At 43.4% G+C, this 70,654-nt stretch overlaps 4 protein-coding genes, 2 long non-coding RNA genes, 1 other non-coding gene and 1 pseudogene across 9 annotated transcripts; 2 read left to right on the forward strand and 6 right to left on the reverse strand.

Annotated features, from left to right (window-relative positions):
• Positions 1 to 2,871: 2,871 nt before the first annotated feature.
• LOC147312165 (uncharacterized) lies at positions 2,872 to 6,803 on the reverse strand. The gene is made up of 3 exons (XR_015125019.1): positions 6,727 to 6,803; positions 4,318 to 4,465; positions 2,872 to 4,156 (listed from the first exon to the last, which is right to left on the reverse strand). It is a non-coding gene; the product is annotated as an uncharacterized LOC147312165 (long non-coding RNA).
• Positions 6,804 to 16,957: 10,154 nt separating this feature from the next.
• Positions 16,958 to 24,839, reverse strand: LOC147312166 (uncharacterized). 3 transcript variants are annotated; one of them, XM_086264476.1, is made up of 10 exons: positions 24,418 to 24,839; positions 23,514 to 23,575; positions 23,341 to 23,436; positions 22,863 to 22,946; positions 22,661 to 22,753; positions 22,334 to 22,560; positions 21,885 to 22,078; positions 20,658 to 20,740; positions 18,485 to 19,776; positions 16,958 to 17,749 (listed from the first exon to the last, which is right to left on the reverse strand). In XM_086264476.1, the coding sequence occupies exons 1-10, from the start codon at positions 24,482 to 24,484 to the stop codon at positions 17,623 to 17,625; spliced, it is 2,325 nt and encodes a 774-aa protein (XP_086120602.1). In that variant the 5' UTR covers positions 24,485 to 24,839; the 3' UTR covers positions 16,958 to 17,622. The 3 variants fall into 3 exon arrangements, with proteins under 3 accessions (XP_086120602.1, XP_086120601.1, XP_086120604.1); XM_086264475.1 differs by having other exon boundaries at positions 16,958 to 17,752; positions 24,418 to 24,837; XM_086264478.1 differs by lacking the exon at positions 23,341 to 23,436 and having other exon boundaries at positions 16,958 to 17,752; positions 24,418 to 24,838.
• A 4,178-nt stretch (positions 24,840 to 29,017) lies between these two features.
• LOC147312167 (high choriolytic enzyme 1-like) lies at positions 29,018 to 33,534 on the forward strand. The gene has a single exon (XM_086264479.1). It carries the CDS (start codon positions 31,623 to 31,625, stop codon positions 32,412 to 32,414), a length of 792 nt encoding a protein of 263 aa, XP_086120605.1. The 5' UTR covers positions 29,018 to 31,622; the 3' UTR covers positions 32,415 to 33,534.
• Positions 33,263 to 35,005, reverse strand: LOC147312168 (PRKR-interacting protein 1 homolog pseudogene; annotated as a pseudogene).
• LOC147312169 (small Cajal body-specific RNA 13) lies at positions 33,598 to 33,872 on the reverse strand. The gene has a single exon (XR_015125246.1).
• Positions 35,006 to 35,264: 259 nt separating the features above from the next.
• Positions 35,265 to 37,904, forward strand: LOC147312170 (glutaredoxin-related protein 5, mitochondrial-like). Its single transcript, XM_086264480.1, has 2 exons — positions 35,265 to 35,693; positions 36,685 to 37,904. Exons 1-2 carry the CDS (start codon positions 35,396 to 35,398, stop codon positions 36,855 to 36,857), a joined length of 471 nt encoding a protein of 156 aa, XP_086120606.1. The 5' UTR covers positions 35,265 to 35,395; the 3' UTR covers positions 36,858 to 37,904.
• Positions 37,905 to 39,864: 1,960 nt separating this feature from the next.
• On the reverse strand, positions 39,865 to 41,505 carry LOC147312171 (integrator complex subunit 9-like). The gene is made up of 5 exons (XM_086263807.1): positions 41,427 to 41,505; positions 40,830 to 40,997; positions 40,527 to 40,625; positions 40,309 to 40,446; positions 39,865 to 40,224 (listed from the first exon to the last, which is right to left on the reverse strand). The coding sequence occupies exons 1-5, from the start codon at positions 41,499 to 41,501 to the stop codon at positions 40,051 to 40,053; spliced, it is 654 nt and encodes a 217-aa protein (XP_086119933.1). The 5' UTR covers positions 41,502 to 41,505; the 3' UTR covers positions 39,865 to 40,050.
• Positions 41,506 to 56,800: 15,295 nt separating this feature from the next.
• Positions 56,801 to 57,763, reverse strand: LOC147312172 (uncharacterized). The gene is made up of 3 exons (XR_015125036.1): positions 57,633 to 57,763; positions 57,348 to 57,434; positions 56,801 to 56,961 (listed from the first exon to the last, which is right to left on the reverse strand). It is a non-coding gene; the product is annotated as an uncharacterized LOC147312172 (long non-coding RNA).
• Positions 57,764 to 70,654: the final 12,891 nt, after the last annotated feature.

The raw sequence follows: 70,654 nt of genomic DNA on the forward strand, positions 1-70,654 counted from the left end.
ATGTAACACAGTTTGAGGTTGTTGGTTTTGTGGCCGTGCAGCCGGTGCTCATTTTATCAGTTTGAACTCTTGTCTCTTCTATCGATAAATTAAGTTAATAAATAATGAAGGACAGTAAGGAAAAAACCACTGAAGCTTTTTCACAGACAAAGGTGGCGTGAAAAGCATTCAGCTAAAGAAGCGCGTGATGCAATAATCATTTAAACATGAAGACGATGTTCAAATCTTCAGCTGCTTTTAAAAAGTGACAGATTTAACTGGAGGACAATAAGGTCGCCTGGAAAAGTAGCTCGAGCCCTGCTGACCATCTCACAGAGCGCGTCCTTTGGTGGAGACAAACACAGTAGTTATGGAGCTTTGATTTTATCTTTGTTCACTTCCAGTTTAACAAGTTCAAACTTACCTTTTCAGGGTTTTGTGCTACCAGAGTTCTACATGAGTTAACAGCTTCCTGTTTCTTGCTGCGCTTTGCATGTTTGTTTGTTTGTATCAGGGACACTTTTTCTGTTACCACCATTAACTCGTCGGTTTCTACCTCTCCTTCTGTGAAAGGTTTGGGCGCACGTTATCCTTTAACTCTCACATCACTAATGTCACTCGATCAGCTTATTTTCACCTCCGTAACATCCATCGCCTCCGCCCCTTCCTCACTCCACATGCCACTGCTATCCTCGTCCACAGTCTCGTTACCTCTCTGATCTTATTATATTGGGGCGACCGTGGCTCAGGGGGTTGGGAATCACATCTGTAACCGGAAGGTCGCCGGTTCGATCCTTGGGCTCTCTGTCCTGGTCGTTGTGTCCTTGGGCAAGACACTTTACCCTACTTGCCTACTGGTGTTGGCCAGAGAGGCCGATGGCGCGATATGACAGCCTCGCTTCTGTCAGTCTGCCCCAGGGCAGCTGTGGCTACACCTGTAGCTGCCTCCACCAGTGTGTGAGAGTGACTGAATAGTGGAATTGTAAAGCGCTTTGAGGGGTCCCGAAAAGCGCTATATAAATGCAATCCATTATTATTATGATCAACTACTGGAACTCACTCTTATCTGGCCTGCCAACAAAAATCCATCAACAAGCTCCAACGTGTCCAACGTGTCCCGTATTATTACTAGGACTCCCTCTACTCACCACATCACCCATCCTGAAGCAGCTTCACTGGTGTTCAACTCCACATTAATTTTAAAATACTCCTCTACACATTTAAGGCGATTCCTTCTCTCTCCCCACCATATCTCTCTGATTGGTACAGATCTCCATCCCATCCCGGTGCCTCTTCTCTTCTTCTTTTTGTTCCTTCCTCTCGTCTCGTTTCTGTGGGGGGCGGGGCTTTTAGCCGCTCTGCCCCTCGACTGTGGAGTTCCTTACCCCCTGACCTCAGAAGCATCAGTTCTTTCCACCCTCAAAACCCACCTGTTCAAGAACCAGAGCCGACTCTGTATAACTACTGCATGCTCTTAAACCTTTTATTATTATTCTGTTTATTTCCTGTTTTTATGCTTGTCTTATTTGTTCTGTGAAGTGTCCTTGAGTGTTTTGAATTATTATATTATATATTATGATTATGATGATGATGATGATGATTATTAATACTGTAGCTTATCGAGCTATGTGAAGCTTAAAGTCAGAGTTTTCTGAGTAACTCTCTGGCTGAAGCACAAATGAAGACCAGCAGCACAAACAGCGTGTCGCATTGGTGCTATAATTTACACTGCATCATTTAGTGATGCAGAAAATGTGAAAATGTTTTTATACTTGGTCCTAATCAGATGCTAATTTTATTTTACATTGACGGAAATGCCGCTGCCAAAACACATAATAATGTGCTGGGCTCAAAGAAAGCCTGGCTATGTTAACACACACCACAAAAACCTGTTCAGTCACTAAGAGTCTTTTCACTTTGACCTGCTGACGAGCGAGACCGTGTCCTGCTGTGGGACTTAATGCTTGAATGTTCAAAGAAAGGAAAAGTGTCAGAGCTAACTAGAATTAGAATTAATTAGTATGTATTATTATTGCTCTGTGCACTGAATCAAACAATAACTGTTTTTCTGCAACATTCATTCCCACTCTTATTTACATTAGGAATCATTAATGTGCTCTTATGTATGTTTTTAACTGCCTTCAGTCTTGCCCCGCCTTACCTCTCTGAGCTTCTTCATCCCCACACACCCTGTCGGTCTCTCAGGTCAGCTGACCAGCTGCTCCTGGAGGTACCGAGATCCAGGAGGAAGCTCAGAGGGGGCGGGGCCTTCTCTATCGTGGCTCCTAATTATGGAATAATTTGCCCATGCATGTTAGAGAGGCCCCTTCACTGTCCACTTTTAAATCACGTCTTAAAACCCACTTTTATTCCTTGGCTTTTAACCTCAGTGAGACTCAGTTTCTCTTTTAATTGAAGTAGTTATTTAATTAATGATTTCACTCTTCTTTTATTTGTGTTTTATTTATATCTCATGTAATTTTATTTTACAGTTCCAATGTACAGCACTTTGTGTCAGCTGTGGTTGTTTTAAAGTGCTTTATAAATAAAGTTGATGATGATGATGATGATTAACAGCTCAAATTTAATTAACGTGTAAAAGTAGGGTCACCGGGGGCTCGAACCTGTTACAGCCGAGAGGCGGGGAATGACCCCGGACGGGTCACGGGTCTGTCGCAGGGCTAACGCTGAATTGTCGGCACTACATGCCATATTACCTCCACTCCAGCTGCACGTTATTTATGTTTTTTATCATATTTTCTCATCTTTGCTTTGGTCTGACGGTCTGGGTTCACCATCGAAATTTAAGCATCTGAGATCCTCAAACAAACAAATGTTGAAGAGAACTGATAAAAATCCTGCTCAGTGGCAACACTAACAAGGTTCGGAGAGTTTTCCTGTATTTATGGTTTTTTTATTAGTTGTCAAATATATAAACAGTCTGGCCCAGAGTGTCATTCTACATACAGAGATGGTAATAGTAGTAGAGTTGCTATGACGGCACTGCCCACATTAACATTAAAATTAAGCAGCCTTTTATATCACTGTTCATTTGTTATCACTTGAATCACCGTTTCATTGTCATCGTGACTGCCCTGGTGTTTTTGGTTCAGACGGCCCGCCATCGCTCAAAAAACGGCAGATGGTGCCGTTAAATATGTGCACATATTTGTGCAAAGCAACGACAGAGCCGAGTAGCACATGCAAAAAGCAGAAATAGAACAAACATATCAATGCAGCCGCTTTAGGTGAAACTCTTCCTTCCTGGACCAGGACAAAGGTGAGCTGGATTAAAGGATCCATGGAAGGAAAACCCGGATATTTTTATCCAGATTACACCTCTGGAACACTTTGGTCTGGGGTTTCCATCAGTCAGTGCTCCTGATTAATAGGCTGACATCTGTGTTGCGTGTGATAAATCTGTTGTCCTGTTAATCAAACTATTATCCATTCATCATCTTCTCAGTCAGCTTAAGATCATCACAATATCACACAAGACCGAGTGAGGTGAAAAGTACGAGCTGCTGTCACAGAGCTGCTAAACCTTAGCGTGCTAATGTGACACAACATCGTGAGCATTTCTCTTCTGGTGTTGGAGAATGATGCTATACGCTCTTGCAAAACAATTTCCAGTAATTGCCAAAGATGATGAAGAGATGTTACAGGAGGAAATAGCTTTCAGAGTGAAGAAGTGACAAAAAGAGAAAATGCTTTTGTAATGAGAGAAAAGCATTTTTATGTTTTACTTTTGCAAGAATAGCAGAGATTCAGTCACGGGGATAAATTGCTGCCATTTAAATCTCTTTTCATCATTTCATGAAAATGGAGAAATAAACCATAAATCACCCTGTAATGTTTGAAAAACCAAACTCCCTCTGCAACTTCAGTGAAACTGCTGTAAACGCCTGTTTTCCTGCCAGGAAATGATACGACTGTCATCTTCTCTGTGTGAAAACAGTGAACACAAGAAAAAGAGAAGAGTGTGATGTTCACTCATGACATCGGTGGGATCCACGAGTCTTCCAACAAGCAGGATGAGCCCCACGTCACAGATCATGAGCATGAACGAGCTGCCAAAGGTTACTCATGGGGGGACAGAGAAGTCGAGCATGGTGTCAGGTCTCCCCCCTTCCTTTGCTTTAGTTTCGTCCACCTTCAGCGTGACCTCATGGGGTGTCTAAATGTAAGGACATGGAAAAAGGAGCAGTTAGAGGACAGAGTGAAGAGAAGTGGATCTCTAAATGAGGTAAAGGAGACAAGGGAAAAGTAAAAATCCTTTGTTATGTTTCAGTGTGTTTGGCAGCTTCATGGTATTCATTTATTTGGTTCTTTCTTAACCTCGAGGAGTGACGGCATCTTTCCCTCCAATAATCCAGAGAAGTTGGCTCAGTGGGAGAAAGTGGATGATACCCCAGCGCTCCTCAGGAGACTTTGTAAACTGAAGGATTTCCTGAGTTGAAACTTAGGGAAACGGATTTCTGCCCACCTGTGGAAACAACAGTCAGTCTGTTAATGCGTTTGCTCTGAGAAGCCTTGTTACAACCTGACATTTCACTCACTGACAGTAATTATATCCGACTAGTAAACTACTCCACGTCGTTCATCGTGATACCTGACAACAGGAAGCAGTTGGACTGACACAGCTCCACAGACTGTGGATTCAGGAGTGAAAACTCTTATCAGTGAACATATATCACAACGGGGTCACACCTGGACTCACCTCTGCATAAATATGCATGTAACGTGGTTCACAGTGTTTTCACCTCACTGTTTCAGAGGTGCTCTAAGGATTATCCACAACGACACAACGCACAATCCCAGTTTGTGTACCACTTTAAGAAAAGTGATTGTTTTTAATTTGATGGCACCAACAAATCTGATAAAAGTTGGGAGAGATTAACAAAAGGCTGGAAAATAAGACGACTGGTTGTTAAAAGAGCATCTTTGAGGCAGAGGTTCACCAATCTGCAAAAAAAAGAAACACGTGTGTGAACACAGTTTCCCACTGCGTCCACGGTGGCAGGTTAAGGCTCTGTCATGCAAAGAAGCCACGTGTGAACATTATGAAGAAGCAATGATGTCTTATCTGTGCCAAAGCTTGTTTAAAACAGACTGAGACAAAATGGAAAACTGTTCTGTGGTCGGGCGAATCAAAATCTGAAATTCTTTTCCAGCAAACATGGACACCACACTTTAATCCAGACACTCACCACCTGAAAATAACAACAGCTGCTCAGTTGCACAGCAGTGAAAATGTCCCGATCTCAACTTTTATGAGATGAGTTATTGCCATCAGGTTAACAATGAGATATTATTCTTTCTCAAAATTTTACATTTTCTCCATCTTAACATTTTATGTTTTCTAAATTCTATTGTGTATAAAATATAAGTTAATAAGATTCATAAATCTTTCCATTCTGCTTGATTTATATTTTACACAGCATTCAAACTTGGGTTATCAGGTAGGATTCTGTGTACAGGTACTGTTTCCTGTGTTTGGATGAACAAGTCCACATTTTTACATTTTTAGATTTAAAGCCTTTATTTTGCAAACTGTGTTGGAGGAAGTACTCTGATCCTTTAATTGAAAGTATATTAATATCAGAGTATGAAAATACTCTAATAATCTAATTACTTTTATTTTAATTAAAAAAAAAATACCTAAATTATGACACATAAAAGTGCTTACATTATTGCATCAATATTCCTGAATCATTCTTTGGCTCTTTGCTCCGGTATTTTGCTGGTTGGAACTGTTGTAAATAGTTTTTCATTTATGACATTACTGATTATAAATTTTGTAAAAAAAAAATAAAAAAAACTAGTACCGGTACAGAAAAAAAGAATATATATAAAATATTAATATATATATATATATATATATATATATATATATATATATATATATATATATATATATATATATTAGGGGTGCAACGATATTCGTATCGATATTGAACCGTTCGATACAGTGCTTTCAGTTCGGTACGTATATGTATCGAACAATACAAAATTTGTAATTTATTTTATCAACTTTCCTTCTGACGATGCTGTCTGTGTGAGCGCTCAGTGAATCTGCGTTCGACTACTCCGCCTAGGCTGCACTGTCGAGCGCAGATCCACTGAGCGCTCAACACAGACAGCATAGTCAGAAGGAAGAGCGCAGGGCAAGCTAGCGAGACAGAAGTTAAGCTCTCCTTACAACATGAACCTCCCCCACCCTCATTCAGATCTGGCGTTTGGAATTATTTTGGTTTTCATGTGACGTATGACCCTGAAGGTAAGCGAGTCATGGACTAAAGTAAAACAGTATGTTGGATGTGCCATGCAATGCTCAATTACATGGGTGGGAACTAGTGTGTTAGCGCAGTTAGCTCGTTAACGTGTTGGCCGTCTAGCCCCATGCACGGAGCGATCGGCGGTAGCTCGTTAACGGAGATTTGCCGTGTTGTGGCGTTAAGGTCATTTCAACGAGATTAACCTGAAAGCACTAGTGGGAACACAACGAATATGACTGCACATTTACGCCGACATCATCCTAGTGCAAAGACAAAAACAACAAGCATGCTACTAACTTTAGCCGAGTCATTTAGACTAGAGATGGACCGATCCGATATTACGTATCGGTATCGGTCCGATACTGACCTAAATTACTGGATCGGATATCGGAAAAAAATAAAAAATGTAATCCGATCCATTAAATATCACGAAAGCACCTCACAAAACTTGCAACACGCCGTAACTCACCTCAGAACGTTAGCACGTCGGAGCAGTATGCATCACGTGATAGAGCGGCTGTGGCATACGAGACCTGTTGGTGGTCTGGATAGCATGTGGAGCTTCGCTAGCAACCCGGCATTTCATCTCCGACAAAGTTATCCCCGAGAGAAGTAAAGCAAGTGTGTAAGTCCATCTCTGAATGTTTGTAAAGCATTCCAGCGTTAAGCTTAACAAGCGATATATGGAGCGACTGCCTCTTCTCTCTGCTACTTCAATCATGAAACTGATCAATGATCAGCTGATCAGCTTTTCTGTGGCAAGTCCGTGTCTCTAGTTTGTTTTTGGCCCACTTTGCACCAGAAAGAGGAAACCAGCGGCTGAACAACAGCAGCACGTTTAAGCTTGATCAGCTGCTGTTAGAATGTATTTAATATTACTTTCTACTTCAGGATCTTTTTCTACGTAGCTGACGTAACTGTGCAGGGGCGGATCTAGCAAAGTTTAGCCAGGGGGGCCGATAGGGCATGAACAGGGAAAAGGGGGCACAAAGACATACTTTTCTTTCTTATTCTCATTTAAAATGTCGAGCTTTTAATAAATAATTATCTGACACCCAAAGTTTTAATTTGATGTAAAATGAATAGAAGTCAATTACTGTATATAGTGACTATTAAGTCTAATATATATACCCTAGTAAGCTATAGTACTTTTTCCTTTGGGAAGGTACCATCTGTGCAGTCTGCAATTTTGTTGAAGAAAGATGTTGAATCTATTTAATATTTCTTGAGAAATAATTGATTTCTGTGCATTTTTTTCACACTGCATCAAATTAAGGTTGATTACGTCGATTAAGCATCATGAGGTGGAGCGTGAGGGGTGGTTCCCTATTTTTTATTTATTTATTTTTGTTGTTGCTGGGAGTTGGAACCCTATTAGTTAGGTTGCTTAATATTTATGTTAAGTACTCTTTAAAATACCAGAATAGGGAGGATGGTGTAGGTTCAAGTTTATTAGATTGATCAGTATTGCTGAACTATGAAATATTTTTTTTTGCATATAGGTATAACAGAATAGCTTTAGTGTAGTTGTTGTTTTAAACTTGAGTATGAACTTATACAAAATGCAGCAAGATATTTAAAAAACAGTTTTGTTGATTAAAAAACACTATATCGGATTCATATCGGTATCGGCAGATATCCAAATTTATGATATCGGTATCGGACATAAAAAAGTGGTATCGTGCCATCTCTAATTTAGACAGCTGTTAGCACATGATTCTCCTTATATGTTTAATATGCTGCTGAGAATATAGCCCAGAAGAAGCGTATAGTATAGCTTTTATTTTGGAAAGAGACATTTCTCTGTAATAAACTCTTTTCCAAAGATGAGTGATTCCTCAATCAGATACAGGGCTTGCAATATCGCTAGCCCGACCTCCTGGGGCTAGCGATTTTTTTCAGTCGGGCTACCAAAATCTATCTCTGCCCTGCCCGTCGGGCTATTGTGGGAAGGAAAAATATATGTCAATGCTTTTGCATTCTTTCGGAAATGTAGCTGGGTAATTATGTCATTGGCATCGGTGAGCCACTGTCAATATGTGACATATTGAAATCGCGTTTGAATTTGCGCTTGTTTTTTTGCTTTCACTTTGCAATCGCTCGAACTGTGTATAGAGAGCGACAGCACTGATCTGTGAGTGATGATAATTTGTGCACCAATTCCTCTGACATCGTCTTATTAATCGTTAGCTTACTATGCAAACATGACAAGTGAAATCTCCTGCAGCTTAAACATGTGAGAGGTTGATCGCGCAGAGAATCGCTGAGCTTATGTGAGTGCGTGTGTAAAAGCAGCAGGATATATATTTGACTACGATGACCTTCACAGACAGATATATATTTTAGTTCTGCTGAGCCAAATAAGACAGGTCAGGGTGAAGAAGTGACAGCCAAAGAAAAGCTTACCACAAAACGGAGAAGTTATGACAAATCAGACTATAAGGCAAAAAGAAAGTGCAGCTTTATGGTTTCATGGACAAAAGAATTTCTGTGGCTGCAATATGACGAGCTAAATAACCAGGGCTGCACATAAGTGGTCCGCAGGTGTGCATACGCTGTCAAAATAAAAAACACGCACAAGGGTTAGGGTTAAATTTAAAAACTGTACTTTTGAGTTAAAATATATATTTATAATTTTAATAAATAACAAATTAAAAAGGCATGAACATTTTTTTTGTATCGAAAAAATATCGAACCGTGACACCAAAGTATCGAACCGAACCGTGAATTTTGTGTATCGTTGCACCCCTAATATATATATATATAACTAACGGAGTTGCAGAAAGGTGCGGCAAAGAAGGTGCATAAGAAATACAGCAAGCTGTCCATACCTGAGGCCTTGGAAACTGCCAAGCAAAGACTCACAGCCTTGGCCAGCCGCTTGAAGAGGTACACCAGAGAGATAGAAGGCAGGAGAATAAACCAGCTGTTCTCCACAGAACCAGCAAAGGTGTACTCTCAGTGGCAAGGGAACAATAAGAGAACAGCACCACCAAGGCTGGAGACGGAGCAATACCGGAAGAGCATATGGGAGAAGGATGCAACCCATAACGGCAATGCTCAGTGGCTAGAGGATCTGAGGGCAGACCACAGCGACCTCCCTGAACAGGGTCAGTAACCATCACAGTGGCAGATATCCAAGAAAGGGTCTCCAGTATGAAGAGTTGGACAGCACCAGGGCCCGACATGGTTCACGCCTACTGGCTAAAGAAGCTGACTGCACTCCACGAGCGTCTGGCAGCACAAATGAACCAGCTGCTAGTTAATGAGAGACACCCGGAATGGCTAACTGAAGGCCGGACGGTCCTGATCCCCAAGGACCCCAAGAAGGGACCGGTCCCATCCAACTACCGACCAATAACCTGCCTCAGTACTACATGGAAGCTCCTGTCAGGCATCATATCGGCTAAGATGAACAGGCACATGGGTCAATACATGAGTGGGGCACAGAAAGGGATTGGCAAGAATACCAGAGGCGCAAAACACCAGCTACTGGTAGACAGAACAGTCAGCCGAGACTGCAGGACCAGACTGACCAACCTGTGCACTGCCTGGATTGATTACAAGAAGGCCTATGACTCAATGCCCCACAGCTGGATACTGGAATGCCTAGAATTGTATAGATCAATGGGACCCTAAGAGCCTTCATCAGGAACTCAATGGGGATGTGGCGCACAACACTAGAGGCCAACTCCAAGCCCATAGCACAAGTCACCATCAAGTGCGGGATCTACCAAGGAGATGCTTTGTCCCCACTGCTGTTCTGCATAGGCCTGAACCCCCTCAGTGAGATCATTAACAAGACTGGCTACGGATACCGACTACGGAACGGAGCAGTTGTCAGCCACCTCCTGTACATGGATGACATCAAGCTGTATGCCAAGAGTGAACGAGACATCGATTCACTGATCCACACTACCAGGCTATACAGCGATGACATCGGGATGTCGTTCGGACTGGAGAAGTGTAGTCGGATGGTAACAAAGAGAGGGAAGGTAGTCAGAACTGAGGGGATTGAACTACCAGAAGGCAACATTGCAGACATAGAGGACAGTTACAAGTACCTGGGGATCCAGCAGGCGAATGGGAACCATGAAGAGGCCGCTAGAAAAGCTGCAACCACCAAGTACCTGCAGAGGGTCAGGCAAGTCCTGAGGAGTCAGCTGAATGGTAAGAACAAGATCCGGGCCATCAACACGTACGCCCTGCCCGTGATCAGGTACCCTGCTGGGGTAATAGGCTGGCCAAAGGAGGAGATAGAAGCCACTGACATAAAGACAAGAAAGCTCCTTACCATGCATGGAGGGTTTCACCCCAAGTCCAGCACCCTGAGGCTGTACGCTAAGCGGAAGGAAGGGGGCCGGGGACTGGTGAGTGTCAGCACCACAGTCCAGGATGAGACAACGAACATCCAAGAATACATTGGGAAGATGGCCCCAACTGACCGAGTGCTCAGTGAATACCTCAGGCAGCAGAAACCCAAGAAAGAGGAGGGAGACGAGGAACCATCATGGAAGGACAGGCCCCTGCACAGTATGTACCACCGGCAGATAGAGGAGGTGGCTGATATCCAGAAATCCTACCAGTGGCTGGACAAAGCTGGACTGAAAGACAGCACAGAGGCACTAATCATGGCAGCACAAGAGCAAGCTCTGAGCACAAGATCCATAGAGGCTGGGGTCTATCACACCAGGCAAGACCCCAGGTGCAGGCTGTGTAAAGATGCCCCAGAGACAATCCAGCACATAACAGCAGGGTGCAAGATGCTAGCAGGCAAGGCATACATGGAACGCCATAACCAAGTGGCCGGCATAGTGTACAGGAACATCTGTGCCGAGTATAACCTGGAAGTCCCGAGTCTTAAATAAGGGAATATTTAAGCAAATTTACACATCCATTCAGTGTGATTGCAGTATCTGAAAAATGGATTAATAAACAGAAAGGAGAGGACTTTGTAATAGATGGATATGAATTAAATCTTACAAATAGAAAGAATAAGAATGGCGGTGGTGTGGCCTTGTTTGTGGATAAAAATTTAAAATACAAGATGGTAGAAAAAATGACGATGGCGGTAGATAATATATTAGAGTGTGTAACAATAGAAATTAGTATGGGAAAAGAGAAAAATGTCATTGTAAGCTGTATATATAGAACACCAGGTTCTAATATTGAAATTTTTAAGGAGTGGGTAGATAAAACATTCATTAGGACAAATCAAAAAGTCATGTTCATTTGTGGGGATTTTAACATAGATCTACTAAATCCAAACAAGCAGAGAGCGACAGAGGAATTTATTAATACAATGTATAGCTTGGGACTTTTTCCAGTGATCACTAAGCCCAGCAGGATTACAGCACAGTCGGCAACCCTAATAGACAATATATTTACTAATGAAATAGAAAATAGAACCATAAGTGGTCTCCTAATTAATGACATCAGTGATCATCTACCTGTTTTTATAGTGTATAACAGCAATTACAGGAAGGTTAAACAGCAAAACACAATAAAATACAAACGAGTGAGAACAGAAGAGTCAATAAACGCATTCAAAAGTGATTTACTCAAGCAAGAATGGGAGATGCTGTATAAGGAAAAAAATATTGATAAAGCTTATGAGATTTTTTTAGGAAAATTTAAACTGTTATATAATAGTCATTGCCCAGTAAAGAAATATAGTAAAAAACAAAAATATGCAGAGTGCCCATGGATTACAAAAGGATTGCAAAATGCATGTAAGAAGAAAAATACCTTATACAGAGAATTTATAATGAACAGAAGCACAGAAGCTGAAAATAAATACAAGAAATATAAAAATAAATTAACGAGTATTTTAAGGTCATGTAAAAAGGAATACTATGAAAAATTACTGATTATGAATAAAAATAATATTAAAGGGATCTGGAAAACATTAAATACCATCATCAAAAAGGGCTCGGGGCAGGCAGACTATCCTTCGTATTTCGCAAATAATGATAGAAATATTACTAATATGAGAGATGTGGTAAATGAGTTCAATAAATTCTTTGTAAGTGTTGGGCCAGACTTGGCTGAAACAATTCCTGATATGACAGATTCTGTAGAGAAAGAAACCAGACTCATTGATCGCAATCCTCATTCAATGTTCTTAACGGTGGTGGAAGAAAAGGAAATCATTGATATTGTTGGGAAATCACAAACAAAAAACTCTACAGACTCTGACGACATTGATATGGAAATCGTTAAGAGAGTGATAGAGGGCATTTCCAAACCCTTAACACACATTTGCAATTTGTCCTTACAAACTGGTACATTCCCAAAACAAATGAAAACAGCTAAAGTAACACCACTGTTTAAAAATGGTGACAGACACCAATTCACAAATTATAGGCCTGTCTCTCTACTTTCTCAATTTTCAAAAATACTGGAAAAAGTCTTTAGTAATAGACTTGAGAAATTTATAGATAAACACAAAATAATAATGGATAGTCAGTATGGTTTCAGATCAAATAGATCAACATCATTGGCATTAATGGAACTGATCGAAAATATCACCAACAATATAGATAAAAGACAATGTATAGTTAGTGTATTCATTGACCTAAAAAAAGCTTTTGACACAATTAATCATGACATATTACTTGATAAACTGGAGTACTACGGCATTAGAGGAGTGGTGTTAGAATGGGTAAAGAGTTATTTGAGAGACAGGCAGCAATTTGTGAAAATTGGGGAATATCAATCAGAGTGTGTGGACATTGTTTGTGGAGTTCCGCAGGGGTCAGTATTGGGACCAAAGCTGTTTATCCTCTATATCAATGATATATGCTGAACATCAGATATACTACAGTTTATTCTATTTGCAGATGATACAAATATTTTTTGTGCTGGAGAGAACTTACAGCAGCTTTTGGAAATCGTCACAAAAGAAATGATTAAACTGAAAACATGGTTTGATAGAAATAAGCTATCATTAAATTTGGAAAAAACTACATTTATGTTATTCGGAAATTGTAAAAAAGATGCAGGAGCAAAATTATTAGTAAACAATGTTGAAATAGAGCAAGTTTCGGATACAAAATTTCTGGGTGTGATAATAGATAACAAAATCTGCTGGAAACCTCACATAAAGCATATACAAGCCAAACTGTCAAGAAGCATCTCCGTACTAAGTAAAGTTAAATATTTTTTGCCTTCCAAATCACTCCGGGTACTTTATTGTTCACTTATATTGCCATATTTGGAATACTGTGTGGAAATTTGGGGAAACACATATAAAACTGCACTTCAACCAATATGTAAAATTCAAAAAAAAGCAATCAGGATGATTAATAAAGCAGGATTTAGAGACCATACTAACATCATGTTTTTGAAATTAAAAATACTGAAGTTTATGGATCTTATAAAATATAAAACTGCAAAAATTATGTACAAGGCCAGATACAATATGTTACCAGGAAATATACAGAGGATGTTCTATGACAGAGAAGGAGACTATGAATTGAGGGGGAAATTGAATCTAAGGATTCTTAAAGCACGGTCAAAGGTTAAAACCTTTTGTGTCACTATTTATGGGGTAAAACTGTGGAATAGTTTTACTATAGATCTACAGCAATGCTCAGGAATTAGTAAGTTCATGAAAATACTTCGAAAACTGATTTTGGAAGAATATGATACCGATAAAGATGATCACCCATTGTATGTATAAAAATATCAAATTATATCCAAATTATATCAATCACGGTAGCCAAGTTTATATAGGTTCTCCTCGTGTATCGTGTGGAGTATGTGATGATGGGAATTAGGTGAATTATGTGGGATCAATAAGATGTTGAGCAGGGGTAGGAATTAATAAGTATGTTCATACTTCTTCCTACTCCTTTTCAGACCAAACATTGTTACATTATGTCAGACGATTTTGTTTTATTTCATTATATATTTTTTGTTTATCTGAACACATACGTGTGTGTGTGTATATCTACATATATATTCGTATCTGTAAATGAAAATATATGTAGTGTGTATATATTGTTTTTTGTTTTATATGTCTGAAACAAATAAAGATACAATACAATACAAGACCCCAGGTGCAGGCTGTGTAAAGATGCCCCAGAGACAATCCAGCACATAACAGCAGGGTGCAAGATGATAGCAGGCAAGGCATACATGGAACGCCATAACCAAGTGGCCGGCATAGTGTACAGGAACATCTGTGCCGAGTATAACCTGGAAGTCCCGAGGTCAAAATGGGACACGCCCCCAAGGGTGGTGGAGAATGACCGAGCTAAGATCCTGTGGGACTTCCAGATACAGACGGACAAAATGGTGGTGGCTAACCAACCGGACATAGTGGTGGTAGACAAACAGAAGCAGACGGCCGTAGTGATCGATGTAGCGGTTCAAATGACAGCAATATCAGGAAGAAGGAACACGAGAAGCTGGAGAAATACCAAGGGCTCAGAGAAGAGCTCGAGAGGATGTGGAGGGTGAAGGTAACGGTGGTCCCCGTGGTAATCGGAGCACTAGGTGCGGTGACTCCCAAGCTAGGCGAGTGGCTCCAGCAGATCCCGGGAACAACATCGGAGATCTCTGTCCAGAAGAGCGCAGTCCTGGGAACAGCTAAGATACTGCGCAGGACCCTCAAGCTCCCAGGCCTCTGGTAGAGGACCCGAGCTTGAAGGATAAACCGCCCGCAGGGGCGTGCTGGGTGTTTTTATTAATTATTAATAAGAATAAAATAAAATAAAATAAGAAAATCCCCAATATCCAATAGATGGATTTATGTTTATGTTTTATACACAAAACTAAACTGGAAACATAAACTTGCATAAAACAAAATAAACATGTTTTCATATTCAGAAAGATGGAGCCATGAAGTAAAAGTATCTTTGGGTAACAAACAGTCCTCCTACGCTGTGTTAACTTTGAATACTTTGAATCTCTGTATGAAGAAAGGATGCAAAATGACACAGATGCAGTCAAACATCTTGATGTGCTGCAGTAGGATATCATAAATCTGTGCCTAAAATACTACTTGCATATTTTAGATTCTGTATTCACGTCATCACTTAAATACACCATGCTGCATCCCCTTTAAGTAAAATATTTCAGCACTGTTGGGAGATGTTCCAACGGGGATGCAAAATGACTCAATCACAGCCCGATGTATCGCTGGTAGATTGACGTGCTGTGGTTTGAATTTTATTCTTGTTTAACCAGCTGCATTCCCAGCTGGCCCAGGCTTCACGTTCTTGATCCAGAAGCTCTTACAGCTGTCAGAGAGGCGGTCCTCCAAGGGCCGCAGGTCTGCTTTGGGAAACCAGGAGCAGTGAGGTGGTTGCAGCATTCAGCCTGAAGGTCTGTGTGGGGCTTTTCAAATGGTTGAATACCTGATGTGTTTGTTATTGACATGATCAACACATAATAACAAAGCTTCATTCCTATAAAGAAACACTTGGTTTATACTCTAACCACATATTCATGGATAAAAACAAGCAAATATAATCTTTGGAGCGTAAATACTTATAAGCTACCGTTGAAATACACATGATTGTTAAGTATAAGTTTGTCAGAGGGCTGCAGGTCTTTCCTCCAAGTCTCAGAGCTGACGGTGCAGACAGAGGACTCAGATTCATGAGACCTGGAAAATAAATTTTTATGGTGTAGTGTAGCTCGTCCATCAACATGTAGGCTGCTCCGCAATCTTAACTGACCCCCAGTTCTTTTTTTTGCGCCATCATCTGCCTGAGCTCCAATTTGCCACTCCTGCTGTGGCACCACCAATCCCAGCATCTGTCCTGGCTCCAGCCCCAGTCGCCTTCTGAAGCCCACCTCCACTCCCTCCCTCCTGGAGATGAGGCTGTATTGCAAATCTGTGAGAGCAGATATGGTGGCCTGCAGGCTGTGTTCTGTCTAGTCGGCCACCATCCCTGGGGCCTCCGGGGCCAGCTCTGGCTATCAGACCCAGAAGCTGGGCAAGCTGAGCCAGAGCTGACCCAGGCCCGAGGGTGAGAACAAGATGCTGTGCTGATGCTGCTGCTGGACGTCAGGCTCAGTAGCAGTTCTGCTGGCAGGGTCACGATACGGTTCAAAGGTCGAGGCCGTGTTTAGGGCTGATGTACCGAGCTGCTGCAGCTGATCGGCCTCTCTCTCCCTTCGCTCAAGAGTTTCAGGCCTCGGTACAGCTGATCTATACGCCGAGGGACACGTTAGCAACACTAGCACTGTTATTTATATAAAACTACACACAGCAGGCATCGTTGCTGCTTCTCTCGCTATCCTGGCTTGACCATACATAAGACCAACAAACCCCTTGCTTTGGGGGAGTGTTGTTCTCGTGGCTCGGTGTGGGGGTGGTGGTGTTGAAAGTATATCGATCTCCAGGGCTGAGCTTTCGACTCAGGGGTAATGCTCTAAGCAAACAACGGCAGTGTGTTTTTAAATTCTTAGAATTTGACCAGCAGTGAATGTTTGAGTATTTGGGGGCAGAGAGGACAGAGAATACTCACTCGACCCCCAACTTTAAGTGTTTAAGTGTTTAAGTGTTTAAGGTTTAAGTTTACACTTTCTCTTCAACGTGGATTTTGATGACTTACGTAACTAATGCATACTTCTGTGTCGCTCTGTTGTCACTGTGGTATTCCAACAAGCATTACCTAATAGTCCAAACTGCTTAAAATGACAACATCTATTCTATGTTGATGAGTGGATCACATACACACACATCAAGCAGCTGGTTTATTGTTTGTATCAGATGGTCACAAAAATTATCCCGGAGAAAGCCTGTGGTAAAAATAAGCTTGAACTCAGGCAGCATCCGAGATGAAGACAATAAAGCGGTCCACAGTCTAAGCCATAAGTGACACAGTGAGAGTCTGTGAAATGCCAAAGTGCTCATTAAGTATTATCAGCTTAATCTTCACTTGTCAATACAGCTTCTAATTAAACAGCAGGTCACATGGGATCTTCAGCAGGCAACAGAATGCTGTATAGACAAATAAGAAGGTCGCTGCGATGCTGCAGTGCCACCGTGTGGTTGATTTTGTCAAGTGAATTTCAAAAAGGAGTCTTTTTACTAGGAAAATCAATTTTTGGACATGTGTTCAGCAAAAAAAAAAAAAAAAAGCCCCCAAACCATTTCTGATAATAAGTGCGGTGCAAGACCGAGCAGCTGAAAGCCTGTGTAACAACGGGGATTACAGGATTTAGCTTTATCTGAAACTACGGCCCTGAGTCTTATCAGATTATTCTGTGGATCTGCTTAAATGGCGTCTTTAGGAAACTGTGTCACAGATGAAGAGTCGGTCCAGCCTTATGTGTCCCTGTTTGCCTCATTAGTGGCAACTGGGCTCATGAGCATGTCGGAATAAGAAGCTTGTGCTGCAGTGACTCAGAGGTTCATCTGACTGAGGATGAGGCAGCAGTACAGCAGGACCCACCAGACCAAGAGCATTTCCAGCTCTGACAGGGTCACTCCACAAGAGGCTGCTGAAGGCTGAAGAAGGGATCCTTCGTCACTGCTGGAGACAAACGAAGGAGTGTGAGGTGAAGGTTCTGCACACACTGAAGCAAGCACATCGAAATCGGGAGTAGCAAAAACTACATTCAAATGCAGATATCTTTTTATAGTGTTTATCCAAACAGAAGCTTTAACGATATCATATCCATGTTAACTCTTTACCTTGTTTTCTACGGCTAGATTACAATAAATAGCATCCTGGGACTGGCTCATCAGACTTTAAGTTAACTTTAAGCAGCCCTGTGACTTAATAGAAATCCTAAAACACGCTCGAAAGTGAAGCATGTTTCATATTTCATATATAAAAACACTAATAACTCAAACTTCTCAGTGTGACGATACTGTTTAGCCAGGTAAGTGCTTTAGACATGAAGAGGGAGCCCCCCCCCTTCATCAGTAGGTGGCACTATTGAACTGAAAAACAGCCTCTATAGAAATACTCCTCTGGGCCATGATCACACTGTGACTGAGCGCTTTCCAAACCAGGCTGCTGTTTGCACAAAGACCCTTTGACAGTAATGCGACAGTATTTACTCGCTTTATGCTGCAATACAAGAGACACAGCAAGTGAACAGCAGCTGTAAAAGGAAACGATGCTCATCATCTGTGTGGAAGTCGCGTTGTTCCAGACATTTAACGAACTTGTCTCTGTTACCAGTGTTATTACTGAGTCACAGTAAACTGGAAGTCTTGGCAAATGTGGTGAATTATGTTTCTGCTGATAAATGGTTACCTGGGTGACCGAGGGGTTGACCTGCAGGCAGGAGGCCAGACACCTCCGAGTGGGCGTGTTCTGGGACTCTCCTCCCCATCGTGCTCTGTCGTTGTTGTCGTCATCTCCTCTCCAGCTGCTGATTTAACTTCATCAGTGTCTCTCACTTTTTCTTCTTTACACTTCCTGCCACTTTCTTCTTCTGTGTCACTTCTGACTTCACAGGCAGCCTCATCAGTTATTATTTTTCCATTTACTTCACCCTTAAAACTTTCTGAATTTGTGCTTTTCTGGCTCTTCCCATCTTCTTTCATCACAGCAGCATCTTGGCTTTCATTCCCTACATCCTGCCCTCCCACCTGTCCACGTTTTTTGGAAAGCTCTGCATCTCTTCCGTCCTCGGTGTCTTCCTGCCAACGGGCCACTTCAACAGTTGCTTCCGCTGCATTGTCCTCTGTTTTGTCGACCCCATTCTTGAACATTTTTGCATTTTCCATCTTTTTCCCCCTTTCTTCCTCACAATAATCACCATCATCATTGCTCTGTCCTCTATTAGCCCGCTGCTCTTCATGCTCCTCTGTGCTTCTACTTTCACCCTCTGGCTTAAAGTCAAGCGCTGCTCCACCGTGTGTCATTTTGCTGAGATTTCTTTCATTTTTGTCAAAATCAAACTTCCTGTGCACCGCTGACTGGGCTGATTCAAGCTCAAAATCAGCCTTTTGTAAAAAGGAGCCTTCCTGATATTTGGATTCTTCTTTCATTTCCTCTGCTGTTTCCTCTTTGACCTTTGGTACTTGTCTTTTCAGCTGATTATATGGTTGAAACACATCTTTATTCAGCTCTAGGATGTAGCTATATGCATCCTCCTCATCTGAATCCAGCGATGGTAAGCTGTAGATTCCTTCCTCGGAGCTTAAAGAATAGCAGCTTTGTGCTCGTCGCTTGTCGTAGCCTTGATCCAGTCCACTGTCCAACCACAGCTGGACCTCCTGGCTGACTATGCCAGCATCCAGAGGACTGGGTGGCTGTAAAGTGCTTCGTGCACTGCCTTTCCTTTTTTTGTAATGTGAGTCTGAAGCAGTCCCAGCAGGCTGGTCGGAGGTAGCTGTTCCATTTGTGTGAAAGGACGGAGAGCGGGGACTTCCTGAAGATCTCCGAGACCAACGCTTCCACAGAAGCTGCTCGCTGCTCTTCTCCAAGCCTTTCAGCAACACCTGGACTTCTGGAACATCAGCGTCAGTCTCTTCAAAGCTGACTGACTCAAGTGATCCAAAACTGGGAATCTCGGGAACGTCAATATCTGGTGTGGGAGCCTGTAATATAAGCATGTCAGTGATAGCAGAACCAAAGAAATACTGCTAGCATGTAATAATGTCACACTATGAAGGTATTAGTAAGTGCTTATTTTGTCATTTATATCTCGTTAATCCTTCTCAGTACGTCATTTATGAACAGATATGTTTATCCATCTGTTACTGTAACAACAGACGTTACACAGAAGTCTGTAATTGTTCTGAAAATCAATGTTTTTACGTAAAAATCCCCTCAAAAACTATTTTACTCATTTGTACAATGATGTCACTTATTTTTTTAAAAAAACTAATACTAAACTACATTTTCTAAACAAAGACACCTTTAGATTCAGACTTTCAGGAGCACAGTAGGACTTTGCTACGTTAGACTCCATAATAAAGACTTTAACTGATCAAGCACACACATCCATACATATGCAATAATACTAAGTGCAATAATCCTTCTGTCATCGTTGTATTTTTACTCAGTTGTATATAGTATTTGTATTTGTATTCTATTTTTATCTTATTGTATATTTATTTTATTTTATTCTACTGTATATAGTATTTTATTTTATTCTATTCTGTACAGTTGTGTACTGTATTTATTCTTATTGTATTCTAATTTTTGCCTCATAACTTTTGCACTGTCCACTTCCTGCTGTGACAAAACAAATTTCCCACGTGTGGGACTAATAAAGGTTATCTTATCTTATCTTATCTTATCTTATGAAACAGCGACGCTCTGCTTCACCTGTTCTGAGTCTCTGAGCTAAGATGACGGGCGGCCGGTGGCAGTTTCAAGAATAACTGAGTGATATAAATGCATTTATTTATTTCTTTTTTTATATCTACCTCGCTGTAGTGAGACTGTAGTGAAGGTGAACTTGTGCTGCACTAACCTCATCTATGCCTGAGTGACACTTTGGGAACATGGAGACGTAGGTGATGATGGACTGCTCGTCTGGTGAAGTGCACGTCACATCTGCAGGGAACGATTAAAAAAATCATAAAACACTTAAAAACATAAGCGTGTGTGTGTGCGTGCGTGTGTGCGTGCGCGCGTGTGTGCGTGCGTGCGTGTGTGCGTGCGCGCGTGTGTGCGTGCGTGCGTGTGTGCGTGCGTGCGTGTGTGCGTGCGTGCGTGTGTGCGTGCGCGCGTGTGTGTGTAAAACAAAGCTAGGGGCTTGTAAGAACATATAAATGGGCTGATTGGTGCGTTTCTACTCTCCTGTAGCCACATTCACACAATCACACAAGCACTGCCTTCTATGCTTTTAAGTGCTCACTAACATTCACACTGTGATGGATGCATCAGAGAGCAGCCAGCGGTGAGTATGTTGCCCAAGGATGCTTGGCATGCAGACAGTGGCAGCCAGGGACTGAACCACATATACCCTTTACTGCTTGGAAACATGCTGTATATGTACCACGTGGGCCCTCAAAATAATAACTTGCATATCGTGTGGCCCTGTGGAGGTGAAGGTTCCTGGTTTAGGGGATGGTTGGTTGAGTCAGGTCTGGGTTTATTTGAAATTTATGTTAACTAAATATTGCAAGAGGTTTAAAATGTGATATTTGTGGCTTTCTCTAGAGACAATGTGAGTCCACATGACTCTCATTTTATACATTTTTCATGTTCCTGAGTCAGGACGTTTTTCTGAACTCTTCAAATAAATAAATAGGTCCGTGGTTGGTTCTGTAAGTAAACTGGTTCAATAACAGTCCTGACTCAGGGCCATGCTGTTGTATAAGCAGGGCCCTTCATTCATAAGCGTAACACTGTGTACGTCATCTTCTTGCTGCAAGAATGGGGGCGTGACAGTGGGAGCTGTGGGGGCTGTGGGAGCTGTGGGGGCTGTCCTGTGCTGTCTGACAGCTTCCTGTATCCTGTTGATTTTTGCGCACCAGCTTGTGCCTTTTCTCCGTCCACTATACGCTCACCTCAGAGAAACATTCAATCATTTCCATTTGTCTTGTCAGCCCCCTGGGCTTGAATTTCATATATGCATTTATAGAAGACTTGTTCTCATGTTTACAGTTTGCTGTAAACTGAAAGGAAATCTCTCATCACTCTGGGCACATAATCAACGTGGTGATTTTTTCACCTAATATGAGAAATCTTTTACCTTCAGGCTCCAGCAGTGGCGGTACATCCAAGCTGTGATGGGCTATCATGAAAGCCTGCCGGATGTTTTCCACTGGATCTCGATGAAAGCTTTCCCTCAGGTCAACCATGACTGGGTTTATGGACTTAACCAAAGCAAGAAATGCCAAGCCGCTCCTCCAGCTCTTCCCAAAGTCCTTCACGTCCACCCCGTACCTGCAAAAAGTTTAAAATGCCATTTAATTAAATGACAAGTGTGAGCCATCATTCCAGCTCAATCTAAAACTATTCTGATTTCTAACAAGAAAGCTAATTTTGGGCTGATGTAGGGTTAGGATACGTTTACCACCTATTAGAGCTCAGAGGATAAAGTAACCTGCTGACATTTTGTTTCATTGTTTGAGTGGGAATATGTTTGGGCTCAGTGTTAATTACATGACTTTGTAAGTGTTTTGATCTTTTTATGCTCACTTTGATGTGCATCTTTGGACCCATTGCAGGAGCACCTTGATTGCTTTCCCATGATACTTTGCTTCCCTGCCAGCCTTCCTGCCTTTACTTGGCAGAGTGCTGCAAGAGTATGTGCCAGGGTCACTTGGCTGGGGTGAGAGGTCATTAGAGGATGGATAACTGCTCATTGACAAGGCGGAAAGGCTGGAAGACAAATGCTTCTGGAGGCCTCCCATCACCTCCTTTACCTGTGTAGGAGTAACACAGAGGTGTGAGTCGGTGATAAATGGCTGGGCAAGAAGTAAGATAATACATTAAGACATTTGACTCATAGATGATAAATCCAACCTGAAAGTGCAAGATGATGCTCCAAACAAGGTGAAGAACAACAGATGGTTTACCATCAGCAATTCCAGAAGCATCAATGCCAAGCAGCTTTACCTGGCAGATAACAAGGAAACATCGATCACAATCTTGTTATTCCTGATTTGAAATCATGTCATTCATACATGTCAGAGCAATGTCACTGAATCTACAAGGAAACACTCACATGTCTGTCATCCAGAAAGACCAAGGCCTTGGAAATGTTGTTCAGTCTGAAGATGCGATGAGAGGAAGACCTAAACCTATAAAGCTAACAAAGTTAGACGAGAAAAAACATCATCACTGTTCAGGGAAATGAGCTGGTTGATTTTATTGCTGTTAAGAAGACTGGTCCCATTTATATAGCAACCCTGAACAATGACGTTACAACCAACAGCTCAGCATGAAGACAGTAAACTGGGAGACACTGCTGGCTTGGCTTCGACTAAGCGTTAGGCTTGAGACTAATTAAACAAACAAAGGAAATGACATCAGCAGTAATTAAAACATTTCCTGTCTCTGGCCATGACAGCAAACTCTTTTTCACAGGAACTGTGCTCCAGCGTCTCCTGGTGAGTCTCTGCTTCCAGGACTCCTGCTACGCTTGCAGTGGCCAAATTTAAACAGGCTTTGGCTAAATCTTTCTTGAACAGCATGATTCTTACTAGTCTGCACCCAGACAGCTCCTCCAGCAGGCCCATGAGTATTTTGCCATCCTGAATGTCTGTGAACAGGTCGTGCACTTCAATAGGAGGGTCCCGCTGGGGGGGAAAAGCATGACCCTCATTGATAAGCACATTTTTTTCAGAGTGATCTGATGAACTGATTTGTGCCTTACTCTCTGCAGAAACACATTCATCCACCTGGTGAAGGTTCTCTTCTGCACTGCTTTTCGTTCATCTGAGGAAGAGAAAACAGGGCCTTGGTACACCAATATTTAAATAAAACATGAAAATGGCATCAGCAGTGATCAGCATAACGTTAATGGAACGCAGTGTAATGGGAAATCGTTGGTGTTTTATTCGTATGGTTGTTATTGTGACAAATATTAGTAAATCGATTAGCTTTTAGCGCTCACTAGCCACCCTAAACATTGCAGTGGACTAAGTAACCTGTGCACACCCACAGCACTCTGGCAGGAGCGAGACACTGTGCCCCACTGGCCACAGAAGAAAGAATAATAGCCCCAGGCACTGACCTAGCCTCCCAAACATGATCCCAATCAGTATCCACAGGAGGCACCAGAATTATTCTGATCCACGAGGCCCCACCCTGCAAGCACAAGGACGCAAAAGATCCACGTCCAATGCCCTGGTGCTTTTAACTGCAGAACAACAAGTGACCTGTGTCTATGTCACGGCACATCAGAGCGGGATAGAGATTGGTAGGATATGACGCAGCTGGTTTTTAAAGTTGTGTCAGTGTTAATCTAAGAAGAATGCAGAATATTGAGGTATTTAGTAATTAAATGTCCATACTCTATTTTATAGATAGACAGTTTACATGAAACCCAACTGAACAGTGCTGGAGAAGGAACATTTTTATAATAATTAAAAATTTGATACTAAAACACTAAATGATTGGGCAATCGAATGACACGAAGCCAAGAATACCTACCTGGAAAATTCCCTAAGAATGCAGTCAAGGAAGCAGGAGAGCAATGATGGTCCTTTTTGTATTCTTTTCAAAGGTGGCCTGTATACACAGTTATTTAAGTAAAACCCACCAGGATGAGACTGTACCTTGAGATGTGTATTTATCATTGAGCTCGCTCGCTGAGTTTGTCTGTGAATCCCAGCTGTCCTGCATTCTCGTTTAGACTCTTGGCACATGATCCATTATGAAGATAAAAGTGAGAATAAGTCAAAATGTCAGCAATCAGAGGCACTCCACGGTTTCCTTAAACACTCATGTTGAAGTAAAGGCAAAAGAGAGGCGGTGTATCTTGCCCCAACACGCTGAAACCTCCCTCTGACGCGTTCTCCCACCACTCCCACAAGCACAGCGTGAACCCGACTGCAAGTCTGTGGTTTATGAAATCCTGTATGTAGTGGTGGTCACTCCATGTCCAGGGGTCTGTTTGCATGTAAGAACTCGCTGTGGTTTCTGTTTTCACGTATAAGGATGTCGTTCAGAAGATCTCATGGGTGAATGATTCATTAAAGTAAACACACATATTTCTTCATAGCTCACCTGGCTCAGGGTAAAGGTACGAGCAGAGGAAGCCAAGGTTCCTGTGATGTATTAATCAGTCAAAGAAAGAAAAACAGAAAATTACAAATCTTTTTAGAGAGATTTGACAAAGTGTTTGTCACGTTTGATAGCACTGGAATTTACCTCTAATATTTCCTGCAGCAATGTCTTTTATCTTGCAAAATTACTACATTCCAGAAACAGGTCGAGTCTCACAGGAAACATTCATTTCCAAAAATCCAAAACTAAGACAGAAACAATTAAAAATTAAGCTAAAAAATATTTATCACAGAAATACAAAACTATAATAACTTTGTTCAACAAGCGTTTAATTCTTTATAATCAAAAAATTGATCCGTTTTCTGGGACACCCTGGTGTTGTCTTTCACAGTGAAGATGATGTAAATATTGTGAATGTTGTTATTTGCATTTCATCTAAATATTGTAGCTGTTTCCTCGTGGGTACAACATGACGTGTTCTTTGTGCCCTCCACTGATTCCACTTTTTAATCATAGAAATAGTTTAGTTTTGGTTTGTTTAAGCTTTGTGGTTAAACACGTCCCACCCAGTAAAGTAACTGTGTTGATCCGTCCACAGACCTGACATCACACAGCATGTCTGACACAGTTGAGTCGCAGGTCTTTATACTCTCCTCTACAGGTGTGTCTGCAGGAGGGTTATGGGCTGAGGTCAGTAGTAATAAGGGGGCATTAGTCCAAGATGGCGGCCAACCAAACCGGTTTCGTGCGTGTGCGCGTTCATGTGTGGAAACACACAGGGCGTCAGAGGGGTTATATGAGTTTATGTGTTTTTAACTGGGTTTTAATTTAATCAAACCATAGGGTTTTTTAATTAAACTATTTTTATCACTTAGGTGTGTCTCAACATTCAGTTATGCAGACATATGTCTTCTTAAAAGCAATTCTTTGTTTTGCAGGCGGAGTGGAAGCTGTTTTGGTTCACAGTGCACCTTAACAAAGAGGGGCTGCTTTTCATTTACATCTAGTCAAAAGTGTTGGTGTTTTAGTCACACTAATTTTGTGATTCTGACAATATCTCAGCTTGCAGTGATGCCAGCATTTTATTTTAAAAACGCCACAAATGGGAGTTTCTTCTGAATGGGTAATGTCAGCATGTTCACAAGCGTTTCATTTCATCAAACCACTAGTTTTAATTTAACTAGTTTTTATGCATCTACTGGGGTTTCTTTCCAGGGTTGATGCGATCGTTTTATTTAAAAATCTGGATCTCAGCCTGGGCGTCTATTGTCTCATGTAGTCTGGAAGATGAGTGGATGGTGGGGTGGGTGCAGTTTTCTCTGCGGTGGGGTCGGGTGGACTGTCCCGGGCTCTGTGGGGCCGGGCGGCGCTGCTGCACTGGGCCCTGGTCCGGATGGGCCTGGGCCCCCTTTCCCTGGCGGGTCGCGGAGTATGGGGGTGCCTACTGGGGTCAGCGGGGGAGCTGGCCCCAGGGAGGGGTCACTTGCCCCTCCCTTCCTTCCCTCCCCATCTCCAGCTGCCCCCCTCTTCCTGCTCCACCACAACCACCCACACATGCAGGGCCTTGGAGTAGGGGTATGTCACCAGGGTGGCAGAGGAGGCTACCCCCCCCCCCCCCCCCCCCCCCTCTGTCCCCTTCTGGCTGCCTCTGCCTCAATTTTATCCCACAACTTAGACATTCACATTACTCACACTCTCATTACACATACAGTGGGGCAAAAAAGTATTTAGTCAGCCACCGATTGTGCAAGTTCCCCCACCTAAAATGATGACAGAGGTCAGTAATTTGCACCAGAGGTACACTTCAACTGTGAGAGACAGAATGTGAAAAAAAAAAAATCCATGAATCCACATGGTAGGATTTGTAAAGAATTTATTGGTAAATCAGGGTGGAAAATAAGTATTTGGTCAATAACAAAAATACAACTCAATACTTTGTAACATAACCTTTGTTGGCAATAACAGAGGTCAAACGTTTACTATAGGTCTTTACCAGGTTTGCACACACAGTAGCTGGTATTTTGGCCCATTCCTCCATGCAGATCTTCTCGAGAGCAGTGATGTTTTGGGGCTGTCGCCGAGCAACACGGACTTTCAACTCCCGCCACAGATTTTCTATGGGGTTGAGGTCTGGAGACTGGCTAGGCCACTCCAGGACTTTCAAATGCTTCTTACGGAGCCACTCCTTTGTTGCCCGGGCGGTGTGTTTTGGATCATTGTCATGTTGGAAGACCCAGCCTCGTTTCATCTTCAAAGTTCTCACTGATGGAAGGAGGTTTTGGCTCAAAATCTCACGATACATGGCCCCATTCATTCTGTCCTTAACACGGATCAGTCGTCCTGTCCCCTTGGCAGAAAAACAGCCCCATAGCATGATGTTTCCACCCCCATGCTTCACAGTAGGTATGGTGTTCTTGGGATGCAACTCAGTATTCTTCTTCCTCCAAACACGACGAGTTGAGTTTATACCAAAAAGTTCTACTTTGGTTTCATCTGACCACATGACATTCTCCCAATCCTCTGCTGTATCATCCATGTGCTCTCTGGCAAACTTCAGACGGGCCTGGACATGCACTGGCTTCAGCAGCAGAACACGTCTGGCACTGCGGGATTTGATTCCCTGCCGTTGTAGTGTGTTACTGATGGTGACCTTTGTTACTTTGGTCCCAGCTCTCTGCAGGTCATTCACCAGGTCCCCCCGTGTGGTTCTGGGATCTTTGCTCACCGTTCTCATGATCATTTTGACCCCACGGGATGAGATCTTGCGTGGAGCCCCAGATCGAGGGAGATTATCAGTGGTCTTGTATGTCTTCCATTTTCTGATGATTGCTCCCACAGTTGATTTTTTCACACCAAGCTGCTTGCCTATTGTAGATTCACTCTTCCCAGTCTGGTGCAGGTCTACAATACTTTTCCTGGTGTCCTTCGAAAGCTCTTTGGTCTTGGCCATGGCGGAGTTTGGAGTCTGACTGTTTGAGGCTGTGGACAGGTGTCTTTTATACAGATGATGAGTTTAAACAGGTGCCATTCATACAGGTAACGAGTGGGGGACAGAAAAGCTTCTTACAGAAGACGTTACAGGTCTGTGAGAGCCAGAGATTTTCCTTGTTTGAGGTGACCAAATACTTATTTTCCACCCTAATTTAGGAATAAATTATTTACAAATCCTACCATGTGAATTCATGGATTTTTTTTTCACATTCTGTCTCTCACAGTTGAAGTGTACCTCTGGTGCAAATTACTGACCTCTGTCATCATTTTAAGCGGGGGAACTTGCACAATCGGTGGCTGACTAAATACTTTTTTGCCCCACTGTAGCTCCATGCCCTCCTGGGTTTTAATTGCACCTTAGAACACACATACATCAACACTACAATGAGCGGGTGGAGGGAGGTTTGGAGTCTTCTCTCACCCCCGTTCTCTGCGACCTGCTGGAGCGGGGGGGCTAGGAGGAGGAGTTGGCCGTCCGACTGCGGTCTGGAGTGTGGGGCCTCCCTGCTGCTGCGGAGTCGGGGCGGCCTGCCTCCCCCCACCGCAGGGAAAAGGGTAACACCACCTGGGTCTGGGTGCAGTTCCCCCCTCCAGGGGCAAGGGTACCTGGACCCGGTTTGTAGAGTACGCTTGGGGAGTGTGATCGTGTGATCTTTATGTCTGTCTCCACGTTGGTTGAGTGTGGAGTAAGTGCATATGAGAGCATGAGGGTGGGAATGGATGTTTGTATCTGTGTGTGCCTGTATGTCTGTGTCTATATGTCAGGTTGGGTATCAGGCGCCACCTCTCTGGGGACATCTCAGGCCCTCCAAGGTTTGGAGGCCTATCTCCGCCCACCACCACTTCCCCTGCCGGTGGCGGACTCCCTCAGACATCGGTGCGTTGGTGGTTCTTTGTGTCTGGGGGTGGGCGTCCAGGTACACACTGGCTCACTCCTTGGCGGCCGCTTATCGGGGCCTGGAGCCTGGGGCTCGCTCGGGCCACTTCGGAGGTGGGGTGCCCCCGGCCTCTCGGCCTGGGGCTCGGTCACTCAGGCACGGCTGGCTGCCGGCGGAGCTCACGGGCGCGTCACTGCAACTCCCCCTGGCTTCTGCTCCGTGGCTGCTGAGTGAGCCCTCATCTGGGACTCTCCTCAGCTCTTTCTGGGACAGTGGCGCGGCTGCCCCTCTGTTGGTCTTCCTTGGTCTCTTGTGTTCTGGGGGCCTCTGGATGTCTGGAGTTTTGATCTCCTCCATACCTGCTTCATGCCCTGGAGGACGGGGCTGTGGCCCCCCCACACCCTCTAGCAGATCATTACATGAAGGAACCTTTTAAAAACAAGCGCGTCCATGCTCACAGGTGTACACACGGGTGATCACACCCACAAACTACACCCTTTTTGGCTCCTACCTCAAAGCACACTGTGTTCTGTTGATCTTATGTGCTGCACAATAATGTTTAACATTTAGTATTTACTGTCATATTCCCATATATCATTGTGATGTTGTTTATTCTATTACTCTTGTTCTCTTCTGCTTGCTTTCTTTTTTCTTTCTCAGCAGGTGACCCAGGTGATTGATATATGCATTTTTTTTCTCTGCCCGTTCTGTTGGTTTTTGTCTTTTGCCCTTCTCCCCCATCCCTCTTCTCAGCTGTTTCTCTTTCCCTCTTTCTTTCTCCCCTTCTTTCCCCCAGTCAAGTCTGTCCCGTATTCAGCAAATGAAAATAAAATGAACAATAAAAGGTGAATCAAATGGACCATTACGGCAAGGCTGGGATGGTCAATGTGGTAAAGTAAATCCGTTGGGCATCTTCCTTTGCCTTTAGACAACAATTCTGATGCAAAAGAGCCAAACAGAACAGAAAGAAAGAAAGAAAGAAAAAATCGGGATTTCGGAATGTTGAACTAAGAGTGAGACAAAGCCAGCTAGTTTTTAACACAGTAAATGGTCACAAATAACATTCAGCTCTTTAGAAGATAAACGCTGCAGTGATACTTCTAAAACCAGTCGCCCAGACCCGCTCCGTCTTTTCAATTCAATTCAATTCAATTCAATTTTATTTATATAGCGCCAAATCACAACATAAGTCGCCTCAAGGCGCTTCATAGATACAGAGAAAAACCCAACAATCATATGACCCCCTATGAGCAGCACTTTGGCAACAGTGGGAAGGAAAAACTCCCTTTTAACAGGAAGAAACCTCCGGCAGAACCAGGCTCAGGGAGGGGCGGGGCCATCTGCTGTGATTGGTTGGGGTGAGAGAAGGAAGACAGGATAAAGACATGCTGTGGAAGAGAGATAGAGGTTAATAACAGATATGATTCAATGCAGAGAGGTCTGTTAACACTGAGTGAGCGAGAAAGGTGACTGGAAAGGAAAAACTCAGTGCATCATGGGAATCCCCGGCAGCCTACGTCTATTGCAGCATAACTAAGGGAGGACTCAGGGTCACCTGGTCCAGCCCTAACTATATGCTTTAGCAAAAAGGAAAGTTTTGAAGCCTAATCTTGAAAGTAGAGATAGTGTCTGTCTCCTGAATCCAAACTGGAAGCTGGTTCCACAGAAGAGGGGCCTGAAAACTGAAGGCTCTGCCTCCCATTCTACTTTTAAATACTCTAGGAACAACAAGTAGGCCTGCAGAGCGAGAGCGAAGTGCTCTAATAGGGTGATATGGTACTACAAGGTCATTAAGATAAGATGGGGCCTGATTATTTAAGACCTTGTATGTGAGGAGCAGGATTTTGAATTCAATTCTGGATTTAACAGGAAGCCAAAACAGGAGAAATCTGCTCTCTCTTTCTAGTCCCTGTCAGGAAAGGTACGAGTTGTCATCGAGCAGAAACGGGAGCTGGAAGCATGTAAATATAATAATAACCACTGCAGCCAAACAGAGAGCCTGACGAGCCCAGCTGTAAATAAGCTATTTAGACTCGACTGTACACCGTGTTCGTGTTTTCCTCCGAAACAATAAGTTCCGTTGGAGCAGTCTTTCAACGCCTCTCTCTGTCTCTGCTAGCAAAGTTGACCCAGACAACAAAGTAAAGCTATTTTTCGGCTACGAGCCCGACACGAACCCGACGTATTAGTCAGAGGTCCCTTAACTACGGTTCAGAGCCGCGGACCTTCAGTAATAGTAATAAATCACACAGCAATAGTACATTCATGTTGTTGTAAACAGCATGATAATATATTAAGTAATCCAAAGTATTCAGAATACGTTACTGTCATTGAGTAACGTAACGGAATACGTTACAGAATACATTTTGGGGCATGTAATCTGTATTCTGTAATGGAATACATTTTAAAAGTAACCTTCCCAACACTGGAACCAAAACAGCTTCCACTCCGCCTGCAAAACAAAGAATTGCTTTTAAGAAGACATATGTCTGCATAACTGAATGTTGAGACACACCTAAGTGATAAAAATAGATTAAAAAACCCTATGGTTTGATTAAATTAAAACCCAGTTAAAAACACATAAACTCATATAACCCCTCTGACGCCCTGTGTGTTTCCACACATGAACTAGCATGCCCCGAGCACACCTGAACGGGCACACGCATGAAACCATCAAACCGGTTGTCAAACCGGTTTGGTTGGCTGCCATCTTGGACTAATGCCCCCTTATTACTACTGACCTCAGCCCATAACACTCCTGCAGACACACCTGTAGAGGAGAGTATAAAGACCTGCGACTCAACTGTGTCAGACACGAAGCTCCGAGGAGTCTCTCCACAGCAGCTCTGCAAAGAAGCTCCACAGCTACCAGACCCACTCTGAAGATGAGTCCCTCTGTCAGCCTGCTGCTCCTGCTCGGCCTCTCTCAGGCTCATCCTCTCATGGAGGAAAGAGGAGGAGGAGAGGGCCAGGTGGAGGAAGACCACACCGTCGATATCACCACCAGGATTCTGACCGCAAACAATGGCAGCAACGAGATCCTGCTGGAAGGAGACATCCTGCTTCCAAAAAGCAGAAATGCCATTAAATGCCAGAGTTACCAGAGCTGCCTGTGGCAGAAAGACAACAACGGCCTGGTGACGGTTCCCTTCACCATCAGCAGTGAGTACAGCAGCGGGGAAAGGCAGCTGATCAGAAATGCCTTGCAGTCCTTCCACAGCCAGACCTGTGTCCGCTTTGTCGACCGTAAGAACCAGAACGACTACATCAGCATCGAGAGCCAGAACGGATGCTTCTCTCCTCTGGGCAGACAGGGAGGGAAGCAGGTTCTGTCTCTCAACAGGCAGGGCTGCGTCTACTTTGGCGTCGTCCAGCACGAGGTCAACCACGCTCTGGGCTTCCAGCACGAGCAGACCAGGAGCGACCGCGACTACTACGTCAGGATCAACTGGGAGAACATCGACTCACAGATGGCCTACAACTTCGACAAGCAGGACACCAACAACCTCAACACTCCCTACGACTACTCCTCCATAATGCACTATGAAAGAACAGCCTTCTCCATCAATGGCAGGGAAACCATCTCCCCCATCCCCAACCCCAACGTCCAGATTGGCCAGAGGCAGGGCATGTCCTACTGGGACATCAGGAGGATCAACCTGCTGTACGGCTGCTGAAAACACACGTTAGCTTGTCTGATTAGAAGTTTTCATTTGTTCCCAAAGGTTCTTCCACTTATGTGTTCACAAGTGTTTTATAGGGAGATAATGAGCTGTAAGGTCAAACACATAAAGTGCATTAAAATGGTACGCTGGATATTAGTGATTCATTTCCTCGCCAATACTTGTTTCATTCTTTATGATTTGTCTTTTCTTACCTCATCCTTTCTACTTTTTCTTCCACCAATCCGTATCTACAGTCAGGCTTGTGGAAATGTCCTCCTCAATGCATCGCTATTCAAAAAACTATATGATGCAAATACAGTGTGATAATATGCACAGAGAGCTCTCGTGTTAATTATACATGAAAATAATTCATTTTAATACTCCTTTACTTTTGTGAAGGTCAAATCAAAGGTTGCGAGTCTTCTTTAGCTGTGCAACTCAGCAAACATATACACATGCAGGAGGGCTGAAAGCTAATAAATACATTTTCTCAAGTTGAATCTTTTGTTAAATAATAAGCAGCTAGTTTGAAAACTCACCTGAATGAACAACAGCTGTGCAGGGAAAAAAACAAATGTCAAAAATTGTAACTGATCTTCATCGGGTATTAAAATAAATCATAAATAAAAATATCCAGTAATATATTAAAGATACACTCCTAAGACCTAAATGTGTTTCACTACAGCTAACAGAAAGCCACGTGTACATCAAACATCCTTTTTCTGTTCTTGCTGACAGGATGAATTTTTGAAGAGATACTTAAAATCATAAAGCACGTGCACATTAACAGCTCTTTCAATGAAACACTTTTTATATTTTGTGAATCTAGGTAAACATTTTTTAATGACTTTCAGACCATAAAAAGACCAAAAACACATTTTATTTAAGTCCCGTTGGCCCATTTTGTTAAATAAAAGAAAAAGTTTAAACCAAAGAAGGAAGAGAGCAAATGTTGTTTTAAAACATGTTCAGGTATCACATTTAAAGGAAATCATTTGAATTTAATATGATTAGGAGAAATGTGCATTTTTTTTAATCCAACGGGGAACATGTGATACTGCTTCCAGCTATATTCTTATTTGTATTAAAGGAGCAAACTAACAAGTAGGCACAGGCAAACTATTACACTGAAGCAAACAAACGTTCTGAGTGTTTTTAATAGTTGAAACTAAACAGCAAAGCCTCCCAAAGGCTTCAGTGTGACAGCTGAACAGTGTCTGACAGGAAGAGCTTCCCCTGTTTCAGACAATATCTGGCTGCCAGATTTTACTCTACCTGCCTCAAGAAAGGTGACGGCTACCGGGGGAGGTCGTCACCACCGTGGAAGGCAGGGGTTTGTTCAAAGAACATCGCACGTGACACTCCCGAGCCTCCAGGAGCCACGCCTTTTCATTCTTTGAGTTGCTTTCTGCAGCTTGTTGTACCCACAGGCAACAGGCTGGGCCAGGGGCAGCTTCACAAGGCTGCACAGGAGAACATCGAAGCATCAATCACATGTCTAAGTATCATCTTGGCTGTTGGGTTTCATTGTGAGCAACTTGCACAACACCCGGGTGTTTTTATTATTCAGTTTTATTTCAAAACATTTAGCACATTGAAATAGATTATTTCCAAATACTGTTAACATTCCTAACTTAAAACCAAAGCTGGATTTCCCTGCAGATAAGCCTGAATCATACTGAAATATAACAACGACAAAGGCTTCCAGGTGTGATCCTGGAAGCCATAATGAATAACTACACTGAACAATTCCTCTTTCAAACATCGGTCCCTCGGTGGATTCTCCTGCCTGCTAAACGAGGCAGTCCAAGTGTCTCTGCTGATGAGCGACAATGTTTTTAATCCTTGCAGCAGGTCAGGTCCACCTTCCTGTTTGCAGGCTCACCACAGGATCCAAATCATCTCCTCTATTTTCAAAGGCTTGAAGTGTCGCTGGTGTGTCCAACTGCGAGGAGTTTCCACGTTTCACGGGTTCATTTCTTCCCCATGATGAAGCTGGGCGCTTCTGCGTCATCCTCAGCTTCTCTTTCGTCTTCCTCATCTTCATCCTTGCTTTCGTCCTCCTCCTCGCTCTCGGAGCTCTCGTCGTCTCCCTCCTTCTTGCTTTTAGTTTCACGTTTAGCTTTCTTCGCCAGGAGCTTCTTCTGCTTCATCTTCTCTCGCTTCTTCCGCCGCTTCGCTGTCCTCTCTTCGGCGGCCTCTTTGTTCCGCTCCAGTTTTTCCAGGTACTCCTCGTCCTTAGTTTGCTTCTCTGATATCTTGTCCAGAAAGTCCTGTCTCTGGTACTCTCTGCGGCGGAGGTGGCGATAAACGTGGAACTCTCCGCTGCCTGCACCCGCGCTGGAGCCCATCACGTCCCGGACGAACTCCGGCGGGGCTCGCGGGTTCCATTCTTTGGGTCGGTCCGGGATCGGAGCGAGCTTATCTGGGTTTCGCATCAACTTCTCCAGTTTCAGACGCTGTTCCTCCGCCGGTGTTTTGGCGATAATGAGAGGCTGAGCCTCTTTCCCTCCAGGTTTCCCCGGTTTGTTATTCTTCTGCGTGGGCGCCGCCATCTTTCAAACAGTTACCCTCTTCTTCCTGTGAATGTAAAATGCTCCGGAAGTCCTTTTCTGCTTCTGTGACCTGAAAATTTTTTTTTTTTTTTTTTTTATATAATGTTTTATTTTATCAAAGAAAACATGCCATATTCATATACATGACATGTGAATGCCACATTATTCTTATTTTTATTGTAACATTGTTACTATTATATTTTCTAACACAATAACTTTAAACGTCTTACATTCGCCAGCGTTGAATGACGTGTGACGCCACCATTAGCAAATCAGACTCGGCGAAGACTGGGCGAAGCTGTCCAATCACCGTTCACGTAAACGCCCCTCATCGTAACAGTGAGGCGACAGTAGTTTGACTGGCTGTTTTTACTCCGACTCTGGCCCGTCTGTAGGACGTTTCTTCTCCTCTTGTAACGAGATAATTGAACACAAACCATGAACAGTTTATTCCGATCCGCTGCTCGGTGTCTCCGCTCGGGTCCGGCTGTCTACCTGCCCAGACAAACCGACGGCCGCTCGCAGTGGGCCTCAGTCCGGCTCCTGTGCTCGGCGGCGGATCTCCAGAAAGACCTCGGTGAGATGGTGAAGAAGGACAAAGTGGTGGTGTTTATGAAAGGCACGCCGGCGCAGCCCATGTGCGGCTTCAGTAACGCTGTGGTTCAGATCCTCCGGATGCACGGCGTGGACAACTACGCAGCGTACAACGTGTTGGAGGACCAGGACCTCAGACAAGGTCAGTAACCCGGAGTCTGCCTGACAGCAACAGGTTGTCACCTCTCAGGTGAACGTGTACCGTTTTGGTTACTTTGTAACCGGCAGAAAAAGCGTCACATGCTGGGTGCAGCTCATTTAAACATCCTTGAAGTGTCGGGTCCTGATCGTTACCTCATTCAAAGCAGCATTCGGTTAGGATAGCTGTCAACGGCACTCCATGGGCAGTTTTTATCAGTGTTGTGCAGCAGCACCAAAGGGTGGGGTAACGTTAGCATCGGTATCAAAGTCCCGGCCTCTGTCAGGACTCGATCCCCATTGTTCCGATAATGACACGAGACATGTCGGAGAGCAGGGAAGCGTCCTCACAGATGACATCAGCAATATGTGCTCCCGTTGTCCTGTCTAAGTGTCTTTAACCACGTTTAGAGTGAAATACCTGATAATGGCCGATTGGATCAATTTACATATTGTTATATAGTCTGAATGTTGTATTTTACAGCCGCATCTGGACACTAACAAACATAATACTGATGTTAAAGGGCTTAAAGGGGGGGGGGGGGGTTAAGAGAAGAGGCTCTTCCAGTGTGTTTTCTCCTGGCTTCCTCCCCTCACCCCCAACCACTCACAGATGGCCCCTCACTGAACCTGGTTCTGCCTTCCTGCTAAAAGGCAGTTCATCTTTCCCTCTTCCATCTATGGTTTGCTCATAAGGGTCGCCTGATTGTTGGGATTTTTCTCTCCATTATTTACTTTACAGTATAAAGTGCCTGGAGGCCACTGTTGTTGCACTAAATGAATAAATCTGAATTGGGTTGGAGACCCTTTGCTGTGAGTGTGGAGGTTTGTGCTTTTGCTACAGTTTCAGTGGGTAGAAAAAAAAACCCCACCCCTCAGATTTTCCTTAAAAATGCTAATGAGGCATGTAACCAAACTGCTACGCCTAATTTTAAAACCCACGAGGTGTTCAGAGAAACAGGACTGGTAGTATTAACGCTGTCTGCCTTCAACAGGAGTCAAAGACTTCTCCAACTGGCCCACGATCCCTCAGGTGTACTTCAATGGCGAGTTTGTGGGAGGCTGCGACATCTTTCTGCAGATGCACCAGAACGGAGACCTGGTGGAGGAGCTGAAGAAGCTGGGCATCCGCTCTGCAGTGCTGGACGCAGAGAAAGAGTCCAAGTAATGGACGGGTATAAGCGTGACGCGGCTGACTCATCCAAAGGCGCATTTATCAGGTTGAACCCCTCCCCACTGCCGCCGCCACCACCTTTTTTCCAGCACAGCTGAGGGCACCATGGCTCCCATGATGAGAGCGAACCCCAAAGCAAAAGCTGCGGGCCAAATGAAAGCTCCATAGAGCTGAACGATAACATCGTTACAATGAGTCTTTCCATCCTGTTGTAATAAAAAGCTTTAATACTTCTGCACCTCCAAGAAGAACGGTGACATCACCCCCTCACTCCCACCTCAAACTGCCAGCTGACCGCGACAGAGCCGGCTGTGATCACCGTGTTCAAGCTGCCACCTGAGCGCTCGCTGCGCTCTCACCTGGTTACATCAGTCCTCTGCGATCTTCCCCTCGCCGCTGTCCTCCACGCTCAGTGTAAGACCAGATGAGCTTTAGACTTGCCTAACTGTACCACGCCTAAGTTAAGGTCATTATTCATGCTGCCTGGGCCTCATCGGCTAATGATGTCATCACGCTCTTAAATGCACTGCCTGTAGTTTCAGGAAACAGAACAAAGAGGGGACAACGTGGCTTCGTGCTGGTATGAATATCTTCTCTTTAATGAAGCCACTGATAATCTAGCAGTTTTTTAGTGGCCGTAGCTGCAGAATCGATCACTGGACAGTCCCCTGTTTGTTCTTCCTGCCTGGAACCACGTGGAAACCGTCAATGTCAGGATCCGCTGAAACGTAACGTACCTGATACCTTATGTCCTTTTTTCTTTTTTTAAAACCACCCTGAAGATGAGATTACTGCACACGTGTACCAGCCGAAGCAGTTAATGTTGCATCTGTCTGTATTTCACTCTGAAGGTGAAGTGTTGTTTTAGTTGTTTTTTCCAGACACCTCACATTTATCAGTCGTAGGTGATCCTCCTGCTGCAGACAGTTGTATTATCAAAGCAACACGTAGTACGCTGTAAGCTATTGTACAGCTTATTATTAGATGTACTTCTGACGCGTGTAATCAATTCTGCACTGATTAAATATTTTGTGACACAAATGAGTTGTCGGTGTCGTGCCTCATGCATGTCGGTCTTTTGTCAGCGGGGTTACTCACAGTAGTTTTTACTGTGAGCTGGGCCAGACTTGCAGTAATGTGCAGACGTCATGAGCCACATCACTTCCTTGGGTTTTACTAAGAATTTGAGAAATGGGTGTTTTTAGTTTTTTGATTATTTTTTTAAACATTTTTAAATGCACTAGAAAACAGTTTATAAGACAAACTGACTTTGTACAAGTTTGAACCTGCTGGAATATTTGTTGTGACCGTCTTTACTTTTCAGCTTTCTTCTCATTTCTCTAAGTATCCTCCAAAAATAGTTCTGCAGGCTTCTTGAAGAACATTCAAAGATCTTTTTGGATCTTGGCTTTCTCTGTCAGGATCATCCCACATTGCTTCAATGATGTTGAGGTCGGGGCTCTGGGGAGGCCAGTCCGTGACTGCTGGTGTCCCACTGTGTGTTTTTCTGTGCAGGTGTTTCCCGGCTCCTGTGTCAGCTTAATACAGTTTGTTTTTTCTAATTCTTGTGAACATGACTCAGATACCGTTCATCTGCTATAAATGCATTTATAGGTCAGAAACTTCTTTTGTCTAACTTGGACTCATTTTTTAAAGAATTCGTTGCACAACATGCTGACGTAAATCAAATATGACATTTTGGCTCCACATGTGAAGGAAAAGTGAACTAAACAAAAAGGTGCTACACATGAACGTTTTCAGTATCTGAATCTGGCTTCAGGGATTTCTGACAGGACTCTTCATCACTGTGAGATTGGGAAAAGTTACACGCAAATGTTAAAAGGCAAAACTTTCACACGGTGTCTCGGTAAGTGCACATCAAGCTGAAAAACTGTGTCTGAGTCCAGGCCAAATTCAAATGCCAAACACACTCGGTGTAAAACATCTGGAGTCTATGTAGTTGGAAGAATATCACAGAACCTGGTTCTGAGACACGAAGCTGCATTCAAAGTGCCTTAAACTGGTATTCTTCATAGTGGTCAGCAGGGGGCGACTCCTCCCGCTGGAAAATGTGCAACTGTGTTTAAGAACGGGAGGAAATGGTTGTTTGTTTCCTCACCAGAGAAACGGAGCATTTCCAGAAGAGTGTGAGTGTGAGTGTGTGGAAACAGCAAACCACTGTGAACACTGACAGAGGCCCTGGTGTGTTCAGGGAGCCCAGCTTAAATATGCAGCCATCATTCCTGTTGAACATGTTTACTGTGCATTTCCTCTTGTGTCATGTCGGCGTGTGCTGGGAAAACACACCTGCTGTTACTCAGCTTCAGGAAGGAACACTTCTGTGAAATGTGAGTAAAGTGCTTTCCTCATTCTATCCTGTGCAAATGTAACCGGGTCATAAATGACATATTGTTATAATTACACAAAATGTGTTCTAGACCCCAAACCCTTCCTGTTATACCCGACTGTTAGGACCTTCAAGCCTGTAGTTTTGTTCATTCTCAGTTGGAGCCCCTCCTCACTGTTCTTCTTCTTTGGTGCAACCCTATAAACAGTGCTCCCCTTTGGCCTCTCCCCTTTTCTACAATTCCCCTGTGGGGGAGGTCGGTGTCGTCCCCAACACTGCAACACATAATGTATATTTAGCCACCCTGATATTTCTGATTGTGTGTCTTTAGTTCAGTCATTGTGTCTGTCTTTGCTAGATGCTGTAAATGTAAATGTGCAGTACGTGTGTGTCACATGTGTTATAGGCACAGTCAGTGCTAGCATGAACAGGTCATTCTTGCTAGCTTGGGAGTTGTGGTGGGTGGAGCTGACCCTCTTCCCTACTGTTTGCATTTGGTTGTAGGAGCTGGAGCGAGGTCTTGGTTTCTTTTACCCTTCATTGTCAGACACAACGCAGGAACACACCGGCTACACAAAGCCCGGGCTCGTGAGCAACGTCTCAGCTTCCACTATTAAAGCTTTCCTAAGACTAAGTGATGAACGACAGTCACTGTACGATTCTGGAAAACTTTTAAATACAAAATAATACATGTGCGAGTTTTATAAAATAAAACCAAACAATGCTGTACAGTGAAACGACTGTAAATATGGCCGTTGAGCATCCACACCTTCCCCTCCGCTTCTCTCCATAATCCAGTGACGCAGAAACACTGTTAGAAACTAACAGCCAGGATTCAGCTCAGAGTTTCTGCAGGAAGCGCAGCACCAGGTCCCTGAGCGTGGTCCTCAGTGGCTCACTGTCACAGACGATATGCGTCCCGTCCTCCTCCAGCTGAATGAGCGTGTCCTCCGCCTGCAGGTGCAGGATGTGCCCGTCTGCAGTTTCCTCCACTTTAACTTCTGTGATCCCGTGCTGCAAATGAGCACATAACAAGTTAGCATTAAGTTAGTGCTACTATCACAGCACACTGATAGCCCTCTCGCTCACATTTCCCACCTTCTGCAAAGTGGCCAGAAAAGCCTCCAGGGCCACAGCTCCACTCAGCATGGGTTTAGGGGCCAACGCTACGGGGGGCTCCTCAATCACACGCTTCCTCTTCTTGCTGGGGGGCATGGGAGGGGGTTTGGGCACCGACTGGGAACAAATGAAAGACAAATGCAGCTGAGCTCTGATCAGCTGATTCTCTAATGGAAGTGCAAGCATTCTGGGCTCACCTGTAACGTGTGCTTGTTGTCCTTTGAGTGCAGCAACGCAGACACGGTCGCCACAGAGACGCCGGGTTTGATCTCAGAGGGCACCAGGGAGTTGGCCAGCTAGGAAGAGAAGAATACGACTCTCAGCAATTAAAACCGTCCGCCTGCTTTCTGACAGCGAGAGGATTTCTCAATAAAAACAGCTGATCAAACGCCATGTTGTCATAGTGATCAGAGAATTCACCAGATACAACAGATACTCTGTGGCCAGAAACTCAGATCCATCTCTGAGGAGTTTTGACTTCCTTCTCTTCGGGGCCTCACCTCAGGCAGGATGTAGATGCGTTCGTAGCGGCGTCTGAAGGGCAGGTTGAGAACAGAGCAGCGTCTGTAGGGCATAGGAGGAGGCTGCAGCTCCAACATCAGGTCGGAGCGGTGGGACTGGGTCAGAGGAGGCTGGGTGTACTGCTCGGGACACACCACGTGGAGAGGCTGCAGGAAGAAGACACGGCTTTTACACACAGAGTACAAATGTGAGCGGCTGAAGCTGGCTTTGTTAACATTTAAATTAAGGCTACAGCTAAACGAGAACTAGTGCTGCGAATGGGCCATCCTGGAACTACAGGGATGCTTCGATCAAATCCCTCAAATCTTAAGCAAGACCCGCTGCTTCCCTGAGCTCTGCCCTGAACGCTCACATTGTTCTGCCATTTTATTTGTATATTGTCTGTTAACTTGGAAATCTGCTTTCCATTCTCCCGTTTCACCCACAGCGCTCTCACAGACTCAGTCACTATGGCACAGCACAGTTCTAGCATCATGATGCAGCCTTTCCCTCCTCATCGTAGAATCATCGTTCCTTAGTCTCGGCTCTATTTCTGTGTATTTCTCTCATAATCAGATCAGGTGCTAACAGCATACCTGGACTTCCTTGAGCAGCTTTGATACTTGGTGGAAGTTGAGCCGTGTGTCAATGGGACAGTAAACGCACTTCATGGCTAACGGCATCCAGGTAGGAGAAGTCCGGCTCTGAGTGAGAAAGATCAGGCACTCAGGACATTACCAGCTCAGGCTTTCCTTGTTTTAGTCACGTGTGAGAGATGTAGCGATAGCTGTAATTACCAGTAAAGATGATGGTGTTAAGGCTGGATTTGCCCCAGAGCTCCATGAAGTGAACGACGTCCCCGAAGCGCAGAGAGGGGTGACCGGTGAAAACCACGCAGGGCTGACGGAACTCGCTGCTGAAGTCTCCGTGAATGCTGGGGTAGTGCTTCAGCTTGTTGGTTTGGATGAGCTGAAACATCAGCAGCACATTCAAGCACCAGTTTATCAACGTGACCTCGTCACCAGCTCCACAGGTGTACTTGTGTTTTCATCCTGGTATCTTTGTATCAGTCGACTCTGCTTTTTAAAACGTGTGTTAGAGGTATGATGCGCTCCAGGCAAAAGCACATCTCACTCACATTTGATGCAACTCATGGCTACATGTCATCTGTTATTAATGACTTGTGACAGCACTGGCCTGGTCGAACATACTATTTGCCTAATGCTTTCCAATTCAAAGTTTTCTCCAACCAAACATGACTTTGCATAAAACATAAACACTTCCTCAGAGATGAAATGCTGGTTTGGTAGCGAGGCTCCAAACGCTCAACCAGACCGCCAACAGGTCTCGCACGCCACAGCCGCTCTATCGCGTGACGCACACGGCTCCGACGTGCTGAGGTTATGAGCCGAGTTACGCCGTGTCGCAAGTTTTGTGAGGTGCTTTTGTGATATTTAACGGATCGGATTACATTTTTTATTTCTCTCCGATATCCGATCCAGTAATTTAGGTCAGTATGGGACCGATACAGATACTAGGGGTGCAACGATATTCGTATCGATATTGAACCGTTCGATACAGTGCTTTCGGTTCGGTACGCATATGTATCGAACAATACAACATTTGTAATTTATTTTATCAACTTTCCTTCTGACGATGCTGTCTGTGTTGAGCGCTCAGTGAATCTGCGTTCGACTACTCCGCCTAGGCTGCACTGTCGAGCGCAGATCCACTGAGCGCTCCACACAGACAGCATAGTCAGAAGGAAGAGCGCAGGGCAAGCTAGCGAGACAGAAGTTAAGCTCTCCTTACAACATGAACCTCCCCCACTCTCATTCAGATCTGGCGTTTGGAACTATTTTGGTTTTCATGTGACGTATGACCCTGAAGGTAAGCGAGTCATGGACTAAAGTAAAACAGTATGTTGGATGTGCCACGCAATGCTCAATTACATTGGTGTGAACTAGTGTGTTAGCGCAGTTAGCTCGTTAACGTGTTGGCCGTCTAGCCCCATGCACGGAGCGATCGGCGGTAGCTCGTTAACGGAGATTTGCCGTGTTGTGGCGTTAAGGTCATTTCAACGAGATTAACCTGAAAGCACTAGTGGGAACACAACGAATATGACTGCACATTTACGCCGACATCATCCTAGTGCAAAGACAAAAACAACAAGCATGCTACTAACTTTAGCCGAGTCATTTAGACAGCTGTTAGCACATGATTCTCCTTATATGTTTAATATGCTGCTGAGAATATAGCCCAGAAGAAGCGGATAGTATAGCTTTTATTTTGGAAAGAGCCATTTCTCTGTAATAAACTCTCTTTTCCAAAGATGAGTGATTCCTCAATCAGATACAGGGCTCGCAATATCGCTAGCCCGACGTCCTGGAGCTAGCGATTTTTTCAGTCGGGCTACCAAAATCTATCTCTGCCCTGCCCGTCGGGCTATTGTAGGAAAAATATATGTCAATGCTTTTGCATTCTTTCAGAAATGTAGCTGGGTAATTATGTCATTGGCATCGGTGAGCCACTGTCAATATGTGACATATTGAAATCGCGTTTGAATTTGCGCTTGTTTTTTTGCTTTCACTTTGCAATCGTGCGAACTGTGTATAGAGAGCGACAGCACTGATCTGTGAGTGATGATAATTTGTGCACCAATTCCTCTGACATCGTCTTATTAATCGTTAGCTTACTGAGCAAACATGACAAGTGAAATCTCCCGCAGCTTAAACATGTGAGAGGTTGATCGCGCAGAGAATCGCTGAGCTTATGTGAGTGAGTGTGTAAAAGCAGCAGGATTTATATTTGACTACGATGACCTGGATGACTGAGAACCTTCACAGACAGATATATATTTTAGTTCTGCTGAGCCAAATAAGACAGGTCAGGGTGAAGAAGTGACAGCCAAAGAAAAGCTTACCACAAAACGGAGAAGTTATGACAAATCAGACTATAAGGCAAAAAGAAAGTGCAGCTTTATGGTTTCATGGACAAAAGAATTTCTGTGGCTGCAATATGACGAGCTAAATAACCAGGGCTGCACATAAGTGGTCCGCAGGTGCGCATTCGCTGTCAAAATAAAAAACACGCACAAGGGTTAGGGTTAAATTTAAAAACTGTACTTTTGAGTTAAAATATATATTTATAATTTTAATAAATGACAAATTAAAAAGGCATGAACATTTTTTTTGTATTGAAAAAATATCGAACCGTGACACCAAAGTATCGAACCGAACCGTGAATTTTGTGTATCGTTGCACCCCTAGTAGTAACGTACACGGTTCGTGGCATTCGTAATCATCGTAGTCGTGATCTGCTGGCGACCGCGTCCATCCCTTTGTGACCACAGTGTGCCCATCTTCTGATGGATGCTTCCAACAGGAGAATGATCCATGTCATAAAGCTCAAATAACTTTGAACAGGACAGTGAGGCCTGCACAGACACCAGGTCACAATCTGTGCTGGAACAGCAACAGTCTAATCATGGATGTGCAGCTGACAAATTAGCAGCAACTGTGTGATGCTTCATGTGCTTCCATATGTCAGGACTGAACAAAACCCCACAAGATAAGCAGAATACTATGGGCTCAAATTGTGGTCATAAATATTTTGTACTTGTAAATCAGGATTTGTATGTGTAATTTGTGTGTGTGTGTAACAAAGATTTGTGTGTGGACTCAGTCAAAAAATCTGTGAGAAACTCTGCACTCAAGTTTCAAGTTACAAGTATGAATGTTGACCCTATTTTTCTTCCTTTGATCTGATTGGCCAATTTCATGTCAATCACAAATTTAACTATCCAATCAGAGAACAGATGGGTTTGGCTGTCGGAGGGGCGCTTTTTTGAAGTCCGCACACAAATTCTTTTTATACATACAAATCCTGATTTACAAGTACAAAATATTTATGACCACAATTTGAGCCCATAGAATACCAGCGAATATAACGCCTGACATGAGTGTTATTGTTACTGTATGTGATGTGGACTCTTCTTTTAACAAGCCTGAAATAATCATTATTAAAGTTTAGCTCCAGTCGCACATATTCTTTGAGGAACATATAATGAGTGCAGCCTTGTATACAATAAGAGGAATATGAAGTGAGACTCAGTTGTAAAAGGATATAAATGGCAAACTGTTTCTAAAATCAAAAACAATCCATTTTAAGTTAGAAATAGTTGGAAATGGGAAAAATGTGCAGCTGTAGCCGGACGTGAGCTCACGCAGCCGTTAGCAGTGCGACTCAGAGGCTTGTCAGAATTTCTATTTCAAAAGGAAAGAACCCTGGTATTGGATTAGCATTCAGCACCTGGGGGTGGATATTGGGATCAATAAAGAAAGGAAAATATTTATTATTTATAATCTCTATTATAATATTTTGCATCATTTTGCATTTTGATGTGGACTCCTGCTCGGCTCACGCAGTTCTGCGACCTTCGTGGTGCACAGTGCTTTGTAATCTCCGTAAAGTGAGGCAGTGCGGTCAGCAGGGACCAGCTTATGATCGCTGCTAGGCTCAAAGAACCTAGCAAACATCGGGGGAAATCGCCGGACGCTGTGTTACACTTATCAGAGAGCAAACAAAACAGGCTCTTTTAAAAGATAAGATGTGTCTCACAATGCGTTTTTGATATTCCAAGCACATATTGAATGTGCGTGTATTATGTAGAAGTTAGAGAAAGGCAGAGCGGTTAATGCGCTGTATGGACGAGGCTGCAAGAGGACACGAGATAAGGGCCACTCGAACAGGCGTGTGCGCACCAACACACACAGAGCCATCATTACCAGCCTGATTAGCTCTGCAAGCAGCGATAACCTGAGCAGGAGACGGAATATTTTCTTCCACCATCAGAGGCAAAAAGCAAATCTGGAGATTAAGAGCAATCTTTGATAAGGATCCTGTTTCATATACAGACTATTTTAAGACTATAGTGGACATTAAATATACAAAAAGGACTATTGGTCTATAATGTAAATGATGTAACGTGATGTCTAAATGCTGTGTTTATCACTCAGACAAGATGAGATAAGACACTCGTGTGCAGAAAGTACAGAAACACCCTAACTTGTGCTGCGACGGTCTCTGTGCAGGAATGCCAGTTTGGGACAAATCCACTGTGGAATGTCAGAAAATGCGTATGTATTAGTGATGAAGTCAGTGCATCAATACATTCAATTCTGGCCCTCAAACACCGACATACAAGACACAAGCAACGGGACACCCGCTGGTTTTCAAGTATCTGCAGGAATATAAATCAATGAACATTGTGCAGCTGATACACTCTACGTCTGCAGAAATATGCTGAGATCATTTAAATTAGATGGAGCAAAAGGGCAGAGGTGGACAGGAGATGATCAACTTCTTTATATATGCACTGTATCAACCTAAGATGTACAGTATTTCCATATTTGGCTTCAGCCTTCACTGGCTAATGAACCCAATAAAAGAAGCAAGAATTAATCTTGCTGGCTCAGGTTGACAGTTTCAGGTATTTTTTGTGCCACGAATGTGAAATAGAAGCACCCTCTTGGCAAAATAGTTCCTCGGTAATTTCAAGGCCATATCCATAATGTCTTTCGAAACCGCGCGACCACAGATTTGCATAAGAACTCTGCACGCCACGATAAATTTAAGAAGATAAACCTGCAACTTTTACCATCTATAGTTGTCACTGTAAACTCTTTGAGTCATCTTTTTTTCATGCATATCATTCTCTGAATTCAACTGAACTTTGCATAAAAAGTTTTTGTGATCCATGAATCACCAAAATGACGTTTTTGGGACCCTTATGTTCCAAATTCACATATTTCTTCTTCGCAAACTTTAAAAGAACATATATAATTGCACCTTAGGATTTATTTGTCAGGAAGAAAAGCTATATTTTTACTACCTCTAGGACTTTAACCACTAGTGTATAGTGCACATGCAGGAGACTGTGCTAGCCCTCGCTGGGCTGTGTTCATTAGCACCTGCACGTTGTAGCCCAGCAGGAGAACCACACGTCCTGTGAGATCTGGTCCACTGGTAGGAAGTATTTTAAGAGCTGTGTGCTCCACATACTGTCGGCCTGTTCAAACTGAGGTGATGAATTATATTTTATGAACTCGAGCTTTGTTTTTAATGTAAAAAATTGAGGTGGTCCAAACACGTCTACACTCTGAACCAGAGGACCAAGCAGACGACCTCCAGGGCTCAAAACTGCACTGACGGCCTTATAGGTGGAGCCTCGTGTTAAAGTGTCCTTCAAGTAAACACGCTCACACGCTTACATGGTAGAAAACTGCTTTTGTATCTAATAAAAATTACTGTTAGCTGTAGGCTATGTGTTATTAGGGCTGAAGCCCCTTTGACTGACATACGGGTCTGTACACACTGTTTGTCTCTCAGTCATGGTTGTGGTCTGATGACACACTTATGTGCTGAATAACTGGCCTGGCTGTATGGTTAGTGGTACTAACAGCCTGTTCACAGAGTCTGCTCAGCTGTTTGGGCAATTGAAATTCTAATATCATTCAAGAACAAGAGTGATGTGCAGAGCTGCAGCGACTACAGAGGGACAAAGTTGATGAGCCACAGCATGAAGCTGTGGGAAAGAGTTGCTGAAGCCAGGTTAACGAGAGAGGTGATGATCAGCGAGCAGCTGTATGGCTTCGAGCGCTACAAATGGGTTGTTTGCTTTGAGAGCGCCGATGGTGAAGTGCAGAGAAGAAGCGGTCGCACGGCGTCTTTGTGGATCCAGAGAAAGCTCGAGATCGGGTGCCAAGAGAGAAACTGGCGGAGAAGCATGTGAGGGCGGTGCAGGACATGTGGCGAGGTGTGCCGTAGAAATGGCAGACGGGTGCAAGGTGAGGGGCGAGAGGTCCTTCCTGTTTACAAGTTGGTATAGTTTATTGTTTTTTTTAATTCATGTTAGTTTCCAGGGTTTGCTCATTTCAGTTTAGCTTTTGTTGTTTGGTAATTTTGCAGGAGGCAATATTCAGGAAAATCAGTGTAGGTGTTACAATACGAACGCAGACCTTGTAGAAAGCAGCTGACTCACAGGCTCGTAGAGTCTCATCAAGCATGACGATCAAAATTGCTTCACTTGGTTTTTGTTTGGGTCTTTTTTCTAATCTAGTTTGAGTTCGCTGCACTAACCCTGGTTTCCCCGCTGAGACGCAGGTGAGGGTCTGGAGGCTGTGACGTTTGCAGATGACACTGTGACCTGTAGTGAGAGCAGGTGGAGGAGGTGGAGGCATGCAGCGGAGAAAAGAGGACCGAGAGTCAGTCGTAGCTGTGCTAGCAGACGACGTGTATTTCCAATATTTTATGACTCAACAACATTCATACTGACATGAAAAAGCTATGTGGGACATTTTCTCCTTCAGCCTGTCCCAGCTGTACAGCAGCTACAATATCATATATAATTACACTTAATGACATTATATTGAAATAGTATTTGGATTTATTTATATAATTTTATAGTAACGTATTATAATAATCTCTGACATTTGGATTCATGTCGCTTCAGAATGAAAGACATCAGACGTGAATAAGTTAAAGAGTTTAATGCTGCTGTATTAAGAGTGTGCAGTGTGATAATGAAAAGAGCCCTAAAAGAGTGCTAATGGAGCTTGTTTCTAGATTTGATCAAAATATAAGCAGAAGTCGGTAATGAAAGCACAGTGGATGCTTTGAAAGGGGCAGAACAATCAGCAGCGAGGAGAATCTCCAGGGATGGACAGTATAAAGCCAAATTCAGCCTCATTTTCCCTTCTCTTTGTATTCTTTCAGATCCGTGTGGCCTCGATCTCTCTGTCTCACTCCCTGCTATGTCTCCCACTTTTCTGATAATTAATAGGTTATTAATATTTCAGCAACGCACAGACGAACACACACTTGCCGAAAGAAGAGAAGTCACATTGCGTTTGATTTCAGCGGTACAGTTTTCCAAACTGCTCTTGGATGTCTTAACTGAAGTTTAAAGAAACTGAGTGTTGACTGGATGTGACTGTGCAGAGGTAGAACTGATGATTAAAGCTATAATGGGAAGACAGAAATGTTTTTGCTCTCTGATAAGATTCAGTTCTATTAAGAGCTGCGAAGCATGCAAGACAGCGTCAGTCAAGTCCAATCTATCGATCTGGATGGAAAAGCAGAGCCTGATCCAGCGCATGTTTTCTGTTTTCACTTTAATGTGGATCTAAGGATCCAACGTGGACCAACTCAGTCCAAGTGGGAGTTGAGCCCCTCTCAGGAGACATAATTAGAGAGAAAATTTGTGATGATGAGAAACGCTTTAAGGCGGATTTTCAGTGCAGTGTATATGGGATTAACTGTACATTACACAGGCCTCTAATCCATAGGCACACTAAGCTAGGAATTAGCATGCATGATTAGCATTTTAAGCCAGCTATTAGATGGGAATAATACTGTAAATCAGCTAAAATGCTCGCAGTGCTTTGGCTGCTCTGTAGTCTCTGCATGAACTTCTCCAATAACCTGAAACAGCGGACATAAACAGATTCTTGGAGCAAAAATTAACAGTGTTTTTTAAATGTTTATTTATTCAGGGAGGATTTTCCAGCACGACTTACCTTTTTCCATCTGCCTCTCAGTTGCACAGTTATACATGTGAAAGTTTTGGAGCTGCCAGTGTAACCACACGTCTGCTTTTTGGCTTCTGAACAGCTCTTTAGGAGCAAATGGGGCTTATTAATATCAGCTGTACGGAGAGGAGGGAGCGCCTCTTATTCAGTTTCTCTTCGCAGGCTCCCAGATGTCCGCCTGCATCTGAACTAAACCTTCTTTCTAGCCACAAGTCTTTTCCTAATATTCTTCACCCCGCAGTGATGCCTCTGTGTAACATTTCAATACATTCGAGATATAATGCAAAAAGTTTCAAAAGGAGGGGACTAAAGGTAAACCAGCCGCAGTGCTCAGATGGTCACAGGGCTCTCTAGAGGCTATGTGCCCTTCCTTCCCTCAAGTCTTCAGCCGCCCCTCATTTATTTACATTTTACACCAAAAATGGGAAATAGGCCTGAATATTGGGATTTATGCTCCAGTACTGCAGCGTGTTCAAGGATGGCCTGTGTGCTGCTGTCAGATGGAGGCGCTGTTCACAGCATGTGGTACATCTGGTCTGTGGGCCACTCTCCCATGTGCTGCTGTTGGTCCGTCAGCCATGAGCAGCTTTCATGCTGCATGGATGTTTTAATGTCTCCACTCAGGCCCACTTGTTGAGTGATTACTCAACTTTCTGCACGTGCTGACATCATTTCCAAGCTTTTCTTCTTTGTCAGCTGCTTTTTTCTGCTTCTCTTCTATCAAGAGGATTCAACATTGCTTCACTAACGTTGAGGTCCTGGCAGTGGGGAGGCCAGTCCATGATGACAGTGTTACACTGGGGGGGTGAGGGGTTGCCTTTACTGCACTGGTGTTGTTTTTGTAATCAGGTGCTTTCCAAATGGTGTTGCATGGTGGCTCAAATTATGATGACGCTTCAGCAAACAGCAGATGGATGAAGGTCCAGATGTGTTTCTCAGGTCCTGTGTCGGCTCCTTGTTGAGCCTTTTCCTGTTTCTTAAGAACTTTAAACTGTTTTTGATAACCAAACAAAATCTTACCGTCGACATGTGATTCTCAGTCCTTATTATTCCATCACGGGAAACAGATGCAGATTGTCCGAACAAAACAGTGAAGTTGATTAGGCTTATACTCATGCATGTACATCCTGTTACTGTCACTTATCAGTCATGTCATCAAAAATGGGTTTAATGGGGAAGTCATTTTAATCAGGTTAGAAATGTAAAAGAAACAATTTTAATTGCAGCCAAAAGGTGAAACACAAAGGGTTTGTTGTTGTTCACAGAATGAAAAGTGGGATTGTTCAAAAAGAAGAATTTAGTTTCCGGGTAAACAGAAGTCAACCAAAGCTTAGGCGAGACTGTCTGATTCAGGCCTTCATCTGTGACGACTGTGCTGCGCTGCTCCCATTGGCAGCTTCTGTCTGTCACTGGTTCCAGTTCCATTTACATCGACAGACACTGAAACAGACTGTTTGGAAAAGAGCTCAGAACCAGGGTTATTCAGGCATGGCAGGGAAGAAAGCATCTCGGTGGTATTTTGAGCTGAAACTTTAAATACGCTTATATTTACGTCAAAGTCGAAATTTCTTAATCAGTCTGTTGTCTGTCCGAAAAAGAGAACAGGAATAAGTACAGAGGAGAGCTTTCCTGGGATCTAGATGGAAATTAATGACTTTTATGTGAGCACTGAGAGAATGAGACAATTTGATGTAATCAGCTGACAGTCTGTTGAGATTCATGTGAACTAAAATATAAAAAAGAGCAAAGAGGCCTGTAGAGACATTCGCTATGCTGTGTGAATTGCTGTTTGCACGTGTACATGCTTCTTCAGGTAAAGTTCAGTTTTATTTATGTAACGCCACAAAACAACAATCGGCTCAAATCATTTCATATTATAAGACAGAAAGGAAGCCCAACAATCACACAACCCCCTGAGCAAGCACTTGGCGACAGTGGGAAGGAAAAGCTCCTTTTTTTAATGGAAGGAAACTTCCTGTACGAGGCTCTGGGAGGGGCAGCAATCTATCGCAACTCATTAGGGAAGAGCGGGACTCTACATGCTTTTCTCTAACATGTTAGTGATCATGTTTCTCTTGTCAAAGTTACCAGAGAGCAAGAAACAGCTAGCCAACAGGTTTAAGCTACAGAAGGAGGATATTATCTGTATCTGTGAAATGTTGCATTTGTTGCATTGCAGCTTTTATATTGTCATCATGTACATTACAGTGTCACAGACTCTTTTCACTGACCTTGCAAACTGTTGCCTCCAAACTTTTCACTAAGTTCCAGCTGGTTTTTCTTTTTGAAAGTTCAACTTTTGCAAAAAAAAACCCAGCAGCTGAAAGATCACTCTTAATTATCTCCCCTTTAACCTCGTTGGGAGCAGCCTCCTACAAACTCACGCCGACCTCCTGCGTTCCTTGCAGTTCGTGTGATTCCTCCAGCTACATTCCTCCAAGTCCTGCAAAATGCATCTTTAAGAATTCATCCCTTGGCCTCGATGTTCCTCGAGCCTCTGTGAGCTTGTCGATGCCCTGGCCTCTTCCTGCATCAGTATTCCACTGATGGCGCTCCCTCGCCCTCTCTCACTGTATGATTGTGTTGCAGAGCAGGGAATAAAATCTGACGTGGCTGTCTACAGGTAGGCCAGCAGCTCCCCGGGGTCCAGCCAGCTTAGCTTAGCCCCTGTTTCATTGCTCTGACAACTGAACTGACAGGTGGACAAAGACAAATGCAGGTAAATGTAATGCAAAAATGTCTTAGATTCAGTGATCCATGCACACACACACAGAGACATGCACTCTAAGATATATTGCCGTAAAATCATCACATTACACACAATGTTGCCAGGACCTAATTCTTCTAATGCGCTGAGACACAGTAAATTTGTGTACACTTCACTAGCGGCAGTTTGGCAGTAAAGGGAAGGTACTTGGAACTTCAAGGGTGTCTTGCTTGTTCAAGGATGCTTCAGCAGAAATGGCTGTGCATGCAGAATAGGGTTATGCATAATGTAAGAGTATACTGATTTTTTTTCAGCACTCGTTGATACTGGTATGTTACTGATACGTACTGATACGCTACGCTGGATAAATGCAGTTACTAATGGCAGGTATAGCTGATGATTAAGAGAAGAAAACAATGATGGTTGTGTAGGTCTGTGCCACACAGTCATGCTTACACCCGTACCTGCTCCAGCATGGTGCTGCCATTAAATTCCACAGAGGTGCAGTCTGTGGTCACTGCTGGCAGTGGAAAGCAGTGGAATGATGTTCCAGCCCCCTAAACTTAACCCTACCCCTAACCAGCAGTTAAATGTCGTAAAATAGTGTTCTCCAAAGCGATTTTAAGAAAATGAACGAACATGTGTAGATTGAGTCCAAACGGTTGTCACGTGTTCTCGTTTTTCCAATGTCGTCATTTAGGAACGTGTTGGGTACCCGAAAGCGTAAAATGTTCACGATTTGTCACCCAGCGTAAAATATTACGCTTATGGAGTGAGAAGGTGTTGGCCTGAGACAATCACTCTGAAGCCTGAAGCTAAGCTCACATTACTGGATGGAGACAAGAACAAAGATGGAACTCGTTACCTGAAGTTTAATGTCTGTCTGTGTAATGCTGTAAATGACAGAAAGTGTATATTAAGTTGCCTTCAGGGCTGGACGCCCTACAGACAAAGCAGAAACAGAAACTGTATCCAGCAATTTGGACATATTTTAGTGTAATCCAGAAACTAGAGTGGTCAAAGGAATTTCTGTTGGTAGTACATCCTGCCGGTCTCAGGCATTCCTGCACCAAAACATCACAGGCTTCAGCTGAAATATATGCAGTGTGGTTTACCGAGCAAAACAAAAAAACAAAATGGGAAAGAAAAAGAAGGAAAAGAGCCCAGGATTTGGTTGAGATCTTGGACGGAGACGAGTGCAGGGCTGTAAACATCCCAAACCGACTGACGCAAACATTTTTCTCTATGTATGTGTGGACTATTTAAAATGTTGAAGGCCACGCCTTAATAAAAGATTTCCCCAGACATTTGTCATCAGTGCTTCACAGGCAATGATGCACAGGCATAAAAAACGTCTTATTGGCTTATTTTCTGCGTGCTGATGATTCCGTCACACTTAAGCGAGAAGTTAATCATACATTACCCCGCCCACGCCTAAAAAACCAAGACACTAAGGCAGAGGCCACAGTTAGAGCTGCAGGAGAGTTGATAACATGCCAAAAAGCTGTGAAATTAACTTGCTCGCTGCCTTTAATTTCGAGTGAATCGAGGCACTGCTGTTGAAGAAATGGATGAGAGTGCAATCGTGCAGAAGTGTGCTCTGCATGTTAGTCTGATGAGTGTGTGTGTGTGTGTGTGTGTGTGTGTGTGTGTGTGGCAAAAGGAAGTGAAGAAAGAGATGAATGTCTGCTATAGCAGACCATGTTTAATTACATCCTCCAGAATAGAGTATGAAGGCATCAATTATGCCCACTCACCTACCAAATGTTCAGCATTAGGTAAACAGGAGGACTGTTTACTCTTGACGAATGTGACCAGAGAGCATGAATAATCGTGAAGGGCACAACCTCTGCCTTACACAGATTAATATTTATGAAGCCAATTTTGTTTTTTAATTTCCGCTGAGAGCTCGGGTATAGCCGGGGTTTACGGGTGTTTATTTGAGAGAATCAAAGCTCTATGGAGGGATATGACGACGTAATCCAAATGTTTTGGTTTTCCTTCTTTATTTTCCCACTTAAAGCAGACGTGTCCCCGGCCTTTGCTTGGCTGAGCCTGCGGATCGATCCCAGCGTTTTATTATCTGAGAACAGGACCGCTCTCTCTCTCTCGCTCATGCACGCACTCATTGCTTCTTATAGTTTTACCTCATCTCAATAATAGTGCAGCGCTGTCTTTGCCTGAACTGCCTGTATAGAAGTGAACAACTTCCACCCATAGTTCTTAGGGAACTCATGCAGTATGTATGGCATCGATCGGAGCACAGAGCTCCCCTGCATCCTTTGCTCCTCTCGCTTACCCCGGAGACATTGTTTATCTTGTTTATATGTTGGCCCGGTTGCCTGGTCTTAGTGAGTCTGTTTGTTGTTTGTTGCTTTCTTGGCAAAAAGAAGAAAAAAAGTGTACAGTGAGGCATCAAGTGTGGGGACAGTCAGATCTCATCTCTTCTAATGGTCGTATTCTGCCCCATCATGCTGCCAATCAGCAGTCACCCTGACTCATGACGCTCAAGAACGAAACAAAAAAGAAGCCAGAAGACAGAAGCAGGTGAGGAAAAGAAAGTAAATTCAGTGAAGTCAAGTTTGAAAGAACTACTTTCTGCCACACGGCTCAGCAGAAAAGTCTCGCTTCAGATTTCATAGCCGGAGAACTCTCAGTGAGACCACGCCGTTGCGTCGTGCGCACTGTCGTCCCCATAAACAAATGGGTTTTAACACAATCACTTCCCCCAGAAGTGGCTTTGTGCGTCTGGAGCTGTTGTGGTGACCGGGATAGAAATACGCAGACTAACATAAATGTGACGGATCGCCCACACCGGCCACTTTTATGGAACTTCTATTTCACACATCATCTCAAAATCTCCCATAAATGCTCAGCTGAGTGCATATCCAGTTATTGGGGTTACCTGCACATGAATGTACATTATATTTACAGCATATTCCTGTTATTGAATCAAACCGCCCCACTTTTTCCCCCAGAGTTGCCGAAAGGCGACGCAATCCTTCCTCTCGCTTGTCTTCATTACCTCTTCCTGCGTGTTGAGTGGTGTGGATTTAATCCAGCAAATCAGAGGGATAATAGCTTTTTTCCTGGATTCACCTCATCAGTGTATTTCAGGCGAGGAGCGTACTTAACACACAGCGAGTGTTCTGTATGTATGCGGCACGCCGGTAATGCCGCCGCTGTTTGCTGGCCACTTATTCCTCATCAATGGAGAGCTGTCTTTCTTGAACGATGAGTCTGAGACGAGAGGCTGTTTTGTAAGGAAGTGAAGGTGATCATCTGGAAAAAGTTGCACTGGCAGTGATTAGAATTCACTTTGCCTTCTTCGGGATAATTACGCTGATTACACGTCAATAAAACTTCCCTTCATTAATTCCAAAACTTAAACGCTGCAGGCTGCCTGTGATTGTGAAGAGCGTTTCTCTCCGCAATACAATTGATGGCACAGTTGAGAAGCCTCTAATGCAGCATTTAGATAACAGTGTGCTGAAACGTCTAAAGACATCCAGAAACACTGAAATGGTGTCAGTTTGTATGCAAGAAACTTCATTTATCTTCTGTTTAACCACAACACAAAACTCTTTTGTATCCTGATAAATATCATCTTAAATCAGAAATCCATTTGTATACATGCAGACGTGTCTTTATTTAAACTGCTGAAGCACAATGAGCTCAACACGTGGACGTGGCCTTAGACAGCAGTGGACAAAACCTCACGGATGCATCCACCTGCTAACTTGTCATTGAACTCGTGGCCATAATGCATGCTTCATTATTCATTATTACATCATTACATTTAAGAGAAGAAGAAAGGAAACTAACCAGCAGACCTTGAGTAAAGAATTCATTTAATTTCTATTCATTTATTTTGTGAAATATAGCAAATGCATAAAGAAGAAGCTTGTTCTCTTTGCTGGGAATTAAGTACTGACGTTTTGTCAAAGCTGCTGCTATTTCAAAAGATCCACACAATACGTCATTAGCCTGGAGGTCATACCAGCTGATTATAGCAAGCATAGATATACATCATTATCTAACGTGCACGGTGTAGGATAGATACATACTTTAGTTATCCCCAAGGTGAAACTTACAAAGCTATATTTTAATCTACATTATCTTATTTGGATTAAACTGATGATCCATCCTCTTCCTACTGTCCTTGTCAGAGTCACAGGAGGGCCTGTCCCAGCTGTCCCGGGAGGCAGGGTACACCCCGGACAGGTCACCAGTCAACCAGGCAACCATTCGCACCTATGGGCAATTTGGAGTTACCAATTAACCTAACCCCACTAACTGCATGTCTTTGGGAGGAAGCCGGAGTACCCGAAGAGAAAACATGCAAACTCCACACAGAAAGAAGCCGGCCTGATGGTGGAATTAAACTCAGGACCGTCTTGCTGTGAGGCAACAGTGCTAACCACTGTGCCACCAGTTCAAACTGATTAAATGCATAATCCTAACCAGCAGAAAAAAGTAGTGAAACTAGAAGACTTAGACGTTAGCTTACTGACTATAAATATAATCATTCACACACATGCGCTGGTTGTTTTTAGACTTATTTGTGCCAAATAAAAGCTAACAAAATACTATAATGTTACTAATTAAACATGAAACACTGATTTATTTAGCAGGCAGATTTTTCAGATTAACTCAACACCAGCGTGGACAAACGTTCCACTTCAGTGACTCCAGTCGGCTACAATGAATCCACAGTGTGAAGCAGGCGTTGTGACATAGAAGCTGGTGTGGATTTACTCAGTTTTGGAGTCGGCCTCAAGTGGTCATTAGAGGAACTGCAGATTTTCAACCCCGGAGATTCCTTTTGCACCCCTTGAGGGAATATATACAGGTAGAAATACGTTAGTCTCTTGTGGTTACAACTGTTTGCTATACTGTTTTATATTTTTTACCAGAAGTGCGTTAACAATCATATTCAATCCCTCTGCCGTCATGTCAGTATTTAAAAAATTATAGCATTCGTTCTAATTTGAAACTTAAAATCAGAAAAATTGATTTTTTCCTTCTATTGTTCCTTTTTAAAAACTAGCCAGCAGAACGATAACCCGGCATCGTTTTTGATTACCTGGAGCAAATTAATTCGTAAGAGTAAAGGACTCTTGAGGAGAAAAGTTCCACTTAAATAGAAACGTTAGCACAATGTCAGCTTAGATCAGTTGTAAGGACACAGATGATAAACGCATTAGTGAAATGCTTACTCATAGAGAGCTCCTCTCGCCTTCCTGTCTTAAACTTCTTAAATCACAGCAGCTGGAAGTCGCTTCTATTCAAATGCCGCAGTTCCCCTGAGCACACGTGGCAGATTGTTAATTACGACAAGTCTGGGGGAAAATTACTTTATTGATTTGCATCAGCTTTGCTATTCTGAGAGAGAATACAGAGAAGCTGAGGCTGAAAATGACTGAGTGTGATCTTTATAGAAAACAACCTATTTCATCCCAGGTGCCAGAGCGAGTGTTTTATGTCACTTGTGACAAATTTACCTTAGCTCCATAACATCTTTATTTGTTATGCGTCGCTGGCGCTCTGCAGCTGAAGTGACCCAGCTTTTGGTCCACTGCGTTCTCCATATGTCTGACAGGGCCCGACGTGGCACTGCTGCGGCGCTGCCGGGCCACAGCTGGGAGTGCTGCAAGAGTTCAAAAAGAAAAGGTAGGGTTGTGCAAGAGAGGCTGACTGTCAAAATAGAGCTAAGAAAGTGGAAAAGATTGAATAGAAGAGGAGAGGGAGACCGAGAGTGAAATAAAGAGAGGTCAGAGACTCGAAAGCAGAGGGACAGAGGGAGACGGGGGAAATGTAATGCACCGAGGCCTGAGCCAGATAGACAGAGCCACTCTGGGCAATGAAGACATCAGGACTGACAGGACTGGCTCCAGTCCAGGTAAGAAAAAAATAGACACGCTGTACTGGGAATTAACTGAACGGCCAGGGGCATGGCTTCAACAGCCACGTCTGGAGAACTGACAACTGTAGATGAGCCAGGAGACACTGAGGAAATATGTCAGGCAATCAGCTAAAGCTGACAAGCGTAGCCACAGTTGCTAAAAATCTATTGACTGGATAAGAGCTGACTGCTCGATACGTTGCTCCGGCGCTGCTCAGCCAGGTGGGGGTGGTTCGGTCGGTCCGGTATAATTTTTTCTCGTGTTGAGCGATGAATCTAAATTCAAGTTGTCAACGTGCAAAGCAGCAGAAAAGCTAAACTTACCAACCTGCAGTCACAGCTATTCTCTAACTGCTCTGGTTTCCAATCCAAATACATAAATCCACCACTGCCAAGTGCAATCTGCACCTTTTTGTGTATAAATCAGTCACATCACAACACGACAGGACGCACATTTGAGAAATAAGCAAACAAATCAAAGTCATCTGTAATTGATCTGATGCAGGCGTGTGTGTTTAGCCTTTGGATAATGACTACCACATTATGCTCCTGACATCAGTCGAGTCCAGTTGCCAAGACTAAAAAAGAGCTTTCTTATTTCCGCTTGATGAACAAACACCGGCGCCGGTCCAGCGTCACAGCACGTCTCACAGATTTCCAGCAGGACAAAGAAGAAACTTGCCTACATTAGCATCATACATTAGAGTCATCAGTGCAGGTTTATAGGTGGATAGATTTGTAGCTGCAGTGCTTTAGTTTACCAGCAGCCACATCTTTTACCCTTCTTTAAATTCCTAAGGACGGCCCCTTTGCATTGTGAATGTTGATGAGTGCTGATTAAACACCTGTGACAGCCAGTGATATTTACTGGATGTTTATCTACTGCAAAGCAACCTTATTATCTCATTATCTTTGCATTCTGGTGAGCCTTCAATTCCTGCATTGTGCTAAATGAGTCTTATTAACTTCCTCCTTCGTCCTTGAGAGTGCGGAGACATTAGAAAAACAGGTTGATGATGGGGATAATCTTTACTATAGCTTATTTACAGAAGACGTTACTCACAGGGCGATGGACAGTCGCATATTCATATCAAACATATTACAGCTGGACATAGATGCATAAAATGGGACAGGCTTTTCAAGCTTCTTGTTTCTTGTAATTAAGGTCCCGGAGCACGTTTTTTATGCAGGCTGTGTGTCAGTGTCATCAGGTATTTGCAATTTACAACAGGGGTGTGCCAAAACAAGAGGAAGCAACAAAGTGAGAAAAAGGCTACCTGGCAAGTAGTTGCAAGAGGCTGCTGGCTGTTACTGGGTGAAACTGGTTGCAAAGAGAGCTCTGCACCAAAAGCAGGTTACTGTAGCCGCCCATACTTAACATGGAGACACCAAACTGGCTGCAAACACTCGTCACTTAGTCTTTAGACCAGAAACTGGATCTAACCACTGCTGCGAACATGTTTTAACAGGGACAGCATTTATTATTTAGAACAGTTTCTGTTTCCGATTTCTCTTCTACTTTTCACAGTTTCAGTACAGCTCGGTGAATAGACGTTTGCAAGTTAGCCGACCTTTCTAATGCAAACTATTGGTGATGGCAGAAACCTGCTATCAACCGAAGCAATCACAGGGAGGTTTTTAGTGCTGCACTATATTCATCTTTTTTGAATAATTTCATGCTAACAACTGCTGCAACCTTCATCTACTCTCAAACCAGTTAGAGACGCTCCAACCATTCCCTGGGGACTGGAGGGTGTCACTGACTATCCTTTAGGCCTACATGAGGGGCCTTCAGGGACTGATGTTACATTGACCCTGGCAGCTACTAGCAGCCAGTTACCTTAATGAGCGATGGTTACCTGATGGGCACATGCAGGTCCTTTGCTCTGTTTGAATATTATCATCAATTTTATAGGACAGAACGTCCGGGACCAAAAGTATATCTGTCAAATTCTTTGCCAGAGTATCAGTCAGATTATTTGAATGTTCTGGGACCAACTTAAGACTTTAAGCTACAGGTGGATGAAAAGTCAGAGGCTGTAACTATTTCTTTGTGGGTACCAGAGGACACATTTCAGGGTAATCCAGCCCACAGCTTTTAAAATATTCCATTAAAGACCAAATATTTCCTGATGATATTAATTTCTATAAATATTTTCTGCATATGAATATTCAGGATCTGTTAGGTAGAGACGATATTTTTGGTACCAGAGTCCTTTTAGTGTCGATGCTCGTGGTCTGAGGACTATTGACTAATCGTGTTTGCATTTGCTGACATGCACTGCGTCGTCATTGATTAAATAATCAAAAGGGATTAATGACAGTTTTTATTAGTGTTAGCATTTCATCCGCTGGCTGCACCAATAGCCCTAAAACTTTCATGGTTGCCCCCGGCGATCATGCTCACACGCTCCCAGACTGTGTCGGCACTAGAGCGCAATCTCATAACCAACATAAGTATATTGTATAGCACATATAGCCATAATAGATTTATAGCATATTTTAGATAAACTCTTCATGGTTTTTTGGTTTTTTGCTGACTTTATACATAAATTCTTGCCTCTTTTTTTATAAATCACAATTCCTACAATAAACTTTAAAGCTGCAAACAGAAGCATATGTTTTCTGGATTATTAATTGGCCTGCCCACTGTTTGCCAGGAACATTACAGCATAATTGTGGCTTGGCTGACATAGCTACATCAAATGCAGGCTGGGTAACAAACTAAGCATCTGCCATCCCTCCCTATTCTCTGCCTCTAATGTCGTTACACTTGATTCAAGGCAGTTTGTTACTATCGACTGCTGAGCAATGATGCATTACTGATCGCTCACACAGTTTCTGTCTTTATAAGCTTGCTGGTTTTCACTGGCTTCTCAAACAAGCTGCTCTCCCCCCAACCAATAATCCACAAAACCAGGAAAAGCTGGCGTAATTAAGTATCGATCACTGAGGCCAGGTAAAGTTTTATGAGTGGCCAGATATTCGTCACAGTGTAAGAGTAATGAAACTGCATCGTTTCCCCCCCGAGTCGGACTTGAAATACACAAATATCCAGGTCACGGTGAGGTCGTAGAGTCTGATGACTCATAAGCTTAAAGAATTTACCTGATAAATCTTTTGTGTCATTTTTTATTGATATAAATTCAATTCCATCCCCTTAACTTACAAATGTCCTTGGCCTCTTTGTGAATTGCGCAATATTACATTTTGATGACAGTGAAGAAACTTATAAGTGTGTGTGTGTGTGTGTGTGTGTGTGTGTGTGTGTGTGTGTGTGTGTGTGTGTGTGTGTGTGTGTTATTGCCAAGCAGCACTATCTTGCCACAAGACTATATTTTCTGTGAGTTTACAGCATGTTCACAGTTGAGAGTGTTTTACTGCTGATTGAATCACATTGTAAGTGTGTCTTTCATCCCTTTATATCTTTACACGCTGCTAATGCTAGTTTACACAGGCATTGATGGAGCAGACGTCCTGAGTAAATCCTTGAATGAATTTGACCTCACGTCAGTTTTTTCCGTGGGACACGAGCTTTGTTGACGGCTCGGTAAAGAAAATTTAAAGACTTCTTTTTTTAAACACAAACGAGGTTTATGGCCTTAAAAAGGGCTTGTGCTGGAGTCTGGAGCTCTCTGTTCCTATTTCCACTTGTTGAGAATATACAGCATGCTAACTGTTTACAATTCGAAGTTCTACAGATCTAAATTTATCCTGTTTCTCCTTCCTGTTTGCTGGCTATGTAGGAGCGTATACAGTGCATGTATTTGTGTGAGCGCATGCAGATCGAGTCTTACTAGACAGCCTGCTCCCCTGCAGAGACTCTGATTAGCTCCTCTCTCCAGGACCGAGACCTCACCCAGCATCTGTATTGCTGCTCCGTGACCTTATTGATGAGCCGCCACAGCCATGACAAGTATGCCATGTGTCAGAGGACGCCTGTAGGAGAAACAGGAGTAAGTCGGGACACCTGTGTGGAATTCCCGGGTCTTTGTTGCTCCAACACTGCTCAATGACTTTAAAATGAATGACCAGGATGTTCTCGCCTTCTTTTGTAATGGTTATGTACTAGCTTTGATTTCTGCTAACCCTCCTTTTCTCTGAAGAGTTCCATCTGTTTTGCTGTTTGACTGAAGCATCCATTTAACTTCAGTCAACCTGTTTTCTCAACCGATATCTAATTCAGGGTCCTCGGGGGAGGTAGAGTCTATCCCAGCTGACGTACACCCTGGACAGGTGGCCAGTCACAGAGCTAACGCACAGAGGCAGGCGTTCACACTCACATCCATGCCTGCAGCAGATTTAGATTCGCAAGTTAACACAACAAGCGCACTTTGGACTGTGAGAGGAAGGCCACAGGCGAAGAGAAAAAGAGAGAACAAGCCCCCGCTGACCAGGAGATTCAAACCTAGAACCTCCTTGTTGTGAGGTACCCGTGCTGCACGGCAACAACGTGCCTCCCTCCGGTCTGTTCCTTCCATTATTTTTGCAGCGTGTCGTATTTCCACAGAAGGTGTGACAGTAACGTCTCGGTTCTGATGAAGACAGGTCGCCATTCTGCCATCCAATGAAAACGGTGCTGTGATTATCAGCGGTCATCAAGGGATGTGCAGCTTTCAATCGATCGGTGCTCGTCCGTTACGCTGTTGCTGAACCGCAGCATTTCTCCACACGTTTTAAATATGGTTAAATAAAGTCCAAACCCTCTTTGCATCGAGCAGTTGCACGAATACCTAACGAGTCCTTTGATTGCCGTTCACTCTTTTCTGTTACGTGCTCTGATAGCTTCACTATGGGCTTGTGCAGAGTAGTTTCTTAGTTCGTATAGTTTTCAAGCCTGGTTTTTCTTTGAAGTTAATGGCATCCTAGCTTCTTATAGAATTGACTGCAATGACCTACTTTATTTTTTTTCTTTTGTAGTCGCCCTCATTTACATTTGTCATTTACTCAGAGTAAACGCAGCGCACAGCCCTCTCCATCGGTCTGTTTTTGGGAGAAATGTTCTAGCTGATCATAGAAATGCTAGCAAAGCACTGCTGACTGTGAATGTTTCACAGTGTTCAGAGTCAAGGGTCCAAACACGTGAGGGTCAACCCCCAACATACAACAACAAAAACAATTGAATTTAATTTAGTGTCTAAACTTGATTTCTGTTATATCGTAGTCTATAGTAGGACAGAATTACTTCTGCATATTCAGATCAAATCTTATAAATTGCCTTCAGTGCCATTTTTAGGCTTATTTGTTTTTTTATTGTCAAATATGAAAGCAGAGGCCAAAACACTGTAAAATCTTCCACCCAAAATTACTGACGTTGCAGTTCCCAACAACTCAAAAAAGAGAAAACAGAAGGAACCGAAACGGCTCCTAAAACGTTTCCTGAGAAGTCTGTTAAAATCGAAACAACAGGACGACAAGCTCCCTGGCAACAGCACGAAAAGGATTTTTTCACAAAGTCAGGACACAGATTCTCTTCGTACACGCTCCTTGTTAGCTGGCAGTGGTCTGCACTTGGCTGCAGCTCCACAGGTTCACCAGCTGATAGCAGATAAGCCTAAACCTGTGGCCCACAGAGCCTGGAGAGCAAAACAGAACACACGGTACTGTATTAGCACATTTTAATATTTACTAAGAAACAGAGTGGTGGGTGTAGCAGGATAGAGAAAGATATTTTTTATGTGCAATTCAAATTCCAAAAATGTTGGGATGATGAGGAAAACTGAAATAAAAACAGAATGCAATGATTTGCAATCTCATATTTTATTCGCAGTGTGATGTTTTTGCAGTGATCAGACTCACAAGGTTTATTTATAGAACTCAAGGAATTAACAAAAAACAGCCAGGTAACTGGAGGGAAACTGGTTATTAGCCAGTGCTGGCTGATTATGGTCATTTGCAAATGGTTAAAAGCCTCAAGCAGACTTCTGGGTAACTTGAGGTGCTTACCTGTAAACCTTTAAACAACAGGTGAGTCTTTGTTTCTCACTCCATATTGGGACAGAGGTAAGGACTTCAAGGGACGCGCAACAAACCTCTGGTAGGTATCTTGGAAGCAAGCAAGGAGAGAGGATTCCAGAATGGAAAGCACAAGTACAAAGACTAGACTGGGTGAACCAGTTTATCACCATAGCAGACAAAACAATGTGGAGGAAGGTGGCAGCCACAGCTGGTCCTGGTGACAGGATGTGAAGGTACGAGGAAAGGACGGCTCTGCCCTTAAGTGGCGGCACAGGAAGGCCCCACCTCTCCATGTGAGAGGATACATAAGATTTTAGCTTATTTTGAATTTGCATGTTGGTACAGGGGCACCAGAATGCTGAGAATCAAGGAAAGATTTTAGAATAATGTTTCTAAATGTAGAATTGAGAAGTCTTTCAATATCCAGTCATTTCTAGTAGATAATATCATCAAAAGAGTCAAAGAATCTGGAGACTTCTCTGTGTGCAAGTGACAAGGCCCATGATCTTCTAGACTTTACGCAGCACTGGATTTAAAACTGTGATGATTGAATCGTGGAAATCACTGCATGGGCTAAGGAACACTTCTCTGGACCACCGCTGATTTAAAATGGATAGAGGCAAAGTGGAAAACTGTGGAACTGCCTGTGCTCAGTTCTAACGCCTGGACCTCTGATGGTGTGGGATGTATTAGTTAGCAAATCTGGAAAGGCACCATCAATGCTTTGAACTGTGTTCAAGTTTTAGAGCAAGAATTTTTCACCAGGCAAGAATAAAACAAGATTCGTCACTCAAATGTCCAACAGCTGGTCTCTTCAGATGTTTCGGGTTGACGTAAGAGTTTTGGGAAGATAATCGCGAAGCTTAATGTTAGCCTGCTCTATCCTTGGTTCGTGATAATTGTCCTGTTGGAGCACTCAGTTGTGTTCAAGTTTTAACCATCTAACTGTTGATTTGAGGTGAAGTTCGTCGTCCTAGACTATTCCGTCAGGTTTGTGCAATGTACCAGTAACGCAGAGGTGTTTGCCTCCAAACTCCTCTGACCATACCTCTGGCTAAATAGCTCGATCTTTGTGTGTTCTGGCCATAAAAAGAAGACGTTTGGCTTTGTGGGGAGCTGCAAGTTTCATTGGAGCTAAAGGTGTCGGTGTTGGCGCAGAGGCTTTTTGACACAGTCCATGGCTCTTAGTTCTTTGTGGGCAGTGACATTGTTGTTTCCAGTTTATGGCCAGTTTGCAAAGTTGTGACATGTCTGAATAACTGGTGTTTGGTTACTGGTGATCTCTGAGAGACCTTCACAGCTTGTGTCAGTCTACAGTTCTCATCCTCAGAACAATGGAAAAGTCTAAAGAGCTCAGTAAACAGCCGAGCATTGGTCAATCCGGTCAGTGCCAGAGTAAATGCAAAACCAGTTCAAACACGTGCACCCAATTCTCCAGTTATTAAAGTGCATTAAAGATGTATGCCGTGCAAACAGTTAAAAAACATTAATTACCATGACATGCATCCCCACGATCCCCACGCCATCAAATTCAAAATGCTTCATTTTTTCATCGTAAACATTCGATGTGTTTTCTGTGTTTCATTGTGGATAAAATATGGCTGCGTTCTCTTTCTACACGTTATAGTGTCCCAGTGTTTTTGGAGCTGGTAATTATAGTAGAGGTGTAAAACGGGGGCATATAACGCTGCTTTTTTATTTGGGAAGAAAAATTACAGATACAAAAAACAAAAATGTTGACAAAATGGAACGTGATCATATTTTGTTGCCCACTTAAGTATGTTTTCCAAGACATTTCTGAAGCTTACCACAGTGTTTATCGGGAGTGGTATTTGCATAATACGTCTAAATTGCTTCCATTGTGGGACTTGCAAAGGAGGACAGGCATTCAAGAAAATTGATCCATTGCAATTTGCACAAACAAAAATAATGTCTGTTTCTAACCAACAATACTTCGAACAAGGACAGCCTGGAGTGTGTATAAAGCAAACAGCAATGCTGCTCTTAGCTGAAGTGGTTGTGTGTTTAAATCTTTTATGCAGCATCTGCATTAAGGTCATTGTAAAGTTACTATCCGTTCCATTTCTCGCAGCAACCTTTTCTTTTCATGCTTTTCTCTTTATCTGTCTGTGCTGCATATCTCTCCCCGTGGCACAGCTCTCCTCTCTACACTTGTGAGCGTCTTATCTGGGCAGCACTGTCTTCACGGATGCACAGATGTTGATATCAGCCCATTGCATCACTCTTTTCTCCTGAACACAGGTAGGAGAAAAGAAAGCTCTACAAAAGGAGCAGAAATAAATCATCTGGCCTTTGTTATTCTAATTCAAAATGGTGAAGACGGAGGCATGAGCTGCTAAAAATACAGAACAGATTACTCCACACAGGTACAAGTTCTCACTTCAGAAGTTAGAAAACAAGTTTCACGAGGTCTGAAAATAGTCGTTCATAAACGTGGAACAGTTTTCCATACTTCAGTAAACTCTGCTTTGGATTTGCTAAAACAAATACCAGTTGCACTGGCACGAAACATAATAATGCTTTTTTCCCCTTAATTTTGTACTAATAGAATGAAATACGACAAGAATAAATGGAACAGAAAGAAGGCACACCATCTGCTGCTGTAAAAAGCTCACACTCTAAAATTAATTTAAGCTCAAACAAAATGCTAATCAGCCAAACAAGCCAGGTGATAATCACCACCTTTATTTGGCAGAGCAGCATGCTAACATTTGAGCTGGGTAGCAGGGAATTATCATGCACACACACACACACACACACACACACACACACACACGTGTATATAATGTAAAATTATTAAACCATACTAGGAAAAGAAAAGGCCAACAACACGCCTGACTGTGTGCCAGCCGTCTTGAAACACATCTGGGCACTGACTGTTATTTTGAAGTACTGGCTTAGTTACACTAAAAATGGAAAGGCGGCCTCCTTGCGACTAGGAAAAGGTCGGTGATTGTTCAGTAACTCGATGCAGCTGTGATGCTCTCAGAGGCTGAGGGCGTTGCAGGGGAGGGACCCATCTGCAAACAGTCCCAGTCCTGACTGCCATCTCTCTCAGACAGATTGGTGAAAGTTTGCAAATAAGTCGTGTTTAATTTAAAAGCACATCTGAGTCCGTCTGCGATGCATGTCTTTGCAGGAGGGGACTAAACTGGTTATATTGTAACCACCGTCCTGCAGCAACTACACCACTACGTTTGGAGGAATTTCTGGATTTGTGTTTCAAAACTTTGAGGCTCTGGTTGAATTTAAGTCATTAATATGAATTTCTTTGTATGTAGACTGGAGCAGATTTGTGATTTTTGCTGATCTATCAGATTTCATTGCTATGCTATCACAGACTGGATTAACTGCCAACTTGACCTCACAAATGTTCGTGCAGCTGTGAACACTAAAACAACCACACTGGTGTGAACGTGATCAGACCTCAATCCGAAGCAGCTTCCTGATGTCTGTTTGAGTTAAAGAGCTTTGCGTAGCCACGTATGCTTTTCGTTCAGGATGCAGTAAGGTCCTAGACATGTGCAAAGCTCTGCACAGACTAGCATCTAAAAGAATGTAACACCTTCCTCCTGCATTAGCTTTTGTTGCTCAGACACATCTGTGTACAAACTCACCGACTCATTCGGAACAGAATAAATGAAGCCGAGGTCTGAAAATGGCCCAAGAAAAGGTTAAAATGATGGAAATGTCTCTGAGAAGCAAAGTGAAATTTTAATGTGAAGAACAGACGTTTTCAGCCTGATGAGAATGTAAGTAAACACCTGGAAGTCAAAGAGATGAGTTTTAAACTTCCTTTTCAGGGGAACAATTACTGTCTGCACAGTTTTGTCTTATTGCATTTCATAAATGTTGACATATTTAAAAATTAGGGATACAAAGATAAGTGGAATTCGTCATCAGGACACGTCAGGCACCATTTATCTCTGAAATACATTTTTTTTAAGATGGAAAAAACGTAAAATAAAAAATCTTTCATCCTTTTATTGCTCTGGAGACCAAATGTTTTGGGTTCAGTCCACAGTGGTCAATCACTGCCATCCCACAAAAAACAAATTGCAGTTTTTTAAGAAGCTTTCCTTCTATACAATTTGCTTGTTTACCTACAGCAGCATATCCTCTCCAGGACACTCGAGCAATTGTGAAAGCGGTCGTTAAGTGTGACCATTAAACGGTGAATAGGAGCAACTCCCACACTCCCGTTTCGGCAAGCCGGCCAGCAAATGTACAGTGGGGCAAAAAAGTATTTAGTCAGCCACCGATTGTGCAAGTTCCCCCACTTAAAATGATGACAGAGGTCAGTAATTTGCACCAGAGGTACACTTCAACTGTGAGAGACAGAATGTGAAAAAAAATCCATGAATCCACATGGTAGGATTTGTAAAGAATTTATTGGTAAATCAGGGTGGAAAATAAGTATTTGGTCAATAACAAAAATACAACTCAATACTTTGTAACATAACCTTTGTTGGCAATAACAGAGGTCAAACGTTTACTATAGGTCTTTACCAGGTTTGCACACACAGTAGCTGGTATTTTGGCCCATTCCTCCATGCAGATCTTCTCGAGAGCAGTGATGTTTTGGGGCTGTCGCCGAGCAACACGGACTTTCAACTCCCGCCACAGATTTTCTATGGGGTTGAGGTCTGGAGACTGGCTAGGCCACTCCAGGACTTTCAAATGCTTCTTACGGAGCCACTCCTTTGTTGCCCGGGCGGTGTGTTTTGGATCATTGTCATGTTGGAAGACCCAGCCTCGTTTCATCTTCAAAGTTCTCACTGATGGAAGGAGGTTTTGGCTCAAAATCTCACGATACATGGCCCCATTCATTCTGTCCTTAACACGGATCAGTCGTCCTGTCCCCTTGGCAGAAAAACAGCCCCATAGCATGATGTTTCCACCCCCATGCTTCACAGTAGGTATGGTGTTCTTGGGATGCAACTCAGTATTCTTCTTCCTCCAAACACGACGAGTTGAGTTTATACCAAAAAGTTCTACTTTGGTTTCATCTGACCACATGACATTCTCCCAATCCTCTGCTGTATCATCCATGTGCTCTCTGGCAAACTTCAGACGGGCCTGGACATGCACTGGCTTCAGCAGCGGAACACGTCTGGCACTGCGGGATTTGATTCCCTGCCGTTGTAGTGTGTTACTGATGGTGACCTTTGTTACTTTGGTCCCAGCTCTCTGCAGGTCATTCACCAGGTCCCCCCGTGTGGTTCTGGGATCTTTGCTCACCGTTCTCATGATCATTTTGACCCCACGGGATGAGATCTTGCGTGGAGCCCCAGATCGAGGGAGATTATCAGTGGTCTTGTATGTCTTCCATTTTCTGATGATTGCTCCCACAGTTGATTTTTTTCACACCAAGCTGCTTGCCTATTGTAGATTCACTCTTCCCAGTCTGGTGCAGGTCTACAATACTTTTCCTGGTGTCCTTCGAAAGCTCTTTGGTCTTGGCCATGGCGGAGTTTGGAGTCTGACTGTTTGAGGCTGTGGACAGGTGTCTTTTATACAGATGTTGAGTTCAAACAGGTGCCATTCATACAGGTAACGAGTGGGGGACAGAAAAGCTTCTTACAGAAGACGTTACAGGTCTGTGAGAGCCAGAGATTTTCCATGTTTGAGGTGACCAAATACTTATTTTCCACCCTGATTTACGAATAAATTCTTTACAAATCCTACCATGTGGATTCATGGATTTTTTTTTCACATTCTGTCTCTCACAGTTGAAGTGTACCTCTGGTGCAAATTACTGACCTCTGTCATCATTTTAAGTGGGGGAACTTGCACAATCGGTGGCTGACTAAATACTTTTTTGCCCCACTGTATGTTTAAGAGTATGTCAGAGGGTGAGTGCAAACATGCTATTACGAAGGGAGTGGAGCTGTGTTGCCAATGAGGCAGATGAAAGAGAATACCAACCCTCTCCTCAGCACAAATGAGATACACACCCCCTTATTTTTAGGAAAATGTGAGGGGAAAGCAACTCATTTACCTTCCTCTCCTCCTCGTTGTTCAAGCTGAGAACAGCAACTACTTTCTTTCTGGAGGTGGTTTTCTGCGCACATTCATCAAACACCCCCCAAAAAAGCTTGTAGAACAGTGTGGGCTTGTGCAGTAATCCAACGTGTTCAATTTAGGGCTATTGAATATCTTACAAAGCAGCACTGTTTGTCAAAATGACTCGCAAGTAACTTTTTATGCCGTGTACAAATTTCTCAATCGATTATGAGACGCAGACATTTCTTGGTTGAACGCTCCGCTCTACAGTACAGCTGGCATACAGAATGGATGCCAGGAAGAAGACTAAATAAGCACCCCATTTAACTCTGACCGCGTTTGCCACATTCATCATTATCATCCGTTTTTACCTCGGAGCGAGTATTTTGCACAAGATGCAGAATGTTTGGACGCAAAAGCCCGAGCCACGAGCCCCAAAGTGCATCAGCAAAGCCGCCGTGTTGATGTTTGTTTTCCCAGCAGAGAATGCAGCAGACCGTAGTGACACTAAACCTTTAAGAACAAATGGCAGGGAGGGGGGGCGCGTACACGCAGCCAAGGTCCTTTCTGCCCCTGTGGCTGCTCGCTGATGATAAATGGCTGAACATGGCCGAACCCTCATTTGGCTCTCACTGC

Source organism: Aulonocara sp. 'chitande type north' Nkhata Bay, linkage group LG15, assembly GCF_057382095.1.
Source record: "Aulonocara sp. 'chitande type north' Nkhata Bay isolate Kocher_YH1m ecotype deep benthic linkage group LG15, A_spYH_male_GT1.1, whole genome shotgun sequence".
Lineage (NCBI taxonomy): Eukaryota > Metazoa > Chordata > Actinopteri > Cichliformes > Cichlidae > Aulonocara > Aulonocara sp. 'chitande type north' Nkhata Bay.

Excerpts from the sequence above, each read along its gene's own strand:
- LOC147312167 (XM_086264479.1), top strand. The coding sequence starts at position 31,623 with ATGAGTCCCTCTGTCAGCCTGCTGCTCCTGCTCGGCCTCTCTCAGGCT.
- LOC147312171 (XM_086263807.1), bottom strand. The coding sequence starts at position 41,501 with ATGAAGTGCGTTTACTGTCCCATTGACACACGGCTCAACTTCCACCAA. Across the intron at positions 40,998-41,426 it reads AGCTGCTCAAGGAAGTCCAG|CCTCTCCACGTGGTGTGTCC; the intron begins GTATGCTGTTAG and ends TTCTTCCTGCAG. Across the intron at positions 40,225-40,308 it reads TTCTGGCCACTTTGCAGAAG|CACGGGATCACAGAAGTTAA; the intron begins GTGGGAAATGTG and ends GCTCATTTGCAG.
- LOC147312170 (XM_086264480.1), top strand. The coding sequence starts at position 35,396 with ATGAACAGTTTATTCCGATCCGCTGCTCGGTGTCTCCGCTCGGGTCCG. Across the intron at positions 35,694-36,684 it reads GGACCAGGACCTCAGACAAG|GAGTCAAAGACTTCTCCAAC; the intron begins GTCAGTAACCCG and ends TGCCTTCAACAG.
- LOC147312166 (XM_086264475.1), bottom strand. The coding sequence starts at position 24,484 with ATGCAGGACAGCTGGGATTCACAGACAAACTCAGCGAGCGAGCTCAAT. Across the intron at positions 23,576-24,417 it reads TGATAAATACACATCTCAAG|ATGAACGAAAAGCAGTGCAG; the intron begins GTACAGTCTCAT and ends TCTCTTCCTCAG. Across the intron at positions 19,777-20,657 it reads GTCACTCAGGCATAGATGAG|GCTCCCACACCAGATATTGA; the intron begins GTTAGTGCAGCA and ends CTTATATTACAG.